Below are 71,171 nucleotides of genomic sequence, written 5' to 3'. Positions count from 1 at the left end.
ATGAAATTCTTCATAGTGTTGCTTATAATAGTGAAAAATTGGAACCAAAATTGGGGTCTAGCAATTGTGGAATGCTTAACTCAATGCCTAACTATGTTACAGCCAGAAGACAGAACACTATGCAAACATTAAATGTATTCATTGACTTGAAGATATATTTATGATAATTGCTCAGTGGAAAAAGCACATTGCAAAACAGCGTTACTGTATAATCTTGTTTAACATATATATGTGTGTGTATATATATATATATATATATGCCTTTATTTAACAGTCTGGAAAGCTATAAACCAAAATATTAATAGCACTTAATTTTTGGATGACCACTAGATGTGTATTTGATTTCTTTTTGTTTCTATTTTCTAAATTTGCTTCCAGAAATTTGGATTACTTATTTTTAAAACTACATTTATATTTTTTAAATAGCAGTTACTTATAAGCTTGACAAATAACTTGACTTCTCTGGGCCTCAGTTTTCTCATTAAAAAAATAAAATAAAAACAACTTTAGAGAGGTGGGTGGGGGATGGGCTAGGTGGGTGATGAGGGTTAAGGAGGGCACTTCCTGTGATGAGCACCAGGTGTTGTATGTAAATGATGAATCACTAAATTTGATTTCTTTTTTTTTAAAGATTTTATTTTTATTATTTTTATTTATTCATGAGAGACACAGAGAGAGATAGAGAAGCAGAGACACAGGCAGACGGAGAAGCAGGCTCCATGCAGGGAGCCTGATGCGGGACTCGATCCTGGGTCTTCAGGATCAGGCCCTGGGCTACAGGCAGCGCTAAACCGCTGAGCCACCCGGGCTGCCCTAAATTCGATTTCTGAAACTAACATTACACTACATGTTAAAATAAAACCTTGAAACAAAGAAATAAAAACAGCTTCAAGTCCTTCCTATTTCACAAGAGTTGTTCTTAGATGTGCACTGGAAGAATTGACCAAAACCATAAGAAAAGAAAAATAATTAAGAGATATAAGGATTAAAGGGGAAAAGATAAAACTATCACTATTTGCAGTGACTATGCTAATTTACCTAGAAAAATCAATTCCACCTATAAAAATTAAAAACATTTTCTGTGCCAGCAATAACCAACTAGAAAATATAATTTAAAAATACAATATCATTCATAACAAAGACTACAAAGTCGCTGGGAAGTAATTAGGAGCAAAGCCAAGACATCCGCTTTCACTATTTCTATTCAACATTAAAGTGATTATTTTGCCATTGCAGTGATAAAAGAAACATTAATAAAAAGCATACAGGCATGCCTGGGTGCCTCATTCAGTTAAGCATCTGTCTTCTGCTCAGGTCATGATCCTGGGTTCCTGGGACTGAGCCCCACATCAGGCTTCCAGCTCAGCAAGAAGCCTGCTTTTCCTGTCTCTCTGCAGCCCCCACACCATCTGCCCTTGTGCTGTGTGACTCTCTCTTTGTCAAATAAATAAATAAAATATATTTCTTAAAAAGGCATACAATTTGGAAAAGAATTAAATTTGTCTTTTTTCACAGATTACAAGGTTATGTGTGGAAGAATTTAAGAAATCTATAATAGATAATACTAAACTCAGGACACCAGGTCAATATTTTATTTTATTTTTAATTTTAAATTCAATTTAATTAACATATTATGTATTATTGGTTTCAGATGCAGAGGTCAGTGAGTCATCAGTCTTATATAACACCCAGTGCTCATTACAATACACGCCCTCTTTAATGCCCGTCACCCAGATACCTGTCCCCTCATCCTCCTCCCCTCCAGCAACTCTGTTTGTTTCTTTTTTTAAAAAAAGATTTTATTTATTATTCATGAGAGACATAGAGAGAGAGAGATGCAGACACATAGGCAGAGGGAAAAGCAGGCTCTCCTGCAAGGAGCCCAATGTGGGACTTGATCCCAATGTGGGACTTGATCCTGGACCCTGGGATCATGCCCTGAGCCGAAGGCAGATGCTTAACCACTGAGCCATCCAGGCGTCCCCCTCAGTTTGTTTCTTATGGTTAAGAGTCTCTTATGGTTTATCTCCCTCTCTGATTTCATCTTGTTTAATTTTTCCTCTTTTCCCTATGATCCTCTGTTTTGTTTCTTAAATTCCACTTATCAATGAGATCATATAATAATTGTCTTTTTCTGATTGACTTATTTCACTTAGCATAATATTCTCTAGTTCCAACTACATCGTTGCAAATGGGAAGATTTCATTTTTTTTTTTTGATGGTTGAGTAGTAGTCCATTGTATATATGTACTACATCTTCTTTATCGACTCATCTGTCAATGGACATTGGGGCTCTTTCCATAGTTTGGTTGTTGTGGACATTGCTGCTATAAACACTGGGGTGCAGGTGCCCCTTCAGATCACTACATTTGTATCTTTGGGGTAAATACTCACTAGTGCAATTGCTGGATCACAGAGTAGCTCTATTTTCAACTTTTTGAGGAACCTCCATACTGTTTTCCATAGTGGCTGCACTAGCTTGCATTCCCACCAGCAGTGTAAAGAGGGTTCCCCTTTCTCCACATCCTCACCAACATCTGTCATTTCCTGACTTGTTAGTTTTAGCCATTTTGACTTGTGTGAGGTAGTATCTCATTGTGGTTTTGATTTGTGCTTCCCCGATGCCAAGTTATATAGAACATTTTTCATGTGTCTGTCAGCCATTTGTGTGTCTTCTTTGGAGAAATGTTTATGTATGTCTTCTGCCCATTTCTTGATTGGATTATTTGTTCTTTGGGTGTTGAGTTTGATAGCTCCTTATAGATTTTGGATAGTAACCCTTTATCTGATATGTCATTTGCACATATCTTCTCCCATTCTTTTGGTTTTGCCGACTATCTGCTGTGTAAAAGCTTTTTATCTTGATGAAGTCCTAATAGTTCAATTTTGCCTTTGTTTCCCTCAAAAGGTCAATATTTTTAAAAGCATCAATTTTATCTCTATGGTAGCTCATATAATTTAAAAAATTAAATAAAAAATAATACCATTACAATAGCTCCAAAACCCATAAAATTCCTAGAAATAAATTTGTCAAAAGATGTATATACTTCTATACTTGAAGCTATAAAATATTGATAAAATAAATTTAAAAGATCTAAGTGAATGGAGACCTGTACTATGTTCATAGATCAAAAGACTCAATATTGTTGAGATATTAATCCTCTCTAAAGTTATGTATAGATTCAACATAATCTTATTCAAAAGTATTGTCAAATATTAAAGACCTAAACGTGAGAACTGAAACCATAAAACTCCTAAGAAAACATAGGCAGTAATCTCTTTGACATTGGCCTTGGCAACATTTTTCTAGATATGTCTCCACAGGCAAGGGAAACAAAAGCAAAAATAAACCACTGGGACTTTTCACAGCAAAGAAAACCCTTAACAAAATGAAAAAGTATCCCACTGAATAGGAGAAGGCATTTGCAATGATACATCTGATGAGGGATTAATATTAAAAATATATAAAGAACTTACATAACTCATCACCAAAAAACTCAAAATAATCCTGATATATATGGGCAGAAGGCATAAATAAATATCTTTCTAAAGACATCCAGATGGCCAACAGACACATGAAAAGATGCTCAGCATCACTAATCATCAGGGAAATGCAAATCAAAACCACAGGGAGATATCACCTTACACCTATCAGAATGGCTAGTTTCAAAAAGACAGGAAATAACAAGTGTTGGTGAGGATGTAGAGAAAAGGGAAACCTTGTGAACTGTTGGGAATGTAAATTGTTGCAGCCGCTGTGGAAAAACAGTATGGAGGTTCCTCAAAAAATTAAAAATAGAAATACCATACAATCCAGTAATTCCACTGCCAAGTATTTACTCAAGGAAAATGTAAACACTAATTTAAAAAGATATATGCACCCTTATGTTTATTGTAGCTTTATTTAAACAGCCAAGATATAGAAGCAACCCAAAAGTCCACTGATAGATGAATAAAGAAACTGTTTTACATATATATGTATATATGTATGTATGCATACATCCATAATGGAATAATACTCAGCCATAAAAAAATAATGAGATCTTACCATCAGCAACAACAGGGATGGACCTAGAGGGTGTAATGCTAAGTAAATAAGTCAGACAAAGACAAATACCATATGATTTCACTTATATGTGGAATCCAAACAAGCACAAACAGGCCCATAGAGAACAAATTAGTGATTGCCAAACGGGCGGGAATAGGGGGATGGGCAAAATGGGTGAAGGAGAGTGGGAGGCACAGGCTTCCAGTATATATATATATATACTTCCAGGCTTCCATATATATATAAAGCAAAGGAATTACATCCAGAATATATAAGAATTATTATAACTCAACAATAAAAGACAGCCCAATTTAAAACAAAAGGACAAGAGTTTTATAGATAGCCTACAAGGGATATAGAAACGGCTCATAAGCACATAAAAAGGTGTTCAACATCATTAGACATAGGGAAAAGCAAATTAAAGCCAATATGAGATACTCATTATATACCTGAATACTTAGAATGAAAAACACAGACAATATCAAGTATTGGTGAAGATATGGAGCACCTGGGCCTCTCTTATGTTTCTGACTGGACTATAAAATGATAAAACCACTTTGGAAAAATCTTTGGAAGTTTCTTTTGAAGGTAAGCTACATCTACCCTATACCTAGCAATTCTATTCCTAGGAGTGAAAGGATAAAATATATATGTATATATGTATACATTTGTGTGAATATTTACTGCAGTTTTATCCATAACAGCCAAAATATGGAAATAGCCCTAATGTATATAATGAAGCGAACGGATAAACAACTTCTTACAATGGTATGCTTTTCAGCAATAAAATAGTTACTGATACATGCACTGGCATAAATGAGTCTGAAAAATGCACTGAGTGAAGAAGCTAGCCATAAAAGTATACATGTGATCTCATTTATTATGTGAAGTTCTAGAACAGGAGAAATGAACCTGTGGTGATGAAAATTAGGATGGTATTTGCCTCTTATGGGAGATTGCTTTGAGTGATGGAAATGTTTTATATTTTTATTGTGGTAGTGTTACATCAGTGGATACACTTGTCCAAACTCATTCAACTTAAACTCTGGGCATTTGTGTGTACATATCATAACTCAATAAAAATTCTGTCAAGTTACGAAACAAAGGGCAGCCTGGGTGGTTCAGCAGTTTAGCACTGCCTTTGGCCCAGGGAGTGATCCTGGAGACCCGGGATCAAGTCCTACGTAGGGTTCCCTGCGTGGAGCCTGCTTCTCCCTCTGCCTGTGTCTCTGCCTCTCTTTCTCTCTGTGTCTCTCATGAATAAATAAATAAATAAATCTTTAAAAAAAAGTTACAAAACAACATAAGGAAAAAGTATATGGGGATCCCTGGGTGGCGCAGCGGTTTGGCGCCTGCCTTTGGCCCAGGGCGCGATCCTGGAGACCCAGGATCGAATCCCACGTCGGGCTCCCGGTGCATGGAGCCTGCTTCTCCCCCTGCCTGTGTCTCTGCCCCTCTCTCTCTCTCTCTGTGTGACTATCATAAATAAAATTAAAAAAAAGTATATGGATATATAAAAATTAAGGATTGTTAAAATGGAGAATAACATAGATGTAGTAAAGAGATGACGGATGAAGGAAGATGGTTCACATTGTCAAAAACGAATAAGAATGAAGAGGAACTCTTGACAATTAACCAGAAAATAGCCTTAAGAGAAAATTAGCCAAGGATATAAGTTAGTAGTTTACAGTGCTAGTCAAATTCAGTATATGCATATATATTATCTGACCATCCTATTCCTACCTATAGATCCCAATGAAATTTCCACACACGTTCACTAAGAATATGTTCTCTTATGTTCAGGATTATACCCTTTGTGAGGCTGAGTCGATAGCAATCTGGAATCAGTTGGATGATGGGGAGTTGTATTAACTGAACACTCTGTCCCTGAGGTTCCATGTATGTACATGTTCACTGAGGATATCCTATGTTCCAGTTATGGTTGTGTGTTACATAAATTAACTCATTTAGCCTTCATAACAGGGAGGAATTGTCATTACTCCCCATGTTACAGATGGGGAAATGAGGCACAGAGCCATCAGGTAATGTTCTGAATGTCACAAACCTGCAGAACCGAGATTCCAATCCAGCAAGCCTGAAGCCCCCACCATCAACTACTTGCCATGCTTCCTCTGTATGAATACAGAGGAGGAAACTCAGAACCTTGAGGCCCAAGGCTTAGGGTCATCGACCAAGTAACATGGATGGTCCTGTAAAAATGGTTAACCCAAAGCAAGGAGGATCTGTGCCTTCAGCCCAAATAAACATCCTGCCAGCATTTCCTCATATTCAACAGTGGAAGGGAGAGAGCCAGGTGGGAGCCCATGTGGTTTTGATAGAGCAGCCATTCAAGTGGAGCTTTAAATATTATAGTGGCACTGTTTGCACAGTTAAATTTAAGGATCTGTCAGTTTATGATGAATTTTTATTTTTAAGGGTTTCAAGTAAGCTGTAAACATTCACTCCAGACTGAAATTCCCCCCATTTAACACCTGAGAGGGCCGGGAGAGAGAGCGGAGTGGGGGGGAGCTGGGAGGTGAACACAGAGGGGTGTGAAGATGCTGGGCACCAATGTGGGGGGAGAGCACCCCACCAACATCTCCAGGAAGGGATTTAAGGGCCAGTACCCCATAATGAGGGAGGCCAGCTGCTTTCCCAAAGGAAGCAAGGCCATTTCTCTGCACAACCCGATTCAGTTTCTCTTTCCCCCCTTATTGTAACTAAACTTCCACAAGGAATTTATTAGTACCTGGAAAGTCAAAAGAATCCAGCTTTAGGCTCAGCTTAACCCAAATAATATAGTTATCTCCTGGCCTGGTTCTGCTTCGTGGGTTGCTCCATTCTCAGACACAATTTTCCTTCATAATAGCAAAACGACAGAAGTGGCTTCATAGCGCACACCCTCACACCTTTACACCTACTGAAGAGAGAGCATCTGGCTCTGACAGCTGGACTCTCATTGGCTGGAATCGGGCCACATGTGCATCCCTGAACCAATCACTGGAACAAGGTGTAAGGGAAGTGCTGAGTTGCTGAGGCCCTGAGTCAAGGGTAGAATTACCTGTATACCACTTAGGCTGAGGGTAGAAGAGGGGTGGTGCCCGACAGGAAACTGGGGGTGTCAGGGAGGCTGTTGGGCCAGAAATAGCCCAGCTGTCTACTAGAGGCATTGTGACCATTTTACAGAGGAGAAAGCAGAGGCTGAGATGTTAGAGCTTTGGGCAAGATGATCCAGTGTTGGACAGGACTGTAATCCATATCTGCCTCACCCCAGAGCCTGTGTGATTTCCCTAAGACCCAGCTGCCTCTCAATCCAGATGGAGAAGATTGCTTAAGCCAGGCTGCTAACTACCTTCCCTCTCAAACTTTGGGTCACTTTCTTGCCCTGACCTCAGAAGGTAGCAACCAAGATGAGGAGGGGACTAGAGGCCATGTGGTGTGAGGAGTTGCTGAAGGCACTGGGGTGGCTTGGGGGGTGACCTGGAGCTAAGGGTCACCTCCAACATCAGAGCACCTTCCTAGGAGAAGCCCACGCAGAGGCAAAGGCTAAAGCTAGGGCAGGTGGGTATAAACCACAAATAGGTAGATACAAGAAAAACCAGTAGATAGTAAGGGCCCTCTCAGGGTGCAGGAGGATTGGAGAAGGGGCCCAGGAGAAGGAAAAGGAAGGAGGTGGAGGGGTGGGGTGGGAGGAGCAAGCAGGGGCCCACTGGGTGCCCTGAGTTTGCCCAGATGATTCCCAGGGCAACTTATACATTGGTCATAAGGTCAACTCTGTGACGTGGGATTCTCAGACGGTGACTTAGCTAAGTCAGCAGCAAAATCCAGACAGAAATTGTCATCTCCTAATCCTCCTTCCCCGAGCCAGGAGACACCTCCTAAATTCCACCCAAATGGTTTCTATGGAGCCCCAGCGACAAGAAAGTACAGTGGTGAGACCTCAGCCTTTGCCTCTGTCAGGGTGGGTTTGAATCCTTCCCTGACACTCCCCAGCTGTGGAATAGGGAACAAGACACTTCCTTCTCTGAGCCTCTGGTTCCTCATCTGAAAATGAGAAGAATTCCAAGCTCCCAGGGCTATGTGGGAACCCAGCGAGCTCGTGTGCACCGAGTGCCCAAGTGCCAGTATGGAGCGAGAGCCCAGCACACCTGGAGTTATCCTGCATCAGTAACCCCCTCAGGGTCCTCCCCACTTCAGGCCCTGCACAGCGCCCCCCACTGACTCAGAAATAGGTTCCAGGTGCCGCAGACCGGAAGCCGAGGGGCCCCCTCGCAGGCCTCCTCTGGCCTGCCTCTCCCTTCTCCCCTGCCTCCTGGTGCCCACCGACACACAGGTCTCTTTCACCTCCAACTGCAAGCACCGGGCAGCTGATTTAGGAGTGTGCTCAGCGCCCAGAATGTAAACCGTTTCTCACCAGGAATGTGTAAACAACCCATAAAGCAAAGGATTTGGGGCCTGGTCACGTGGCCCGGCTGCCCATAAAACCAAAGCATTGATGTCTGCTCTCCAGCAAGCTTCTAAGCCACGGGAATGATGGAGGGGCTGCGTCTTGGGAACCTGTAATCTCCCACCATACATCTGAGGTGGCATGTTTGAAGTCCTAGGATGAGTTATTTATATTATTTTTGCAATGTGTACTGAAAGGGCATTAGCCCAAACCGCTGGCAATGGGGCTTACAGGAACCTGGCCACTTAAAAATATAGGGGGGAACAGGGGTCCCTCTGGCAAGTCACTCACGAGCCAGAGTTTCTCTGGGCAGCCATATAATCAAAGCCAGATCTCCTAGCTTAGACTTCCCCGAGCCCATCTGTTCAAGGACCACCTTCTCAATTTCTGCCACATTCTGGTACCCCCTGATCTATTATTTATTTAATGGCTCTCACTTTAAATCACTACTTTTTTTTACCCAGCTTCAATCCAGACACATCCATGAAATCCTGTGTTTGGTATCTCAGTTTAATTTTTTTCCCTCTTATATGTTAAAATATAGTCATAACAGAAAATAACAAATGTGCACGTTGTATCATTTAAAATCATCTAGCTTGGGCAGCCCAGGTGGCTCAGCAGTTTAGCGCCGCCTTCAGCCCAGGGAGTGATCCTGGAGACCCGGGATTGAGTCCCACATCAGGCTCCACGTCGGGAGAGCCTGTTTCTCCCTCTGCCTGTGTCTCTGCCTCTCTCTCTGCATCTCTCTGTGTCTCTCAAGAATAAATAAATAAAATCTTAAAAAAAATAAGTAAAATCATCTAACTTACCACGGGGTACCACAATTTGGGAAACACTGATCTAGTTGAACATGGTCATCGTACAAATTGAAACGTTGAGGCCCATAAAGGAAGGGTCTTAGTCACTCAGCTATTTTGGGGCAGAACAGGGAGCAGAAGGGACTAATAACAGCTACTTAATGAGCATTTACTATCACTCAGCATGTGGCTAAGTCCTTTATGCGGATTTCCCGATTCACATAATGATGAGATAGTGTCCCAATTCTGCAGATGAGGGAGCTGAAGCCCGGAGAGGTTAAGTGGCTTGTCCAAGGCCACATAGCTAGTCAGTTGTTCAACTGGCAATTTAACTCAGGTCTGCCTGACTTCAAAGTCTGGCTCTTAATCATCCAAGGGAAAGAGGGAGGGGAGAGAGGAAGGAAGGAATGGAATATTTATTAAGTGCTAGCAACCTTTACAACTAGTGCTGATCCTACTCTGCTCACCTATCCACTGTCCTCGTCCTGTAAAATCCTCTCCATGACCTGGTGTCACAGAGAGTATTGTCTCACCCCCAAGCCTCTGGGCACTGGGATAGATGTTTAAATTCCAAGGCCCCAGTATGAGTTTGCAAATCACGCTCTTTATGGCTCATACCATCAGCAGAGGCCCTAGCTGAGCTGTGGCTGAGTGTTGCACTTGCGCTTGGGAAGGTGGGACTCTGAATCAGGCATACCTGAGATGAAATCCCAGCTCCTCAGCTCCCTGATTAGGTAAACCGGGCAAGCCCTCACCCCTTTCAAGCCTCAGTGGTCTGTGTATTCACTGGGAATAATGTAAATGCCTACTCCGTGGGATTTTATTTTTTTATTTTTTTATTTTTTAAAACTTTTTAATTTATTTATGATAGTCATACAGAGAGAGAGAGGGGCAGAGACACAGGCAGAGGGAGAAACAGGCTCCATGCACCGGGAGCCCGACGTGGGATTCGATCCCGGGTCTCCAGGATCACGCCCTGGGCCAAAGACAGGCGCCAAACCACTGCGCCACCCAGGGATCCCCTCCATGGGATTTTAGTGAAGGGTAAGACACATTGCGTGTAGAGTGCTTAGCCCAGCACCTGGGACATGGCACCCAGTTGTATTTACAAAAAAAGAAAGGATCATACATGAGTAAAATAATGTACGGCCCACATCTCCTCCAGGACCCCAGAGCAGATCTGCAGCAGGCTGTGCTGCATGCAGCCACTCCATGGACCACAGTCAGGGTGGCTGGACCATGAGATTCCGAACAAAGAACTGGGAGAAAGAGCAAGGGCCGAGGAGCAGAAAAGATAGGCCCTGCACCCAGCTCCACTACCAAGAAGCCCGAGGGCTTGAGCCAGCCACGGGACCTTGCCAAGCCTGTTTTCTCAACTGCCAAGTGGGGATCACACCTGGGCATCAAGTTCAAGTGACATCTTTGTATACATGGAATTGAGTCCTTAGCTTGTCAGGGCATGAGGTGCTGTCCAAGGTCATTGAGACCAGTACCTAATCTTACAAATTTGGAAACTCTTCATTCATGGGCATGCACACATAGTCATATATGTACATAAGGGATAGCACCCAAGTGTTTGGGTTTCTAGTCCTACTTCTGCCATTACCATTGAAATCGCTGGCCTTACTAAACGTCAGTTTTCCTAGTTGTGAAATGGGCATAGGCAAAAGCTTCTTCTTAGAGAACCATTGTGGAGGTTAAAAGGACGAAATCTGAAATGGCTTAATATACTGGCTCTTATATCTTATTTTGGACACACATATTTTCATGGTTTGATTTAGGAAACAAAGAGAGTGTGAAATGCTTGCTGGGTTCTTGAATAGAGGTAAGTGTAGATTCCTCCAAAAACTTTGGAGGGTCAAATGAATACTTGCTGTAAGACTTTCACTTCCCACATTCAGCACAGTGTTTTGAATACCAGCTGAAGGGGCACTACCTGGCCCTAGGGCTGTAAGACTGAAGACACTGCTCCTGCCCTCAAGCTGCTCACACCGCCCAGCCAGACAAGAAGACGACTGGCAAATAGCACCGTTTGCATCGATGATAAAGCTCTGTTAATGGGCGCGCTAGGAAAAAATGAATAATTCCAACCAGCAGGATCAAGTAAGCAGGAAGGAGGCCTTTGAGTTGATCCTTAAAGAATGGGAAGAATTTCCTTTAAAAATAAAAGGGAAGAGTTTTAAAAAATCTGCCCTCTCTGTGTGTCCAAATTCCACCTATTCTTCAAAAGCCACTTCCTCCCAAAAGCCTTCTAGGAGCACTAATTACTAAAAGTACCCCCTCTCTCCTCTCTTGAAATCCCTAACCTACTATCTTCTCAGTTCATTTGGCTTTATCACCACTATTTGGTATTTATGTCTTTCTGGGGCTCTTTTCCTCATCTGGGTTTTTTTTTTTTTTTCTTTCTTTCTTTTAAAGAAACCTTTCTGAGGGCCTTGCTACATACAGTGGATGCTCAGTAACTGAAGTGACAGGTGCAGTTCTAATGGCCCAATGAGCGCCCTGAGACAGAAGGCTGCAGGTCCCTGAGATCTGAGTTCCCTGCTTTCACGTGCATCTGGCTGAGGCTCCTCTGGAGAGCCACTTGGCTTTTCCAGTAATCACGAAGATGCATGAGCCTCTGCCTCCATCCAGCCCTGGACCTTCTCCAACAACCCCATCTCGCCCTGATGATCAGAGTGTCCCAGACCTCAGCTTCCCTGGGGTGAACACACAGACCACGTGGTGTTTGGGGTCATAGTGAGACCCCAGCAGGAAGACTTTGCTGACTTACTAGAAAGTGAAAGCGGTGACTGGCATACCCTTGGCCAGGCATTTCATATGTGACTTCATTTCATCCTCATAACACTGAGAAATTGGGGGTATTGTTATACCTAGGAAACAGATGAGGCAACAGGAATTTAAGCTCAGCTGGGACTCTTCCTTGAGGGTTCTCTTTCTCTTGCCACTCCACCAATCAACCCATTGCATCTTGATCATCTGATCTGCTGGCTGTTCCTCCAACCCCTCTGTTACCCCTCCATGCCCACTGTCACCATGTGGCCAGTGCTCCGGTCTCCTCTTGCCTGTGCAGATGCCATAGGTTCCTGACTAGTCTCCCTACCACCACTCTGACCTCCTCGGGACGGACGGATTTTTTGTTTTACAAAGTTTTTTGTTTAACAAGTCTGTTAACTTCTGTATGCATATGCCCATAATACATACATATGTATACATACATAATTTACATAAGTAGCTAAAAATGATCAGAAATATACTTCATTTAGTCAGTAGGGTTTTCTTTCCTTTCTGTTTGGCTCCTCTTTGTCCATCTCCTCTTCTTCCCACAGCACCCCATGCCAACACCTCGTATGTGTCCTACTGTGCTTTTATTTGTAATCATTCAATCCTAAGCAGACTCTTTCAAATCTAAGTGTTTGTATTCACATTATATATACAGGGTGAACATATGTTTCTTTTTAAAAATGGGACCATATTGTAGTTTTCTGCTCCTTGTCTTCTTCATAGACATCTTCCCAAGTCAGCTAATATAACTCAAGTTCTTGCTTTTTAATAGCTGCCTAATATTCTGCTGTGTGGATGTATCAGTTTATGCAGTTGTCACCTTGTTCATGATCATTCTCCTTCGAGTTTTCACCACCAGGAACGTTGCTGCAGTGACTGTTTGGTAAGGTTCTAAGCAGCAGCAGATGCTGACCTATTGGATTGAGCTGAAGGCTCAGTTTCTAGATCAAAGCCCCAAATGACATGACGGATTAGTCTGATGAACTCACAGATGCAGTCTTGCCACACCTTCCCCACCCTCTGCCCCCTGCCTCTTTGGCATGCAAAATCCCAGCCCCCCTTCCGAAGTCCCTGGGAAGCCACCCCTGGTCCTGTGGCCACCAGTTCACCAGCACAGTGGGAAAATCCCACAGGATGAATCCGATTGGTGGAGCTTGGTGAGGTGGCCACATCCTAACTGCAAAGGAAGCTGGAATTTTAGTTGAGATTCCTAAATCGGGGAAGTGGGGTTCCAACACAGGGATTTCCCCAAATATAGAGAAAGACTATTCAAAAGGATGGGCAACCATGGATATGACAGGATCTACTACAATTTCCTGCACATAATGTCCTTCTTTATCTGGGCCTTTATTCCTCTGGGACAGGTTCCCAGGAATTGAATTGCTGCTTTCCAATCATCTGTCACATTTCACGTTCTCACCAGCAGTATGTGAGGGTGCCGTTATCTTTACCTCCCCACCAGCAACAGGTACTAGAGCTCTGATAGACACAAAACTCCACCACACTGCCAGACTTATTTGTGTTTTCCCAACTGCTAACATAAATTTGAGTATCTTTTTCATAAGATTGTTGACCATGTCATTTGTCCAGTCATTAGCTGGTTGGTCTAGACTTTGCCCATTTTTCTATGTCCTCTCCTTTCAAGCTATGCACAGGATATTTCCCATCTGTCCCTCCGGAGCCATGCTTTGTCTCTCCATCTGTTCTGTGCCCTGCACATCATGGGGTCTATACTGTACTCCCAGTCCTCAGCTTCTGGTAGGGTTTGGCCAATGGGAGGCACTACTGGGGGTCATGGGCAGGTGGAAAGAGAATTTGGGGAACTTATCTAAGCCTTCTTATCTTCTCTCACTAGGCAGGACAGGTCCCAGGCAGACATGACTCCCTTCTGATACTCCCTGTGCACCTCCTTGGGTGTGTTTCCTCAACCCTGCCCATACCTTTGAAAACAGCTCTTCTGCATTGTCCCCTTCATTCCATCTCCTTAGCTACCCAATCTGTGTGGGCCATCTACCTCCTGCCAGGACTCTGATACAAGATCACAACCCTTTCTCTGTTGTCAGTGTTATTTTTTTCAAGCTCTATTTTTTGCCTAATGACTTTTAGTGTCTTTTGCCATATTAGAGATTATATATATGTATATATATTTAAAACTTATATTTATATGTATATTTGAGTCCATATACATTTTAAAATAATCTCTCTTCATTTTCAGTCTGAAATATAAGGCCTTCTCTGCCTCTATATCAGGAATTGGCAACTTCTTCTGTAAAAGGCCAAAGAGTATGTATTTCAGACTTCATAGGGCGTATGTTCTCTGTTGTAACTAGCACTGCCATTGTAGCAAGAAAGCAGCCACAGACAATTTGTTAACAAACATGTTCCAATGTAACATTACTTACAAAAGATAGGAAACATCAATACGACTCTTAGGCATCTACCCAAGAGAAATGAAAGCATAAGTCCACACAAAAACTTGTACATGTAGTTCATAGCAGCACTAGTCTTAGTAGTCAAAAGGTGGAAACAATCCAAATGTCTATTGATGGATTGACATCACTGAATTGATGAATGGATAAATAAACGGTGGCATAGCCATACATCTATAAAAAGGAATGAAGTGCTGATAGCATGCTACAACATGGATAAACCCTGAAAACATTATGAGTGAAAGAAGCCAGATACCAAAACTCACATATTATTTGATTCCTTTTTTGTGAAGTGTTCAGAAGAAGTAAATCCACAGAAACAGAACTTAGGTCAGTGGTTGCCAGAGCCTGCGAAAGGACAGGAGCTAAGAGGTTGAGAGGTAATCGGTATGGGGTTTCCTTTTGAGGTTATGAAAATGTTCTAGAATTGGCTCTGTGATGGTTGCACCATATTTAAAACATATAACTGTACACTTTAAATAGGTAGATTATATGGTATGTGGATTATATATCAATAAAGCTGAATTATATATCAATAAAACAAAACAAAGGATGGGGCACCTGGGTGGTTCAATCGATTAAGCGGCTGACTCTTGATTTCAGCTCAGGTCATGATCTCAGGGTCCTGGGATGGAGCCCCAAGTTGGGCTCCATACTCAGTGGGGAGTCCGCTTGGGATTCTTGCTGCCCCTCCCCCACCTCATCCTAAATAAATGAATAAATCTTAAAAAAAAAAAAAACAATAACGGGGCACCTGTGTGACTCAGTCAGTTAAGCGTCTGCCTTAGGCTCAGGTCATGATCTCAGGGTCCTGGGATGGGGCCCCCCCGCATCCAGCTCCCTCCTCAGCAGGGAGTCTGCTTCTTCCTCTCCCTCTGCACTGCACCCCCTCCAGCATCTCATGCTCACGCTCTTGCATGGTCTCCCTCTCTCTCTCAAATAAAATCTTTAAAAACAAAAAACAAACAAAACTAAAACAAAGACAAAAGGCAGCCAGCTGGATCTGACCTATGGGCAGTAGCTTGTTGATTCCTGTCTACTTCATACTTAACAGTATTCTGGAATCTCTCAATGATATTTTGTGTTATATTAACTCTTACATTTAAATTTTGATCCATCTGAAATATAGGATTTTATGGTGTAAGATGGGAACTCATTTTAATTTATTCCAGAAGGTTAGGTTATTGGGCCTGCATTGTTTGGGAAATAAACTATCCTTTTCCTCCTAAGATGAGGTACCTCTTTTGTCAAATATTCACATCTGTATCCTAGAATCTAATTCTGGATTATTTGTCATGTTCCATGGATCTGTCTATGCCTTTCCCAATACTACAGTGATCTTATTTTAGTGACTTTATTGTATGTTCTGGTTTCTGTAAAGGAAGTCTGCCCTTATGTTCTTTTCTTTCACACTTGACTTGCAGCCAGTGAGCTTATCAAAATGGATATCACTCCCTGCTTAAAAGCCTTTAATGGATTCCCACTGCTGTTACAATTATGGCCCAAATCCTAACTGGCCTTCAATGCTGCATGCTTACCCCTGCTAGCTTTTCAGCTTTACTTGGCTGAGAACACATCACCTGGGACTCTACTTCAACCATGCTAAAGTTATTCCAATGATCCTGCCCCTTCTGCCCCAGGGCCTTTGCATCAGTGGTTTCCTCTACCTGGGATGCTTTTTCTCCCCCTTTGTCAGAAGTTTTCCTCTTCTTCCACAGCCTCCACTTGATCCTCATTCCTGAAGAAGCTTATGTTGCCCTACCTGACAAGTACCATTCCCACATTGTGAACTTCTGCTATGTTGTACTTAATGCACTTGTAATATTACATTTATTTGGATACTTTTTTTTATTAATGCCTGCCTTGCTCAGCTCTCCATTGCCTTCCTAGTATTTAACCTGCATTTAGTACTCAAAAAAATGTTGAAGGACTGAATAAACAGGTAGAGACCGAACTTAGGCATCTATCTGCCTGGCTGCCAAACCTCACCTGTCCCTTCATAATGCTGTGAGCTGCCCTGTGCAAGACCTGAATGGGGCATCAGGGGATCAGAGATCTAGACTTGGCTCTGCCTCCAACTGATGCAATGCCTCAAGCCTGTTTGCAAAGTGCTCTCCTACTCTTTGCCTCTCATGTTCTTGAGATCCTCGGAGCCATGCTGGGAGGCAACCAGTATGGGGATAAATTTCCCTGATTTTACAGTTAAGAAATCGGAGGCCAGAGATGAACTCAACCGTCACATGGTAAGTCAGAGGCAAAACCAATGGCCCTGCTTTCTGGGTCTCCAAGTAAGTGTTATCTTGAGACAGACTCTTTCCTGGGCTGAGCCTCTGTCCAGCTTCCCCATTTATAAAGTGGTGAAGAGATATTTAGACTGGGTGGTGGCTGCCATCAACGGTGTCACAAGTCCCAGGCACCCAAGGTGAAGTGAGTTCCAGCTATATTATTATCAACTTAAAAATTTTATTTCAAGGATCTTTTTATTTAAAAAAAATTTTAAAGAAACTTCTAAAAACAAGGAAAATTTTTCTTACTCCTGTCATTCCATTGTAACCACTGGTTGCATTTTAACTAAGACACGTTTCAGTAAACCTGTACCTAGTAGAGTTAGAATGGGCTCATCCGGGAGCTATCTAAAATCCTCTCTCCCTCCAGCAGTTGAGGTTCTGTGCTTTGGGAAACCCTGGTCTGGGGATGTTACAGGATAGGCACCTCTCTGTGAAGCTTTCATTTGTTAAGTCAATCAACAAACATCTGCTTCAGGCCAATATGCGCAAAGCACCAGGCCAGGTGCTTCCACAACAAGGTAGGGAGGGCACTGGCCTATGGCTGTGTCGGAGATGTCGTGGGGGGGGGGGGACATAGCTATGTGCTGGCTGACTGCATGCCTGTGTCAGAGCATGCTTGCCCACCCATGTGTCGAATTTGTGTCTGTCTCTGTGAAGGCTTATGGGATGTTGCACCCATGCGACAGCCCAGGTGCTGTCTGCTTTCTCTCAGGCCTGGAGCTCTGGAGTGAGGGAGACAAGGGGGCTACCTCAGCTCTGGCAGGTGTGCTGGAGGCTAGGAAGCAAACTGAGCCCCTCAGAAGTCCTCGCTGGGGACCTAGAATTCTGGAATGCCCTTAGTCTCATCTCTCCTCCTACTCCTGGAGAAACAGACCCTGAATGGGGAGAGGACTTGCCAGAGATTCTGAACATGGAAGTGTCAGGGCCAGGCCTCAGGATTCTCTCTGACCCTGTACAACTTCTCTGTGCACCTGCTGGGAATCCACCATGCACCATCTGCTGCAAAGGCAACCTGAGGAGATAATTAGTACTTCAAAATAATACAAACAAAAACTAACATGTATTGAGCACACACTGGATGTCAGGCACTGTGTCAATCACTTTAAATAGATTTACGTGATTAGCCCTCAAAGTACGTTTATGAGGTAGGCACAACTATTATCCCATTTTCCAGGTGAGGAAAGTGAGGCACAGAGAGGTTTACCTACTTGACCAGGGTCACACAGCTGCTAAGTTGGCTTCATTGACCAACACTCTTTGCCTCTACGTTAAGCAAAGAAGAGGAAAAAGAGAGAGAGGCCTTTGGATAAAAGATGCCTTTATTCGGGGCACCTGGGTGGCTCAGTGGTTGAGCATCTGCCTTTGGCTCAGGTCATGATCCTGGGGTCCTGAGATCAAGTTCTGCATCAGATTCCCTGCAGGGAGCCTGCTTCTCCCTCTGCCTATGTCTCTGCCTCTCTGTGTGTGTCTCTCATGAATAAATAAATAAAATCTTAAAAAAAAAAGATGCCTTTATTCATCTGACTCTGTGAGTTGAGAATAGCTGGCACCCTTCCGCCATTCCATGGCATGTTCTTAAAACCTAAGGTGCTGTTCCTACTTTGACTGTACTGTCTTGGTGTCTCATCTCAGATGAGGAGACCAAATTCAAAGAGAGTTACACATGTTCTTAAGATCACACAGCTGTCCTCATGTCCCTTTACCATTTGCCAGACTCTGCACGAAATACTTTAACCAGCTTTATTTAATTCAGTCTTCAGGACAACCCCATAAGTAGGAACTATTGGGACTCCTGGGTGGCTCAGTGGTTGAGCATCTGCCTTTGTCTCAGGGTGTGATCCCAGGGTACAGGGATCGAATCCTGCATCAGGCTCCCTGCAGGGAGCCTGCTTCTCCCTCTGTCTGTGTCTCTGCCTCTCTGTGTCTCTCATGAATAAATAAATAAATAAAATCTTTAAAAAATTAAAATAAGTAGGAACTATTATTCTGTCCATTTAATGGGTGGGAAACAGGCTCAGAGAGGTAAAGTCACTTACCCAAGCGCACACAGCTAGTGAGTGGTTAAGACAGCACTTGAACCCAGCTCTATCCAACCTGAAACCTGTTGTCTTAACCAGCTGGCTATCCTGCCTCACATGTCCCTGTATCTCATAACCACATGCAAGGAGGGAAAGGCAACGGCATTGCCCCATCTTACAGAGGAGAAAACATGTAGCTTGTCTGGGAGCATATAGCTGGTGAACATGGGAGCTCTCTTTACTTTGTTTCTTCAGGAATATTCCAGAAAAGTCCCTAGTTCTGGGATGCCTGGGTGGATCAGTGGTTGAGTGTCTGCCTTTGGCTCAGGGAGTGATCCTGGGCTCCTTGTGGGCTCCCTGCTTCCCCCTCTGCCTATGTCTCTGCCTCTCTCTCTCTCTCTCTCTCTCTCTGTCTCTCATGAATAAATAAATAAATCTTTTTTTTGAGTCCCTGGTTCTATGGTCATTTGCAGTCAGCAGTCCCTGTCCAAAGCAATTTCTCACTTATTATTCTACTGACACTTTTTCACAAGCCCATGAATGCCAGAACATGCTCCATTTCACAGATGGACAATCTAAGGCCCAGAGAGGGCAAGAGACTTGCCCAAGGCCTTGAACTAGGGTCTCTGTATGGACAGCGAGGGAGGCCCAGTGTTCCCCAGCATTGGGGGAGAGAGGTCCTCCAGGGGCAGGCTCCAGCTAGCTGGTCCTTCTGCTCTGGCCAGAGGCAGGAGGGGTGAGGTCATCACCTTATCAGGCTAATTGCCACCCTGTAGTATAATCCTGCCATTCAGCTGAAACCTGAAGGAATGGTTTCTGGAGACAGGAGCTGTTATTGTCCAGATGAAGGGCCCAGGGTGGCGGGTGGGGAGGTGGGGGCAAGCTTACTCTCATAATTCCCCTTGAAGCAGTTTGCTTTCTCGAAGACCTCTGGGGACAGAGACATTTCTTGGGCCTTCTTGCGTGAGAATGAAGGTTTCTGCGGCTTTTGTGTGCAGCTGGCCAACATGCCGGCCGTAGTAATAGAAATGCCTAATTGACAACCAAATCCCTACAAGTAGACAAACCAGGGCTAAAATAAATGCAGGTGGGGCCATTACCCCCTGAAACACAGCAGTTGGTCACCGACACTGAAGATAATAAGTTGAGTAACAGAACTTGGGAAACCATGTCATCCTCGTCACCCTGGGTGGGGAAGGTCCTAAAAAGCTGGTTTTGGTAGGATGTGGGTGGGGGTGACATAAAGTCAGATGCTAGAAGGAGGGACTGACTATCAGAAGGCAGTGATGACAGTCATGTAATAGCCACGTGCATTTAGCGTGGCCAGTGTTCCTGGGCACCATGTACTCTATAAACAGTCAACAGTTGCTGAGCCCACTGTGATGAAGAGGCCTGGAATCATGCAGGCCCAGGTTCGAATCCCAGTGTCTCCTCCTCTTAGCTGTGTGACCCTGGGCAGCACGGCTAGGGTGAAGTGAGTAAGAACCTAGGATATGAAATTGAAGGAGGTCTGACCTTGAGATTGAGTACCCCGAAATCAAGGCACCCTGGTTGCCTCTCTTTCTTTTTCCTTCTTCTTCTTTTAATTTTATTTATTTATTCATGAGAGACACACAGAGAGAGAGGCAGAGACATAAGCAGAAGGAGAAGCAAGGGGCCCGGTGCGGGACTCGATCCCAGGACTCCAGGATCATGCCCTGGGCCAAAGGCAGGCGCTAAACTGCTGAGCCACCCGGGGAATCCCCTGGGTGCCTCTCTTGCCTCACCTTTGACCTATCCCTGCTGGGCACGTTTCTTCCCTTTTCTGAACTGCAGTCCCATCACTGGTAGGATGGGGGTGAGAAAAATAACCTCTGCCTTGGAGGGTTATGAGGAGTGAGAAGAAGCAGAGGAAGAGCTTAGCCTGGACTGGCACACAGCGCTTAAAACGCCACCAGTGCTCAGGGCGAGGCGCTGACTGCCAGGATTGTGAGAGAGAAATTTCTGACATTTGTAAGCCACTCAGGCCATGGTACTTTGTTAGGGCAGCCCCGATAGACTGAAGCACACCAGATCCCTGACATCATGGTGCTTACAGTGGAACCAGGAAGTCATCAGGAGACTGTGATAGGAGATGACAGGGGGAGGGGAGGGGCCAGGGAAAACATCAGTAAGAGGTAGGATGGGAAAAAGAAAAATCAGGGGATGCCTGGGTGGCTCAGCAGTTTGGTGCCTGCCTTTGGCCCAAGGTGTGACCCTGGAGTCCAGGGATCAAGCCCCACATCAGGCCTCCAGCATGGAGCCTGCTTCTCCCTCTGCCTATGTCTCTTTCTGTGTTTCTCATGAATAAAAAAATAAAATTAAAAAAAAAAAAAAAGGAAAAAGAAAAGCCCCACTCCCCATAGATGGTCACTTAGAACCAAGAAAGGTGTGTTCTCACTCAGGTAATCATCAAAACCAGGATGGCACCCTGCATCTCATGCTACATTACTTATTTTTATTTTATTTTTTATTTAAATTCAATTTGTCAACATATAACACCCAGTGCTCATCTCATCGTGTGCCCTCCTTAACATTATTTAATTTAACCCTCCAAATGATTTTGAGCTATCTCCATTGAATAAGTGAAGAAACTGAGGCTCAGAGAGGTGAAGTGATTTGCCAAAAGTCACAGAGCCTGGGCATGACAGAGCTGGGACTTAAACCCAGGACTGTCTGATTCTCTCCTCTACAGCTTGACTCTGTTGCTAGCTCATTGTCACACCTCCCTTCCCGAGCCTCAGTATCCCATCCCACCCCTCAAGGTAGAAGATGAAAGTCACACGAGGTCATGGATAAGGCAGTACTTTGGACATTGCAGGGAGCTTGCTGTCTGTGGCTGAAGAGTTATCAGCATAGGTGATGCAGAAAGTACCACAGTGCTCCTTATCTGTGATGAGCACCCTGTGGGTCCCCTCTCCCTCACAGGATCTTCCTTTGAGTCAAGGTTCTGAGACCTCACACTTTCCTTCCAGCTGTCCTGCTCTCAGGAGCAGAAGCATATGGAAGCATTTTGATCAACAGTATGGTTACATCTCCCCAAGAGAAAGATTTTGTTTGGCTTCCATTTAACAGATGTAGAAACAGAGGCACAGCAGAGTAAATCATATAGGGGATACAGTTTGTGGTCAAGGGGGAACCTGAAGACAGTCTCTGTATACCCCTTGCTGTAGTTATCAACTGGGCAAGAGATTCCTGCTAAGCCAGCCACGGGACAGCACTTGAAGAGTGGGGGATAGGGGCACCATTCTGCTCTGGGGGGGGGGGAAGATAGCCCCCAGCCTCCTAACTCCCTCTCCCTGTCCCCTCACTTCCTGGGGCTGGAGATTTTCCTGCTTGGTGCTAGCCCCTCTCCAACCATGCTAACACCCCAGGTCCTTTCAAACTATCTTCTCACCTGCCTGTGAGCGACTTGAATCCACACCTTGGTTGCCTTCTTATGGGAAAGAGGAGGAGTCTGGAGCAGAGTGTCCGTTGAATTTAGAGATAGGTTCAAGATGGAGGGGGACAGGCATGGAGTGATGAAACAGAACCCTAATCTAGCCAAGCTGACATCTGCAATTTTTTAAAACTGTTAGATCCTAGAAAGGTGCTCAAAGTCTCACAGCAAGCCAGGAGCAAAACCTGGGCCTGTGCCTGGTCTTTGGAGCTCTGAGCCCAGTGACCTGCCCTTGCCTTCTTTGTGCTGTGACCTTCAGAAGGCACATGAGCTTTAGCTATCAGCAGCAGGAGGCACCAGGAAGTACTTGATACATGAATGAATGAATGAATGAATGAATGAATGAATGCTGGTTCCTCCTAGTGGGAACAGAGGGTAAAATTTGACTCCTTTGGAGGACCCACCCGTACAGACAGGGCTTAATCCATGTAAAACTATCCCTCCTGGTACGGGACCAGCGCAGGCCTCAGGCAATTTGAACAGTTTAACTGCAAACATGGATATCAGACCAAATCATAGAATTTACATTAACAATATGAATGACAAAATTTAAAAAGAAGAATTGAAGAGATCCTTATACGCCCTGTTTTTTCAGTTTGGCCATGTGGTAGATATTGTAGCTTTAAAGACCATGAAGATGAGGGGGCAAGGCTTTGTTATTTTTAAGGAACTGGGTTCATCCACAAATGCCTTGAGACAGTTACAAGGATTTCCATTTTATGGTAAACCAATGCGAATCCAGTAAGCAAAAACAGATTCGGATATAATATCTAAAATGCGTGGCACTTTGCTGACAAGGAAAAGAAGAAGGAAAAGAAAAAAGCAAAAACTGTGGAACAGACTGAGACCACTGCAAACAAAAAGCCTGGTCAGGGGACACCAAATGTAGCAAATACTCAAGGAAATTCAACACCAAATCCTCAGGTCCCTGAGTACCCTCCAAACTATATTTTATTCCTCAACAATTTACCAGAAGAGACTAATGAGATGATGTTGTCTATGCTGTTTAATCAGTTTTGGGGCTTCAAAGAAGTACGTTTAGTACCCGGAAGGCATGACATTGCTTCTGTTGAATTTGAAAATGATGGACAGGCCGGAGCTGCCAGGGATGCTTTACAGGGATTTAAAATCACACCGTCCCATGCCATGAAGATCACATATGCCAAAAAATAACATATGGCATAGTTGTCTTTAAAGGACTTGGTGTTATTTAAAGTGTTTGTTTCGATAACATGTGGTCAGGCCATTTTAAATTTGGGATGTGGGGGAGTGAAAGAGAAATTTTTGTGAATTTAAAAAAATAACTTAGTTTTTGTTTAGCCTTATTGAACCATGAAATATGAAGGCCTCAATTTTGTACAATAAACGTCTATTTGTATTCTAAAAAAAAACAATCCCTCCTTCCCTTGGAATTAATTCACCTGGGGTTCCCTTCCTTTCCTCAGAGAGTTGTGTGCCACCTAGAGGCAGCCGGGAGCCCAGCACCCTCATCCCTCGGGGAGAACAAGGGGACCAAGTGGTGACAACCACACACTGGACGACAGTCCAGCCCAGTGCAGAATCTCCGATGGGGTCTGAAGATTCTCTGCTAGGAATGTGTCAGTGTCCCAACAGTGATGGTTATATTATGGTTGGTAGGAGCTTGTCCATGTTTGTTGGAAATACACACAAAAGGGCAAAAAAAGAAAGAAATCAAAACGTGAGACGGGACATCGTATCAGCAACTTCTTCTCAACTGGTTCAGGGGGAAAATGACTATGTACTATGGTACTTGTGACTTTTCTGTAAATCTGACAGTGTTTCAATATTTAAGATATATGTAGTGTTAAATCCAATTAATTTATTACGGGAGAATGATGCAGAGAGGACACCTCCTCCCTGAGATCGCTATGGCGGTGAACTGGAAATCTGTGGTGGTGACACTTTCCACCTACTGACCTCAGACTGGGGGCTTACGTGCATCGCCCCATTTGCTCCTCTCATGCTCTGTCTCTGGATACGTATCATCACCCCCATTTTTTCAGATGCAGGAACTGAGATTCAGAGGGTTGAAGTGACTTGGCCAAGGTGGCTGAACTGGCGGCCCTTGTACCCACCCCCCCCGGCCCCCCCCTGCCCGGTGCAGCCTCCCCTGAAGTGGGCCCCTACCTCCTCCCCTGCAGCGCTGCTTAGCAGCTAAGCCCTGCCCTTCCTCCTTCCTCATCTCCCGGGAAGGGTCAGCCTTCCTGCTCAGCAAGCCCTGGCTGTGCTGCCATCTCCCCAGAAGCCTTCTCTGATCCCCCAACTGGTTACAATCATCCATTTTCAGAGATCAGTTCTTCCCACAGTCAGTCGTTCTCTCACTGAAGAGCTGTTTGTTCGGAGCCTCCCCCGTGGCAGGCAGCATCACGCCAGGGGCTGGGCGCTCGCTGAGCAATAGAACGGACGCTGCCCCCACCCCTGTGGAAATGGGCACTACACTCGCCAGCAAATACACGTATACTCCCAGGTCTGATGGGGGCCAGCGGGGTGGTCAGGGAGGCCTTGGGGGGGCGTCAGGGGCACGAGGGGCCTAGGGAAAGCATCCAAGACAGGAGCGTGGCAGGCCTCCTTGAGGGGCTGCGGGAAAAGCAGGACTTGGAGATGAGGGTGCGGGAGCAGAGGTCCTAGTGGTGGGGTTAGGGGGGAGGTCCCCATTGTAAGGACCTGATTTTTTTTTTTTTTTTAGATTTTATTTATTTATTCATGAGAGACACACACATACAGAGGCGGAGACACAGGCAGAGGGAGGAGCAGGTTCCATGCAGGAAGCCTGACGCGGGACCCGATCCCGGGACTCCAGGATCACGTCCAGGGCTGAAGGCGGGCACTATACTGCTGAGCCACCCGGGCTGCCCAAACCTGATCTTTTTTCAGCTGCAAGGGAAGCCACTTGTGGCTGGTGAGCAAGGGAGAGCTGATGAGATTTGTATTTTGAGAAGATCACCCTGGTGCTGCTGTGAAAGATCACAGGGGACCAGAGTAGAAGCAGATGGGTCCTTATCTCACCCTCCCTGTTTTCTGGTTGGGTCCAGGTCTTATCTTGCTTTCTAGAGAGCTCCTTGAGGCCAGGCAGGGTGTCTGTCCGGGGGTGGGGGGGTCACTGAGCCCAGGCTGTCCGGTTCCCCCAGGTTGGCTTCATGTCTCAGCCTCTGCTCTGTCCCTGGGTACAGTCTGGGACTCACTCTGCTCTTGGCTCCGGGGGCTTGGTGGCCCCAGAATGGGTGGAATGTTTGACAGAGGAGCGCGCGCGTTCTCCAAACAGACCTTGATTCATGTTTCCAGGAGGAACTTGCAAACAGACTCTGCCGGCTGCATCCATCAGAGGAGAGATGGGCTCTGTAAACAAAGGCCTACGGGCTGTCTCTGTCTTCCTGCAGACACCCCTCCCCGTGGGTCACAGGCAGTGCCCTGCCCCACCCTGGCTGCTGGGGCCATGCTCTGTGCCAAGCTCCTCTCCAGAACCTCAACCACACAGGCCCCTCACTGCCTCTATTTTGCAGGTGAGAAAACAGTCTCAAAGATGTCAAGTCAGCCGCCCAAGGTCACAGAGTCAACCCAGCTACTGCAAGCACTATTCTGGGTCCTCCTCCTATACTTGACGGCTAATACAAATAACAGTAACCTACATTTACTTGTGAGTACTCATTATGGGCCCAGCACTGTGCTAAGTACTTAAGTACTTAGTGTGTAGGTTAACTTAATCCTCATAACAATCCTGTGACATAAGGGCTCCTATTCTCCCATTTTTCAAATGGGGAAGCCAAGGCAAAGAGAGGGAGAGCAAGTGATTTTCCAAGGTTCTGCTGAGGATAAGTGGGGAAAGTGGGACTTGAACCCAAGCAGGGTGGGCACAGAGCCCATGGTTCACTCTCCCTACTGCTCACCTGCCTCCTAGGAGCTGGGAGCAGGCCCTCACTTTTGTGTGTTTGCAAAGTACAGAAATGAAGTCCAAAGGAAGGAGTGACTGTGTCTCAGCCACCTGGTTTGCATGGCAAAGTTGGGCCAGGAGTCTGGTATCTGTGGGCTTTCCTTTGCAGAGGCCGAGAGATAGAAGGTAGGGGGCCTCGTTCAACTCCCAGCAGAGCCTCTGCCTTGTTGTGTGACCTGCAGCCAGTTACACCCCGATCTGAGCCTTGATTTCCCCAACTGTCCAATGGGAATCACAGTTCCAGCCCCTACCTACATTATAAGGCCTGCTGCAAAACCAAGTGAGTGAAGGGGCAGTGGGAAGGGATGAGTTTCCTGGCCCTGATTCCTGTCCTGTGAATGGAATGTCCCAGCACCATCATTCTGGAGTTGAAAGCCCCAGGGGTGGGACTGGGCTGGGCCTCCTCCATTGTGAGACCCCCCACCTTGGGCTCCAGCCCAAATTGCCAGACGCAGGTCTGAGAGGAGGGCCCCCTCCAGGCAGGGGTGACCAGGAGCCAGCCGGGCCGGCCATTTGTCCACAGATGGGTGTGCAGATAACAGGCGTCTGGAGATAAGGCAGGGCCTGCTCCAAGCCTAGCAGAGAGCCAGGCCAACTTGGTGGGGAGGTGGGGAGGAGAGATGGGGAACTCAGGGCAGCTGGGGAAGACATGGCTGGATCCCAGCCCGAGGCCTGGGCAGAACCTTTCTGCCACCCTGTAGCACAAGGGTAGTGGCTTCCCCTCTTCTGGACCTGCCCCCACTGCCACCAAAACAAAACAGAATAAAGCAAGCAAACAAACAACCAATCAACATATACTTTTATCAGAAGTGCTGCTTAGGCTGGAGAGCCCTGGGTAGCCCTGGGTCCAGCTGAGCCCTAACTGACAACCCAGTTCTAATGGGCTCTTAACTAAATGTCATTGCTGATATTACTAATGGAACAAAGCAAACTGTATTTCGAACCCATTTCAATGGAAAAATATGCACATTTATGTTTGTGTATTCAGAGACATTGTGGGGAAAATATCCTGGCAAATATCAACAGCATTATTACCCAGAGCAGGGTTTTTCAACCTCGCATGGCTGACATTATAAGCTGGATAAGTCTTTGCTATGGGGACTGTCCTGTGCAGCACAGGACACAGAGCAGCATCCTGGCCTCTATTCATTAGTTGCCAGGAATAGTGCCACCTCCCCCACCCAAGCTGTGACAACATCTCGAACGTCCCTGGGGGCACCGCTCCCTCCCATTTGAAAACTACTGATCCAGAGGACATGAGCAGGAGGGATTTTTGCTTGCTAAGCCCTAACCTGAAAATGTTGCCATGTGCAAGCACGACACAAAGAGATGAGCAGAAGCACCAATAAGACGAATAACTAAAGAAAAGTTGCAGGATGGACAGACGGACAGACAGATGGATGGATAAATGAGCACTGACTGAAGGAGCCAGAGGAAACCAGAGCCGGGGTGCAGCACTGGAGACCATCCAGTTAACGCCTGCATTTTACAGAGATGAGAGGGAGCCCACAGAAGGAAGGGGCTCGTCTAAATTCGCAGAAGGGGCTGGCACCGTGTGAGAGGAAAGGCTGGCTGTGTCGGCCCCCAGTCCAGCGCCCTGAACTCCACAATGTGAAAAAGCAAAAGTGAGAACAGTGGGCTGAGAAAACATTTCTGCTCTTGCAGCTGGAGGCAGGTGACCCCACAGGTGACCTAGCCCCATGGGCCCTCATGGGCCCCATGTGTGCACACACATGGCCGTGTGTGCCAAGGGCCAGATGAGGGAGGAAGGGCTGGCCCATGTCCTGCGTGGCAGCAGCATGGACGGGAAGGCTGCCAGAGACAGATCTAGGTCGCCCACATCCCAAGCCCAAGGAGATAGCAGGGAGCCTGCTGCTGAGGGTTGGATGACCCAAGAGGTGAGCTGTGGCTCTGCCACAGATGGCCGCAGCAAGGGGGAGGTTCTCCTTTATAAAACACTCACTAGGTGCCCAAGGTCCCAGAGGGTGTTCCCAGAGGGGGAGACAGGATTCAAACCTGGTGCCCCTGGGTCTAAAGCCTGTGTCCCTAAGCTTGCTGCTTTACTCCCAAGGAGCCCTGTGCAGCAAGCAGATGCAGGAGCAGATGCCATCACAACAGCCATGAGGTGCCAGGAGCCTGTGTGTCTGCCGTAGACACCAATGGCAACGTGCAGGAATCACCACAGTGGAGCATGACTCAGCCTTAGAAAGGAAGGAACAACAACTTCTTCTTCTTCTTCTTCTTCTTCTTCTTCTTCTTCTTCTTTCTTCTTTCTTCTTCTTTTTTTTTTTTTTTTGAGATTTTATTTATTTATTCATGAGAGACACACAGAGAGAGGCAGAGACATAGGAGAGGGAGAAGCAGACTCCCTGTGGGGAGCCTGATGTGGGACTCGATTCCAGGGCCCCAGGATCACACCCTGAGCCGAAGGCAGACACTCAACCACTGAGCCACCCAGGTGCCCCAAAAGGAAGGAACTTCTAACACAGGCTGTAACATGGATGAACCTTGAGAACATTATGCTCTTTAAAATAAGCCAGTGACAGAAGGACAAATGCTGTATGATTCCACTGCTATGAGATTCCTAGAGAAGGCAAATTCGTAGACTCAGAAGAAGAATGGTGGTTGCCAGGGGGTTGAGGGAAGAGGGAACCCACACAGAGTTTCAGTTTGGCAAGATGAAAAGAGTTTGGAATACCAGTTTCACAACAACATGATGTATCTAGTGCTCCTGAATTGTACATTTAAAAATAGTTAAGATGCGGGCACCCAGCTGGCTCAGTCAGTTAAGCGTCTGACATTTGATCTCAGGGTCATGAGTTCAAGCCCCACATTGGCTCTGTGCTGGACATGGAGCTTACTTTAAGAAAAAGAAAAAAGGGCTGGGTGCCTGGGTGGCACCATTGGTTGAGTGTCTAACTCTTGGTTTCGGCTCAGGTCGTGATCTCAGGGTCCTGGGATAGGGGCCCTCTGGACTCGCTGCTCAGTGGGGAGTTTGCTTGTCTCCTTCTCCCTCTGCCCCTCCTCCTGCACTCTCTCTCAAATAAATAAAGAAATCTTAAAAAAAAAAAAAGATGGTAAATCTCATGTCATTTGTATTTTACCACAATTAAAAAAAAAAATGAGGCGGAATATAGGTGAGATAGTCAGTGTTCCCTCAGAGAAACAAAACCACTGCGATTTCTGGGAAAAGGGCTTTGTTCTGGGAATCACATCCTGACACAACTGGGGGTTGGGAATTCAGGAGGGGCACTGGTGGATCTGAGGAGCCAGCCAGGGCTGGCTGGCTCTATGTGGCTGGAAGGGTTTTGGGAAGCTGTGCTTGGTGGCTGTACCTCTACAATGCACCTTCACTGTCCAGGGCCCTGCTGCTCTGCAGGGCCACTACTTGTCATTCAGCCTTGGGAGAGAAATGCTCACTGTGTCATTTCCGCCTTCCAGATCTCCACAAATTCTTCTTTTTGCCAACTCTAACCGGAGCCCCTTACAGGGAGGGATGTTTAGGGAAGCATAGCTCCCAGCTTAACCAAGACGGCCAAGAACAAATCATTTCATGGGGTGATGGCAGAATGATCTCCTAAATACAAGGTTATTCTGGAAAAGATGGAGGAAAATGTGGACAATATACACATTATTACTTTTTAAATTGTGGTAAAATACATATGAAGTTTATCACTTTATAATTTTTAAGTGTACGACTCAGTGGCATGAAGGGCATTCACATGGCTGGGAAACCATTGTACTGTCCTGTAGAACCTTCTCATCATCCCAAACTGAAACTCTCTTACATCCTTTTTTAAGGAAGCATGCACACACTTGTACCTGAGTCTACTCAGAGTATCTATGGAAAGATACTAAAGAGACCAAGAAACCAGGGCACCTGGGTGGCTCAGTTGGTTGAGTGTCTGCCTTCAGCTCAGGTCCTGACCCCAGCGTCTTGGGATTGAGCATTGGGCTCCCTGCTCAGCACGGAACCTGTTTCTCCCTCACCCTCTGCCTGCCGCTCCCTCTGTTTGTGTTCTCTGTCAAAGAAATAAATAAAATCTTAAAAAAAGAAACCAAGAGACCAGCAGGGAGGAGTGGAAGGGAGGTTTACTGGTGGAGACTTACTTTTCACTTTGTTGTACTGTTTGAACATGTATTTTTATTCTTCTGTCTGTGAAGCTGTCTTAAAATCCCTTAATTCTGATTGAGTTCAGAAGGAAGGTATCCTCCCCCTTTCCCAAGGGGTCGGAGCCCTGTGGCTGTCCCCTGTCCCTAGGAACACTCAACTTCTGGCACAGTTTGGTGTGGAATAAGGATGGCTGTGCTGTGTAACTCCCCATGTGGCCTCAGGCCAGCCCCTGCACTCAGCGCTCAGCGTCCCCTTCTCTACAAGGAAGGGCTTGGCATTGATGGCACCCAAGAGCCCATAATGCTCGGGGATGTGTTGATTCGAATCAAAGTTTCAGAACTCCCCCTGGAGGCTGGGTCTTTGCAGTGGCAGAAGAAGCAGAGATGTGAGAGATAGAAGGATCTGGAAAGACAGCAATGGGGACCTGATTCAAAATGAGAGTTCCTTCTGCCCAGAAACAGCCAGGAGCTGGCCCCAAACACAGCTTTAGTAACGGAACAACAGCTTCCATTAAGTAATCAGGGGACACTGCAGCTTCCTTGTTATCCTCGTCTTGTCTCTTATAAATTCGAATAGGTTCATAACCATTTAAATAATAGTTATGGTCACTTTGTACTGTGACATAAAATCACGTAGTTTACCATATTTTGGGAAATGCCGTCAAACATGATCATTGTACAATGGATGCGTCTGTCCTCCTGTGTCCCCTGGGGACTCGGGTGACACACCCCTGGACTTCGAGATGGTGGACAGGGTGTGATTAAAGCCTTCTGATTTTGAGCAGATTTTCATTTGGACCTTAGCTCTCCTAGCACACGGTAGATGTGATACAAATGGTAACCACTACTATTATGTATAGTGAAATGAAATTATTGCATATTGTAAAACATAAAATAAAACATGAACTCATTTCTCGTGTTTAAAAAATAAGATGCCTATCACATGTACTTCATTAGGCATAGAATACCTCCAGAAAGAGCAGCAGAGCATTGACAGTTGTGGCTGCCTGTAGGGAAGGGAATGAAGAGCCTGGGGACTGGGGGCTGGGAAGTAGGGAGTTTGCTGTACATTCTGTACTTTAAAAAATGCCATGACATTTAAACTTTACAAACGTACAGCTTTTAAAAATAATTAATAGGCTGATTCTAGGCCTGGAGCAGGAAATGTGCAAGATGAGTCCGGAACGTCTTATAATCAATATTAAAGAGCAAGGGAGCTCTCAGAGTCTACTGGGGTCATGCGAAACTGAAGAGGCTCTCACTGGCTAAAGATGGGAGGAGAACAAGGAGTATTAATATAGTAAATAACTGCAATGAATCTAGAGTTCATAAAGAAACATCCATCTGCACATACCTCATTCATCTCTTGTGGAGGATGCTGGGTATGGCCTATCACAAAAATAGACCCAATTCTTCACCCTTCCCTGAAAACTTGGGGGAATTTTGCAGCTCCTCCTACTGGAAGGCAGAGTCTATTACCCCCTCTCCCTTCTCCTTACCCCTCCCTCCCTTGAATCTAGGAGTGGCCACAGGATTTGCTTTAGCCAGTGGATGCTGGTGAACGGACCAAACAGTAGGTTGAAACGTGCTTGCATGGATGGGCTTGCTCCTGAGCTCCTGCCCTCGGAGGAAGAACACGTCCCAGCCTGACTCTCTGGCCCCACAAGAACGAAAGACACATAGAACAGATCTGAGCCCAGAAGCAGCCTGGGGCCAAGTTCCACCTAAACCCAGCTGCCCCACAGACATTCCAGAAACAACCACAAACTTGCCTTTTACACCATTGTGTGTAGATGTTTTGTTACTCAGCATTATTGTGGTGATAGTTGGCTGACACAGATGTTATAATGGTAATACAGTTTGCTTTAAAAAAAAAAAGCCCTACATTTCAGAGATATATACTAAAATATTTACAAATGAAAAAAATTAAATCATTTTAAGAGAAAAATTGTACTTTGTTGTCAGACCATGTGTCAACCATGTGTTCTATGTTGAGTCCCGTACCCTGAGGCACTTTTCCTCCATGGTGATTCTAGAGGTTTGGAGTCCTGTAGTGTTATAATTGACGGATCCTCTGGACTATGCTGTCTATGTCCTTAGTTGGGGAGTCTGTGGATCATAGGGAAGAAGTAACTTGCCAAAGGTCACTATGAGCTGAGACCCCACCCAAGACCCCTTCCTTTTTCTGTTCCTCCATACTGGTATGAGCAAGAGGCCACAGTTGGGTCTGGACATCAGCATGCCTTCCTGGGCCCCATCTCTGACCCAGCCTAGAAAGATCCAGAATTGCCAAGGTGTACAAAGAAATCTCTTCCAATCTTCATCCTCTGGCTATGCAAAAATCCCATAAAAGGCCATCCAGATCCCCAAGGGTCTGGTACAGACCCAGGACACACCTAGTGCCTCAGCCATCACATAACACCCGTTCCTCCCACCTCGAGGCTTTTGGTCCACTCAGGCTCACTTCAGTCCTTTGGTGTCATTCCAATTCCATATGATTGCAGGACCCAAATGATTCCCTTGGTTTTTTTGTTTTGCTTTTTGGGTTTTTAAAAAATTTATTTATTCATTTCAGAGAGAGAGAGAGAGAGAGAGAGAACACAAGCAGGGGTAGAGGCAGAAGGAGAGGGAGAAGCAGACTCTCCACTGAGCCAGGAGCCCCACGTGGGGCTTGATCCCAGGACTTGGAGATCATGACCTGAGCCAAAGGCAGACACACAACCTTCCGAGCCACCCAGGGACCCAAATTACCTTGGTTTTATAGATAAAGATACTGAGGCCCCAGGGAGCCCTTCAAAGTCTCCTGGGGCATCAGAGGCCATCTACAACCCACCTACCCAGGCGAGGCTAGGTCTAGCCTACATATATAGCAGGCTTTCAAGATGTCCCCAAGTTCAGCTGCCAGACTTTCCAGTCCTCACTGCCTGCCCAGAAAACCTCCTTCCCCACAAGGGCCCAGGACAGCTGGGCTGGAGCAAGTGCTTCATGTTCTATGGCTGCTGGGCAATTGGGATTCACTGACCATGGTCTTCTCTGCCCTAACATCTGCATAGCCAACTTGTTCATGTCCTACAGGTCTGTACCCAAAAGTTGTATTATTAATTATTTAATGAATTATCATGCTAAGTGAAAGAAGCCAGTCACATACTGCACGATCCCACTTATGTGAAATGTCTAGAAGAGCCAAGTCCACAGAGACAGAAAGTGGATCAGTGGTTGCCAGGGACTGGAGGTAAAGAGGAATAGGGGGAGGGGCTGGGGTGAGGTTTTGTTTTGGTATGATGAAAATGTGCTGGGGGATACCTGTGTGGTTCAATCAGTTAAGAGTCTGCCTTCAATTCAGCTCAGGTCCTGATCCTACAGTCTTGGGATCAAGTCCCATATCAAGCTCCCTGCTCAGCGGGGCTCTACTTCTCCCTCTGCCTGCTGCTTCCCTTGCTTGTGCTCTCTCACTTTTTCTGACAAATAAATAAATAAAATCTCAAAAAAAGTGCTGGAATTACATTGCAATGATAGTTACTCTGTGAATATACTAAAAGCCACTGAATCGCATACTTTAAAGGGTGAATTGTATGATATGCAAATTATCTCTCTATAATGCTATTTTTTAAAGAGTGAAATAGGAAAAGAAAAATGGCCTCATGAAGGAGGCCCTCCCTGACTATCCTATAGGAAACTGCAATCCCTCTCTGCCCCTCACACTTAGCCTCACTCTGCTTAATTGTTGTCTGAAACACTTCTCACCAGGAGCCATGTGACCTGTGTGTTTGTTTATCGCCCCTCTCTTCCAGCAGAATATAAGCAGGAACCTCTTCTGTCTTGCAAACCACCACACCTGCAACACCCAGCATGCTGGATGATGTGTGGTAAGCATCAGGACATGGTTGTTGAATTCCCAGTCATTTATAAGGCTCCCCTCCAGTTGTCCCCATAGTCAACTGGGGATCCTGAGAAATGATGTCTCTTAAGCATCTCCAAGCCAAAATTTTAGAGGGCCTCTCCTTTGGTAATCCATCTGCCTTGCTCCCCTCTCACTCTGGCCCACCAGCTCCTAGACCCCCATGGAGCCTAGTCCCATGACTGAAGGCTGCCCCCTCCATGACATTTTCTTTTTTCCCTGCTGGCTGTGTCGTTCAAGGTGACAGCGTCCCACCTAACCTGTCTCCTTCCTGCCTCTTCCACACCTGGCATGCTCCTCTCTGCACAGCACAGTGACCTTTTTGCAAATGCAGCTCTGGGCTGATCTGTACCGCCTCTGCTTTAAACTCATCAGGGACTCCCCACCGCATCAGGATAAAGGCTAAAGGCTTTCCCTGAACTGCCTCCCGCCATGCTCCCCTTGCAGGCTCGCCCTCCTCTATGGAGTTCCAGCCTCACAATGCCTTCTAGGTCTTTGAACTCAAAGCCCTCTCTCTTGCTGCTAGTCCTTGTACTGTCTGTTCCCTCTGCATGGAACACTTGTCTGGTCCTCTGTTTGACTTCAGGACTTAGCTTAAATGTTGCTTCCTCCAGAAACTTCCCCAGATCCTGGAGGTCCTGTGCATCGTGTTTCTCTTTTTATACTGTTTCATCTGCATATTTGTCTGTCTTCCTACTAGGCTGAACTCTCCTATGACTGGGGGGGGGGGGGGCGGGATGTCTTGCCCTGCTCAGGGCCCAGCCAGGGTCCAGTGTGCATTAGGTGATCATTCAACACTCCAATCAACAAAGGGGCAAATGAGTCAACACACCCCTTCCTCTAGGCCTTTACTTCTGCCTCTCTTCCTGCCTGCACTACCTCCTTCCTCCTTTCCCTCCTTTCCAGTCAGGTACAGTTCAAGTCCCATCTCCTCAGAGAAACCTTCCCTGATGCCTATAGCAGAAATGCAACTCCTGTCCTCCTGTGTCCCCTGGGGACTCGGGTGACACACCCCTGAAAACTGGGCTCGGGCATGTTCTGTCTCCCGCTTCACTGCCAGCAACATGAGGGAAGCCCTGTGGCTGTGCCTGGCCCCAGAGACTCGGGCCTCAGGGAGGATGCAGAGAAGGTGCTGAGTGCAGATAGAGCTGGGGAGACATAGCTGAGGATGCTTGAGCAAGTGCATGTGTCACTCAAGAGTTCATGTGTCAAAGAGTCAGAAGGACTCACAGCTAGAACGGGTCATCCAGCCATATGCTACACCTGAACCCCCAGGGAAGGAATTTTATTGATGACTCACTATGGAGCACTTACTATCTGCCAGGCTTTGGCTGAACTCTTTTTTTTTTTTTTAAGACTTATTTATTTATCCATGAGAGACACAGAGAGAGAGGCAGAGACTCTCATAGGCAGAGGGAGAAGCAGGCTCCATGCAGGGAGCCCAATGTGGGACTCAATCCAGGATCTTGGGATCACGACCTGAGCCAAACCTAGGCACCCAACCGCGGAGCCACCCAGGCATCCCTCTGGCTGAACTCTTTAGCACAGCATCTCACATAATCATCACAACTGCCTTGCGCGTTAGGCACTACTGTTGCCATCATTTTATTTTACATATGGAGGAAGTGAGGCTCCGAGAAGTGTGGTAACTTCCTCTGGGTCACACAGTAAGCAAGTACCAAGGTAGAGATTCTTAATTTCCCTTCATGACTAAGGCATGCCACCTCTAGAGCATCACCCAGAGATAAACATCCAGCCTCCACTTGCTTCCTACTGTTGTGAGAGAGCTCACCACATACCAGGACATTCTTTCATTTACTCATTAAGTTAATAAATATCTATTGAGCACTACTACGTGCAGACACTCACTGTGTTTGCCATTGGGTTGAGGGAGGTGCAAGATATCTGTTGTCATGGAACTTATATTCTAGAAAGCAGGCATAGACAGAGGCCAATGAAAAGTAAAAATCTGAAGGGGCACATGCACCCCAATGTTTATAGCAGCAATGTCCACAATAGCCAAACTATGGAAAGAGCCCAGATGTCCATCAACAGACGAGTAGATAAAGAAACTGTGGTGTAGGGCAGCCCCAGTGGCGCAGCGGTTTGGCCCCGCCTGCAGCCCGGGGTGTGATCCTGGAGACCCAGGATCGAGTCCCACGTCGGGCTCCCTGCATGGAGCCTGCTTCTCCCTCTGCCTGTCTCTCTCTCTCTCTGTGTCTCTGTGAATAAATAAATAAAATCTTTAAAAAAAAGAAAAAGAAAAAGAAACTGTGGTGTATATATACAATGGAATACTACTCAGCCATCAAAAAAGGAAATCTTGCCATTTGCAATGACATGGATAGAACTAGAGGATATTAGGCTAAGTGAAATAAGTCAATGAGAGAAAGACAATTATCATATGATCTCACTCATACATGGAATTTAAGAAACAAAACAGAGGATCATAGGGGAAAGGAGGGAAAAATAATATGAAATCAGAGAGGGAGACAAACCAGAACAAACTCTTTTTTTGAAAAATATTTTATTTATTTATTTATTCATGAGAGACAGAGAAAGAGGCAGAGACGTAGGCAGAGGGAGAAGCAGGCTCCCTACTGGGAGCCTGATGTAGAACTCAATCCCAGGGGATCACACCCTGTACCAAAGGCAGATGCTCAACCACTGAGCCACCCTGGTACCCCCCAAAACTCTTAATTATAGAAAACAAACTGAGAGTCACTGGAGGGGGAGGGTGGGGGATGGGATAACTGGGTGATGGGTATTAAGGAGGGCACGTGATGTGATGAGCACTGGGTGTTATATATGACCAATGAATCACTAAATTTTACTTCTGAAACTAATAATGCACTATATGGTTATTACTTGGATTTAAATAAAATTTAAAAATTTTTTTAAAAATATTTTATTTATTTATTTATGATAGAGAGGCAGAGACACAGGCAGAGGGAGAAGCAGGCTCCATGCTGGGAGCCTGACACAGGACTCGATCCCGGGACCCCAGGATTGCGCCCTGGGCCAAAGGCAGGCGCTAAACTGCTGAGCCACCCAGGGATCCCCTTAAAAAACAGTTTAATGGCAGTGGTAAATTCTAGGCAGAGTTAAAATAGACCAGGCAGCCCGGGTGGCTCAGCGGTTTAGCGCTGCCTTCAGCCCAGGGAGTGATCCTGGAGACCCAGTATCGAGTCCCATGTCGAGCTCCCTGCATGGAGCCTGTTTCTCCCTCTGCCTGTGTCTCTGTCTCTCTGTCTCTCTCTCTCTCTGTGTGTCTCTCATGAATGAATGAATAAATACAATCTTTAAGAAAAAAAAAGAATTAAAATAGACCAATGAAACAGAAGGACAGGGTAGCACGTTTAGATGGAGTGGACTGGGAAGGCCTCATTGAAGAGATCATATTTTAGCTGAAACGTAAATGACAAGAGAAAGCTAGACTGGAGCTGAGGAAAAGCATTCCAGGCAGAGAGAACAGCAAGTGCAAAGGCCCTGAGGCAGGGATGAGCGGCATGTGTTTGATGCACAGAGGTGCAGCCTCTGCCTGCAGGGCCGGCTGGGTAGTGTTGGGGAGACGGCTCCCCAAGTTGGAATTCGGGCTGGGAAATGGTTTCCTTGTGGAAAGAGCACTTTTTAGGGACTCAGAGGACAAAATTTGAGTCTGTGTGACCTTGGATGGGTACCTCTCCCTCTCTGGGCCTCTGTTTCCCTATCCACAGTCTGAAGTAGTTGGTATTTGCTAAGAGCTTCCCAGGCCTGAGATGCAAGCCCATGCCATCCCTTCAAGGTCCTGGACCCGCACAGGATTCCGGGAGGCAGGCCACAGGACTGGGGAAGCCACAGTTGCCCCCCACCTGCAATGCCTCTGCTCCTAGGAATGGAAGCAGAGATGCAGGAAGGGCTTCAGCCCTTATGTTAGCAATGGTCCCATTTCCTGCAGGCCCTGTTCCTGAGGAACATTCCCCCAGGGTTGTCAGTCCTGTCCCACTTTCCTTAACAACCTTGAACTGAAACAAAACTGGTGGGAGATTTTGCCTCTACCCCATGAGTAACTTCAGGCAGGCCCTTCACCCTCTGGGCCTCAGTGTTCCCAGCTCTGACCTTCCTGATGCCCAAGCTACAGTGGGCCTAAAGGCTGCCACAGGGTTGCCATGGTGGCAGGCTACAGGCTCCTGCTCCCGGCATCTGCGGGGGTTGCAGTAGCCACCATGCAGGTGAATGGTGCCTCGGTGGGGCCCCTTATTGCGAGAGTCCGCAAAGGAGACCTGGGGAGGGAATGTGCTTTATGTGCTTTACCCACAGGAGCAGGCTGGGTTGGGTTGTGAGTCTGGTTAACGCCTCTGTGCTTTAGGCCTGTTGCCTGTTGACAGGATTTTTTGTTTAATTGGAGGCATAAGAAAACAATAACATCTGTTGGCATGAAGAAAGCTGCAGGAGCCCCGTGAGGAGAGCTCCAAAGGAGGTGTGTGTGTGGAGGGGGAAAGGAGATCTCAAGTCTGAGCTCTGCCACAAGAGCTGGGTGACCCTGGGCAAGTCACTATGGCCTCAGTTTTGCCATCTGGAAACGAGAGGTTGGACTATAGCTGGCCCAAAAAGCACCTGCATCAGGATTCCCCAGGGAGCCTATTTAATTCAGATTCCCAGTTCTGTCCAGCTCCACTGACCCGGAATCTCCTGGAGGAAGAAGCCCGTAAACGCACCACAACCCGAGTGTGACTTGGCAGGTCCTGCATCATGGAGTGAGAATTGGCACTGTGGTTCCCAAGTGTCAGCACAGGGTCTGGCACATGGGAATTGTTAGCTATTCTCATGAGCTGAAAGTCAAGGGGATTTTCACCAGAATGTTAATGGGTAATATATAATTCTAGTGATTTCAATTTTTTCTTTTTTACCATTGACTTTTTCCAGTGGACATGTATGGTGGTGTAACTGACAAATATAATTATGGGAGAAATTGAGATGACTCTACAATGTGGATGTAGTCTTTTTGGTAGGTGCACACGTAATTATATTTAAATTTTGTTCTTAACTATATGACTTTCAGGTATGACAGTAGTGCAGGCTTACTAAAATAAGTAAAACAACAGAACGCAAATGTGTGCATGTGACAGGTTGTTATCCAAACCCTCCCTGCCTCTACCCCCAAGGGCGAAGAGCCCACTGGGGATAATTCCACACTATTCCTCTTGCTCACACAGACTGACACCCTGGCATATGGTCCGTTTGGGATTTTTTGTTGTTGCTTTTACTAAAATCAAATCATCTCATACACCACCCTGCAATTTATTTTTCTCTCTTGAAATATATCACAGACATTTCTAGGACAGAAAACTAGTTCTATCTTATTTCTTTTAAGATTTGCTCAATAAATATTTAATTTTCTTTCTTGCCTCTACAAGGAGAAATAAATGAAAATAATAGCTACTTTTAAAACTTCAGGGTTCCAATTTTGAGCTTTGAGCTGGACCATTCCATACCCATCCCTCTTCAACACACATCGCCTCACACATATGCACATAGTGTGTGCACATACACAGATATGTACATGGGTGTACACACATCCCGTCTTTCCTCTCTCTGCATTGTTGGTGAACATGAAATCTCACCCTTTCAAGAGTAGGGAATGGGTCTTAGTCACCTGGGCTGGACTCACACTCTGAAGTCAGACCGTCCTTCTGAATTAGCATTGAAAACCAGTAACAGCCAAAACCAGAAGGAGCCCCAGATCCTACCCAATTCTCAGGCTCTGGAAATGGGTTCTGCTGGTTTGGGGGGAGAGCAACTTTTGCTTTTACCCAACCACCCGCCAAAACCTTCAACCCAGAGTTGCAAACTGAGGCCACATCTGCTACAGATGGGTTTAGTTTGGCCCAATCAGCACTGAAAATGTGTTTTAAGGGGTGCCTGGGTGGCTCAGTCAATTAAGTGTCTGCCTTCAGCTCATGTTATGATTGGGGTCCTGGGATCAAGTCCTACATAGGGCTCCTTGATCAGCAGAGTCTGCTTCTCCCTCTGCCCTCGCCCCACTTGTGCTGTCTCTTTCTGATAAAAATCTTTTTTAAAATGTGTTTTAAAAAATGTGTTTTAAGTTAAAACATTTTAAAATTGGGAAATTTCATATAATAGCCCAGATTCCTGCTTTTCCTGAAAATTCCAGGATTTGGCCACTCTGGGCTCAAATTCCCAAATGGCACGGCCAGCCGGCACTGAGCACTGCTGCCCCCTTAAGAGAGGGCACTGCCCTCCAGCACAGCCCCACCTGGTCTGCTCAGCTCAGCTGGTGTCTGCTGGCCCATAACACAGTGTAAGCCCTTGAAGGGATGTCTCACAGATGCACCTGCAGTAAGGACAGAGCGCCCAGAAGAACACTGGGATCCCAAGAAACCGTCCTTGCCAGGGGCCTCCTTTGGCCCTTCATTGGCTGAAATATGTCCCATCACCCCGTATGCCGGGAAGTGACAACACCACAATACTAACAGCTACTATTTATTGAGTGCTCACTACGTGCTGGGCAACCGAGCTTAACACTTCCCTTTCAGGACCCCCTTTGACCCAACAGTCCTGTCCACGCATTATGGTCTCCGCCAACCTGATGAAGAAACCTAGGCTCTGAGAGCTTAGGTAACTTGCCCAATTAACACCATTAGCAGGTGGTGGAGCTTGGATTGCAACCTAGCTCCAGAGCAGGAAGGAGTACTTAGCTGGTGAGCCGCCCTGCCAGGAGGAGCAATGTGATTGGCTCATTTGCATTCAAACCTAACTCAGAGGGAGTATCCCAGGGCTGTGGGCCACCTCAGCTTGCCCTCCCCTGTGGAGATAACAGAGTGGTGAAGAGCAGACCTCCAGTGTTAGACAGACCTGAGCTCAGAACCCAACTTTGGTAATACCATGTACTAGCTGTGGAACCTAAGGCAAGTGACTAAACTTTGAGTCTCAGCTTCCTTGTCTGTGACCTGGGAAGGATGTTAACAACTGGCGCTGAGGGTTATTGGAGAGCTGAGCTCGTGCATTTAAATGTTCTATGTATAGAGTTTTTCAGTGGCAGACATAAGAGAGTCTAGCTAAAAAGTGAACCAAAAAAAGGGATAGAAGGTCATGGAATACTCAGAATCCAAAGAAAAACTGAAGAACCAGGAAATGAGATAGCAGGAATAAAAGACAACCTTGCCAGGGAGTCACCACTGGAGCAGTAGGGTTCCAGCCTCTTTTCTCCCCGTCCTTTATTCAGAGTCCTGGGAGCCTTGCTGCCCTGGGTCCCGCTCCTACCTGGGTTATGTCAGGTTCCCTGGAAGCAGAGCTTGAGACCAGGATTCCTGCGTGACTTGTCTGCTGAGGTGGTGCTGGCAGAAAGAACTGGCAGGCAGCAGGACTGGTGAGGGAAGAAGCTGGTCAAAGATGGTGGTTTCAGGAGAAGTCTAGTCCCTGTTTGATCCCACTGGCAGGCTGGAGCATGGTTAGTAACATAGTCTGTCCACACTTGAGGCCCTGGGGTTGGGTTTACCCTCCAGGAGGCAGTCATTGACCGCAGGCCAACCCTAGGGGGAGAAGCACATCCTCTCAGGTAGCGCCAGGTAATTCACCTGGGGTAATTGTCCAGAGAATGAGGCAGCTAAGAGCCATTAGCATTCAGCATTTGCATCAGGGGGAGGGTTTGCTAGCCCAGGAAGGGAGTCTGGGCAGGGCACCCAGAGCATTATTGAATGTCCCAACAGCCCACACACAAGGAGGGAGAGGGGATTACCTGAAGAGAAATCAGGGCACTGTTTGCAGAAGAAGAACTGGATACAGAAAGCTAGGGAGGGAAAAAAAAAAGCAAATATTCACTACAAATGATCAGCCCTGAGCCTGCCTTGTGTATAGTAAGCATCAAATTAACAGTGGCTGTTATAAGTGTAACAGGATATTAACATGAAAGTGGCAGTGAGAGGCCCAATAAAATAGATGCCACATTCCAGAGTAAGGTATAAGACCATGGTAGACAAGACCATGTTCTCAATCCCTCATTGTGGGTAGTTTTCAAGGACTGGAAGTAGTTGAGGATAGTGGGGAGGGCAGTTTCTGCAGGGCTGGTGGTGCTCCCTGAGTCCTCCCTGGCCTCAAAAAAGAGTGATGGAGGATGCCTCCCCCGTCTAGCCCACATCAGAGGGGTGGTACTATGAGTAACTACTCATAGGGCTCAAAATATGTCTCCTTCATTTCAGTGGACACAACACCTGCCCTCTGACTGCCCTCTGGCCATCCCACCGAATGGGCCACCTTAGTGCTGGCCAACTGCTTTGACAGTGGAATGGAGGGGGGGTGGCTGTACTGGGAAGCTAGCTCTCAGAGTGGATGGGAGCAAGAGCTGTGCAGTTTGGTGGACTCACATGGGACCTCTAGAGAGAATGCCAGAAAGCTTATCTCAGGGTCTGTCCAAAGGGGGTTCCTGGAGGAGGGCAAGCTGAAAGGAGCTGGAGGGCCTGCTGGATGCCCAGGGGCTGAGGAAGGAGAAAGCTGCCTGCAAACACAGAGACAGATCCGCCTTGCAAAGTTCCTGCAGGTAAAGAGCTCCAGGGAGGGCAAAGCAACCGCGGAAAGGCCCCCTGACCCTGTCTACCTTACCTGCCTGCCTGGTCCAGAGCGCCCCCACGCGGGGCCACCGCAACAGGGTAGCAACTCTCTTCCTCCAGTCTCCAGCCCTGGAGGGTCGGAAATCAAGTTTAGCAAATTCTGCTGGGAGGGGAGATGCACAAGGCAGGAGAGAAAGGGGGAAGCCAAATAAGCTTCCTCCTTGAATACAGGATTCACCTGACCTTCCACTCGCCCAGGCTGGGGCTGGGGGCTACGGGGAGAAGGCAGGCTTCCAGCCCAGGGTCTGGGTGGGAAACTGAGGTGAGAGGATATTTAGTGACTGGAAGGGGCTGTAGGACTTTTTGCTTCCTAAAGGGACTAGAACACTCATGGCTCTACCCCAGTTTTCATACAGGGGCAGGATAAGTAGCCCTACAGAACAAATGAAAAGGGACAGAGGGAGCAAAAAACAAATTCTTTCTGTTTCAAAGCCTGTGTGTTATGAGTGTTCCAATAAAGGCCACTCGAGGGAAGGCATTGGAAATGACATTTCAAATATGTGACCTCCTCAGATTGGGGCCTGAATATTAGGCCTGAGGGTCTCTTAGGAAAACCCAGACCCATCATTTTGGGATTTGGTGAGCTGAGCCCAAGGTCACCCTGAGTTATGAGTCTTGGGTTCCACAGCCCCAAATCTGCATCACGCCATCTCTGAAGGGTCAAGTACTTCTGACATATGTCACACCCCTCAAGTGAGAGAAGGGAGTATCTGAGGAGGCAGATGATGTAGCCAAGGTCTCCAGGCTGGGTGGAAAAGGCTTTCTGGCTCTGTAGGCTCCTGACCCTGGACTCTCAAATTCTGGCCACAACGTGGTGGCTTCTGGTGGTGCTGTCCTGACATAAGAGGCTGTAAGTGAGGTGTGTGGGCTATGGAAGCTGGGGCATGACACACAGGGCTTCCAGGAATGGATGCAAAGTGTGCAAAAATGAAGAGAAAAGCCAAGGGAATGACCTTCCAGGCCTTGTTCTGGAACCAGTGAGCTTTTCAGAACTAAAAAGGCCTTAGGGACCATTCAGCACCTCCAACACATTTTACAGACGGAGAAACTAAGGCTCATGTATGAACAGAGACTTCCAGGGGCTCAGTCTGGGCTCCAGCACGACTACATTGAGCCCTATACCTTCCTCTGGAGGGCTCAAGGAGGAGATGCATCAGGATGAAGGGAGAAACTCCAGCCAAGGCACCAAGAAGGAACAGTTAGGGTACAATGGGGATGGGAGGGTGGTGGTTGTTCATTTGGGCTTAACAAGATGTGTGAGGGGACACAGGCAGACAGGCTCTAAGGAAGGATGTGGACAGGGGCCGGAGAAGGTTGGCTTTCCATGCTGGAGAGTCCTTACAAACACCCTGTGGGCAAAGGAAAGTACTCAGAGGCAGCTGGGTAAGCAAGAGACATAATAAGAATAGCAGGTATTTGATGAGTGTTTCCTATATGCTAGGCACTGTTCTAAGCATATTAAAATGTATTAGCTCAATTAATCCTCACGACCCTGTCAGGGAGGTACTGATACTTAACACCCAGAGGCTGTGGCACAGAAGTTAAGCCACTTATCCAAAGTTACGCCCTGGTTGGAGGCAGGATTCCAACCCTAAAAGTCTGATTCCAGACCCCACTAAAACTGGCCTCATGGGCTACGGAGGTTTTAGGAAGAGCACCCGGAGTGTCAGACAGACTGGGGGAATGAGTTCAGTTAGATGCATGTGGAGTCCAACCTTCGAGAAAAGGCAGAAGTACAGGGTCTGTGCAGGCCACACAGAGTTTGCCAGAATTTCCAGGATCAGGAGAATCAGAGATCCAGAGGTCAGCTGGTTTAACCTTGTAGTTGCAGGTGGGAACACAGACTCAGAGAGGCAGGGAGACTTGACATGCAGCTTGCTGCCTTGGCTTGCACCCAGACGTCTTGACTCCAATGATGGAGATGGATTTTAAAAGATGTGAACTATCAGGGCACCTGGGTGACTCGGTCAGTTAAGTGTCTCCCTTTGGCTTGGGTCATGATCCCAGGGTCCTGGGATCCAGCCTCACTTTGGGTTCCCTGCTCAGCGGGGAGCCTGCTTCTCCCTCTCCTCCCTGCTCATTCTCTCTCTTGCTCTGTCTCTCAAATAAATAAATAAATAAATAAATAAATAAATATTAAAAAAAAGATACGAACTATCAAATTTAAAAGGCAGGAACTAGACTTTCTGGAACAATGTGATATTCTGTAAGAAAAGCTTTTTTTAATGGGCATGTCCTTTGATACTTTTTAGGACTTTGTCATAAGGAATATACATGCAAAAACATATGTCATGTTTCATTAAACATAATTCTAGTTATTTTTTAAAAGATTTTATTTACTTATTCATGAGAGACACAGAGAGAGAGAGGCAGAGACACAGGCAGAGGGAGAAGCAGGCTCCATGCAGGGAGCCTGATGTGTGACTGGATCCCAGGTCTCCAGGATCAGACCCTGGGCTGAAGGCGGCACTAAACCGCTGAGCCACCAGAGCTGCCCAATAGTTCTAGTTATTATAAAAATTCCCCAAACTGAGGAATTGGTTAAGTGAATGATGATAGATCTACCCGAACACTATGCAATCTTAAAGAACAATCATGTTGTAATTCAGGAGTTCTTAACCTGGGACACATGACTGGGTTTCAGGAGACTGTGAACTTCCTAAAATTGTGGGTATGATAGGAGAATGTGGATTTTTCTGGGAAGTGGATCCATAGCTTGCTTAAAATTTTCAAAGGGATCTGTGACCAAATAGGCAAAAAACTAATATTATGGAAGAATATTGATAAAACCTCTTATTTAAAATGTAGAGAGGCACCTGAGTGGCTCAGTGGTTGAGCATCTGCCTTTGACTCAGGTCATGATCCCAGGGTCCTGGGGTCAAGTCCCATATCAGGCTCCTTGGTGGGGGGGCTACTTCTCCCTCTGCCCATGTCTCTGCCTCTCTCTCTGTTTCTCATATGAATAAATAAATAAAATATTTTAAAAAATAAATAAAATGTAGATAAAAGAGTATCAACAATTACCTACAGCCAGTCTTGTTTTATTTCCACGGCCGCTCAAGTCCCCTTCTTGTATTATTTTGAAGGGAACCTCAGACATCATTGGACTCAGAAACGGCTCATCTCTAGAAGGATTGTTTAAAAAAGGATAAGCACAATGTCATTGTCACACTTAAAAAAGCTAATGACAATTCTTTATTATCATCCAATATCCAGGTAATATAAAAAAGCAAATGATTTTCATTGACCAGAAAATAAAAAGTAAAAATAAAACTCACAATCCATCACTAAGGGAGAAAAGCGAAATGGGATAGATTATGACCCCATTTTGAAAACCATTCACATCATAATGGTGACAGTTATTTGAGGGAGGTAGTATGATCGGTGTTTTCTTCTCTTTCCCAAATTCTCTGTATTACTTTTTGAGTTAAAAAATATGCAAAAAGAAGAATGAAAAGGTAGATTTCTTTTAAAATTCCAAATCCTCTGATTCAGCATTTAAGCTTCAAGAGTTTATCCTGCTGCATCTTGAGATGGAGAGGACCCAGACAACAGGGAAGTTCAGGGTCTTAGCCACAATCATGAGGGAGGGGAGGCTTTGAAGGGGATGGGAGGGTCTGACTGACTTTCCCAGCCTCTTGAGAGGAAATGTAGAAGCAGAGGTTCTGGAACATCTCTCAAACTCTGGTCCCTGATGTCCTGCCACCTCCACCCTCTTACCTTCCCACCTTTATCAAGCCTCACACGTTTGGGGCACTTTGCTGCTGGAGTTGACAGACCAAACGAAACAGAGGCGGGCAGCAGATAACCAGAGCCCTTTCTGGCCACACATAGGCCTGTTGGCTTGTCGGGCCTGGAAGAGAAGGCGTCTTGTTTCCCCAACACATTCCAGAGTCATGTCCCCCAGGCTGCTTGGCCTCCTGGTCAGATCCCTGTCCAGCCACTCCGGCCTTCCATGGTTGGGACAAAAAGGGAACGAAAGGCCTGACATTGTGAGGCTACTTTTTCCAAAGGCACAAGTCTCGGTTTTGCTGTGTGACCTTGGACAAGTCCCTCCCATCTCTGGACCCATGTTTCTGCAGCTGGACAGGAAGAAAGATAATTTCTAAAAGGTTCATTCCCCCCCCTCCAGCCACCCAACTCTTTTGGCCAGAGTTCCTACATTTATCAGAAATGGGAAGTAGATCCACCACACCTCTAAATGTCAGCCTGGAATTTCATGGCTGCTTCCAGCTATAGTGTGAGGGCAGGTTGCTAAAACTTTTTTTGGCAAAGATAGACACCACAGCCCAAGACCCAGAACACACATATACTTTTTTCTTTTTTAAGATTTTATTTATTTATTCATGAGAGACAGAGAGAGAGACACAGGCAGAGGGAGAAGCAGGCTCCATGCAGGGAGCCTGATGTGGGACTCGATCTGGGGACTCCAGGATGATGCCCTGGGCCGAAGGCAGGTGCTAAACCGCTGAGCCACTCAGGGATCCCCACATATACTTGATATAAAAGTTCCATGTGGAAAAAAAAAAGTTCCATGTGGGAACATTTACCTTTCCTTCATGATATACAGTCTGGATATTTTCCATTCTTTCTTTTCTTTTTTAAAAAGATTTTATTTATTTATTCATGTGAGACACACAGAGAGAGGCAGAGACATAGGCAGAGGGAGAAGCAGGCTCCCCATGGGGAGCCTGAGGCGGGAACTTAATTCCAGGTCCCCAGGATCACGGCCTGAGCCAAAGGCAGATGCTCAACCACTGAGCCACCCAGGTGCCCCTGATGATTTTCCATTCTATTCTGCTTCTTTTTTTTTTTTTTCTATTCTGCTTCTTATTTTCAATCTCTGATTGCAATCTATTAAGGTGTTTTCCCAATCAAGGAAATAGGCATCATTTTCACATTGGAAAAACACTGATTCATGCAGTTATGCCCTCATTTCTGATAAGGTGGTAGGAACCCAGACAAACACAAATGAATTTTCTCTCTCTTGGTTTTTCAAATGGATTCTGTATTCACTGCACTTCCCAGATTTTATTGTGCCTACGAATCCCTCTGGAATGCTTTTAAAATGCAGATTCTGACTCAGTGGGTCTAAGGTGCAGCTAAGATTCTGCATTTCTAATTAGCCTCCTAGGTGATTCCAAGCAAAGCAGGCTAACAACAGGTATCTCTGACATCAGTTCACTGGTTCCATGTCATTCTTACCAATGGACAATTTTTCTCCTCCTCAGGACAGTTTCCCTTCCTCTCTACTTTCTTCTCTTTTCTATCCTTCCATAAACGTGTTTGGAGAACCCATGGGTTCAAATCACATCTCTGTCTCTTACTAACTGGGGAAGCTTGGACAAGTTACTTAAATGTTCTGTGCCTTGATTTCTTTACCTGCAAGGTGAGGATAACTACCGTATTTTTCTGATAAAGTACTTTTGAGATGAATGAGAAAATCCATGTAACATTCTTAATACAATACCCACCACATTATGAATGCCAAATAAACATTATGGTTGTGGTCATTATTATTTTTATTGCCCAAGTTACCTTGGTGCTTTTCTTATTGACTGTCTCCTCTCATAGGAATTATGTTTTATTTTATATGTTTAGTTTGAAGTATGAATTTATTTTTAGTCATAGAATTATAGTCGGTTGAGCATCTATCTTTAGCTCAGTTTATGATCATTATGATCCTGGGGTCCTGGGATGGAGCCCCACTTGGGTTCCCTGCTCAGCGGGGAGTCTGCATCTCCCTCTCCCTCTGCTTGTGCTCTCTTGCTCTCTTTCTCAAATAAATACATAAAATATTTTTAAAAAAATCATAGAATTATAATTATACAACATTACAGTAAGTTTGAAAAGTGGAGGAAAAGCAAATTATATTATCCATAATTACAACAATTCCATCAACAATGATTGTTTTGGAATGTCTTCTTGCATATGTCTATTTGATGGTTCTCGTTTCTAGTTGAATGCAACTTTCTCTTTTATAAAACCTAGTGAAATCTGTCACTTGCATTTGGATGTGGATTCATGTTACTTGTTTTGTCTTAAAAATAAAGCCTTTCTTATTTTGAAGGGGGGAAAAAGCCCATGCATTTAATTTTGTCTCCTGCCTTTTTTTTTTTACTTCTTATATTATATTCACTTTTTCCCCTAGAAATTCATTCTAAAAGTATAAATGGGAGTAGTGCCAAGTATGATGAGTATGGCCTATAGAATCAAATCATTCCAACACGCTCGGCTGGAGTTTGACTCCTGTGCTAGCTCTGGCGGTGGACACATGACTTAGGAGCTTACAAGATGCATAGATCTTTGGGATGGGCCCAGGGGAGGATCTGGGGCCTGGGATCACATAATGAGGGGGGGGCAGAGCTGAGATCAGAAAACATGGCCTACCTTACAAAGAGTAGCAAGGGACTTAATTAAGGTGCAGAATCTATTTTACTTCCATTTTACTAATTTAAGTGAGACTTTATTTTAAAAATTCCATATGCCAGCTCTCTTCCTAAAAAATTGTTCCTTCAACCACATGTTGCTGAGCATCAACTGAATGATGGGGCTGTACTATATGAATAATTTCTAGATGATCAGAGTGCCAGAGGCATTTCCTCAGGATTGTCTATATTAAGCAAGTTACCATTCAGTGAACAAATATTTAGTTAGTTTGTGATTTCTATGTCTAGGTACTCTGCTAAGTGCTGGGGATACATCAGTGAATACAAGAGATTCGACTCCTCTCCTAATGGGGTTTATAACCTCATTATGATGAATTATCTATTTAGATGCAACTACTATTAAAACTGATGAACACAAACTTATCAGGAAGGATTCTTAGTATATGGCATTTAAGGGGGAAGGAGTAAAACAAAGTTGCATTGCTCAGGTGGCAGGTTCATATTTAATTGTGGTTAGAATATTTTTTGAGAAATAAAAATATTTTCAGAATATTAACTATACTGCTTCCACCCCCAACAGACACATGATTATAGTGATTAAAGGAAGGACTTTGGGGTCAATGGAGACCTGGACTTGAATCCTACTTCTCCATTGTCCTAGCTGAGTGACCTTGGGCCTATCTCCATATCTACAGTATAGAGTTAACAATAGCCTTGCTGCAAGGATTAAATGAGAGATGTGTGTAAAGCGCATGACATACAGTGAGAGCTTAATGCAGCTGTGGGGGGGTGGGTTGGGGGGTGGTTAGTGTACTATGACAGAGGGGAGGGGTCTGCCTCATGGTTTCAGGAAAGAATTGTATGCTTGTGAACTGCAAACAGCCCACTATCCTGTTTCTTGGGCTGGCTGTGCAGTTTTGCTGGAGTCTTCAAAAGTACACTCTGATTGTTCTGTTTGGTACAAGGTGGGGACTGCTTGACTCACTTCCAGCCCACAGTGGTAGCTGGGCTGCCTTGGGCAGGAACAGCCCTAAACTAATATCAGACAGAGCAAGCAGAAAGCTGTCAGATCAAGTGACAAGACACGGGAGAAAAAGCATATACATGCTTAAATGTCAAGAGTCCCAGTGACAAATATATCTGAGTTGATGCAATTACACTTTATCCCCTAGAGCAGAAAATGAAAAATAGAATGTTAGGGATGATCTCTGAAGTGACTTTAGAGATCATCTAAGCCACAGCTTTATTTAATCAATTATTTCTTTCAGGGAATATTTTTTTGGAGGTCGCACGTGTGCTGGGTGCCAAGGTAGGACAGGTAAAGACAAGAGACTTGTCTCTTTTTGGAACCTGTAGGATTCAGTGGAGAAGCTACAGTCCAGGGAGTTGGAATAGCTGGTTAGGATAAAGGAAATTGCCATTTCTTCCTATATTTTTTGATTTTTTTCTAAATTTCCACAATGTACATGTATCCCATTTAATTGTGCATTTATATTGACTTTGCCAGAGTCACACAGCTGACAGTATATTTGTTGGTAAGTAGGTTACTCTCGAGCTCTGGCCGTATTCATACACGTTGTATTCTCCAAGCATGATTCTTGCATCAGAATGAGCTTTACTGAAAATGCACATCCCGTGCCCACCCCAGTTTTACAAGATTCCCTGCCTTGGAAACATGCTCAACCAGGGGATTTTGAGGGTGTGCTTCTCAACTTCGAGAAGCAATGCCAATGAAAACTAATCACCAGGTGATCGGTGATCACCAGGTAGCAAAGAAAGCAGAAATGATTTTTTAAAAATTGGCCCTAGAAATTTAATGAACTAAATTCATGAAAACCAACCCATTTATCTTTTATTGGAATAAAGTCAATTCCTTTTTTTTTCTCTCTAGTGCCACAACTAATTGCATACATTATGTGTTTTTAACAGGTGCTATAAATCAGTGTGCCTTTGGGCATGGGGCAGTGGGGGGGGGGGTGAGAAGGAGGGGGCATCCCCTATCTGACACCAGGGCACACTAAACAAGTGGCACATGGCCTTAGAGTGAGCAGCCCAAGCTCTCATTGCTGTGCTTCCCTCCAGCACCAGCACCCTGCTTGCCTCTGGTTGCATAACAGCTTTTTCCGGGCCCTACAAATCACAGCCCTGTCCCAGATCTGGAGCAGGCGCCCTTTACACTGCCCAGCCCCACAGCCTTCGGCATTTGTAACCTCTCTCTTTTCCAGGTTATCATCATCTGTCAGATCTGAAGTTAAACAACAAGAAACATGTCAGGTGAGTGGCTGGGAGAGACACTTGGCTGTTTATGAGAAATATTCCATTACAATCTGACGCAAAATGTTAGGATGCATCTGCCAGCAAGCACCCAGGCTGAGAAAGTTCCCTTTCTCCGCAAGCAAGCTGATTAGTGTGTGGTTCCAATCCATGTTTATCCTCTCTGGCTCCATGGCAAAGGCCCTCGGAAAAACCTGGCTGGGTTGACTCCTGGTTGCCTGGTACAGTCAGATTCATTCAATTAGGATACCCAGTTCGAGACATAATGGGTTTTGGCGAGCTCAATAGACTGATTGGTTTTTATACACATGCACAGAAAGATTTGATTTCCTCTGTGGAATTTATGGCAGGGGAGAGGAGGTAATTAAATTAATTTCTGCTCTGGTTTCCAGGCTTTCCTTTCTGTTCTCTCTTTCCCTGCCACCTTTGCCGTTCTTTTTAAAATAGACTTTCAGAGGGCCTTGCTTGCATGGACGAAAATGAATTTAATAACTACCATCAGTTGGTTTGAATTTGGGGGGTGAGTTACACTGTGACGTCTTGTTCTTGGCTCCATGCTCCCAGTGGTGTTGGGAAGATAACAGGGACAATCTTGTGCCAGGTGGTGTGTGTAGGTGAGGTGATGGGGTGTTTGGGGTTGTTCGCATGGCCAGGGAGTGATGTTCACACTGGGAAGAGGTGGTTGAAATCCGCTTTCTGGAAGGGAGCTGGCTTTCACACTTCAAAATGAGTGTGCTTCCCCTTTCTCCAGTCGCCAGGTATGCCTTTTTTTTCTGATTTCTGCTTTTCACACCATTCACTTGTCTGCTCAGCTCCCGGCTCTATCACCACGTTCTGCTGCAGGGAGGGGAGTCATTGGGCAGAAAGACGCAGGCACTGGGTGAGGTGCTGTGTTCCTGCCCACCCCTTCTCCTTCCCGAAGCCAAGGCCCTTTTATCCGCCTCTGACTTTTTCAGTAAGGACTTCTCTGGTTAAACTAAAGAGACAAAGAAGACCCCTGAGAGATTTAAAAATTCAATGGAAAAAGCAAAAAAACACTAAGCACTTAACTTCTCTCCCAAAGGACAGGAGAGCCTGCCAATTCCCCAGCAACGCCAGAGCTAAGCATTTTCCCAGTGTCAACATTAAATCCCTTTTTTGTGTTTCTCTCTTAAAGTGTGTTTACAATTGACCATTATGTGAAAGATGACGGATGTAGCCTGGCCCCTTTTAAAATAATAAGACTAATAATGATGCAGTTTCTTGCCCATAGACTCAGTTTCCGAATGCCTATCTGAAGAAGGCAAGAGTTGAGGAAGCCAGAATATTCACCGGTAAGTGTAGCCAGCCATTGATCCATCCCTCCCAACCCAGTTGCTCAAACGTTTGGGCTCCTGTGGACTTCTCCATCAGACAAGCACATATTTCTCAAGATTAATACTTTGGCCTCCTGGCAACTTTAGAAGTCAGTATCTTGCCCCAATCCTCTCCGCAGCTGGAGGAAGTATGGATCCCGTTCCATTTTAGGTTGGGAGAACTGAGACCCAAGGAAGGAGGAGCCGCCCCTCTTCTACCCTCAGCCCCAAATTTTAAGGCTGGGCAATAGGAGAGCAACTCCTTGTCGCCTAATCATTTCCACCCATTCTATCTCCCACCAGTTCTTCATCTTCCAGAACAGACTAGGATGACCTGACTGGGTTTTTTCTACTGAAACCGATTTTATTTCTTTAAACTAAATGCTACTGAGTATAGATCACTCCTGCCAGGTTGTGGCTGAGGATTCAGGCTTGCGGTGGAATCCATAGGTTGGCAAGAGTTACTGAATAACCTCAGATTCCCGCACCACCTTGCCACCATTCTTGCGCAGAGCTGCATTGCTCCAGTGCGCACAAAGTTTGGAGTAAATCCCCAAACTCCTCTCTCTGAGATAGCTGTGCTTAGACAAACAAACTTAGAGCTGAGAGCTTGCCCCCGTTCTGTGGGGTGGGGACACTGGCAGAGAAGTGCATGATCCCTAGAAAGAAAGACAAAAGACAGAGAGATATGGCTCAGCCTTGCATTTCTCGAAAAAGCAGACTTGCTCATGAAGGCCCCGTGCATCCAGCTCTGATTGGATTACAGGACTTCCCAGCCCATGGGACTGGTGGCATCAGTCCTTGGGGACATGGTCCCAGCTCCAGCCTTTTCCCAGTCCTGAGCCAGGGTATACTAGCTGCAGGATCCAAAAGAAGGTGGAGTAGATTGATTCCATCCTCCCAAGTCATTTACATTGGATTGAAAAAAAGAAAAAATTTCTCTGACCTGGAAAGCAACATTCAGGCGGTGAAACTGACCTTCATGACACTGACCAGAGATAAACCTCTAGTCATAGAAGGGCTTGGCACAGAATTGATCAGTTGGTTGGGGTCCAGGCAAGCGACCTGCAACCCAGCACTATGAAACTAACCAGCCAGCACTTAAGGAAAAACCCGATATGCCTAAAACAGAAGTGCACAACAGGACCCGGTTAACTGACCACCTGAAACTGATCTCTGTGAGGCCAAACAAAATTAAATTGCTCCAAAAGCAATCGGACTGGGTGGAAAGGAACCAGAATGAAATCCACCTGCCTGTAAGGCGCCCCTGGCCAGGCGAGGGGTTGGAGCCCCAGGGCGGAGGAGGGCCCAGAGTGGACCCCAGCGGCGGGGCCTGTGTCCCCGTGAACACAGGCTGGAGCTGCTGCGGGAGGAGGCCGGGGGATGGAGGGGGTGTGTTGGTGCTTTTAAATTTACGATCGCCGCGCGCCCCAAACGATCCCATAAATTTGGGGGCCCGATTTCACCAAAACTGTGAGTTACGATTTTTCAAATAAATACATTTTCCAATCAGACGGGGTTCTGTTTAGGTTGAACGCGTCCTAAAGCAGACATCTCTCTGCGCGGAAAATACACAGAGGAGGAAACGGAGCCGGGACTAAGCTCAGACGACATAAAAACTTGTGTAAACACGTTGTCATTTAGTACTTCGGAAGGGAAAGGGAATGGGGGAGGAAGATGTTTAGTTCTCCCCGACTCCTCAGGTCCCAGCCCCGAGGGAAGACACGGAAAATTTAATATTCTTTTTCCATAAGCTTGATTTATGTTACTCATTAGACAATGGCCGCATCAGGTTTACCTTAAATAGATTTAGCATTTTTGAGGCTGTTACAAAAGTAAAGATGGACTGGGTTGTCCTCTGGCTCCCCCTCATCCCCTGACCACCCCCCCAACCCAGCACTCTCTCTCTCCTGCCTTCTTTCTCTCTCTTAGTTTTTCTTTAGGAAAGAATGTTGGGGAGGTGAACTGAAATGGATTTGCGGAGGGTCTTCTATTTCCAGCTGTGCACCCCATCCTCTGGCCTTTGTTTTGCCACCTGTAAAACAAGGAGACTACACTAGGAAGCACAGGCCCTGTTGCACAAGAACATTCACACACAATGCTGTGCGCAGTTGCAGGAAGCTCGGGGATCCCCGAAGCTAAAAGGTAGAGAGAGTGGAGTATCAGCTCTTGTGGCTTGGCCTCTCTCCACTCCTCATCCCAGGGAAGGGGAGAAACAGGGGAGGCGCAGGCTGCCATCAATGCCCGCCTCCCCTAGAGTTCTGGCTCGAGCTGCGGCGCCTCTGCCACTCTGGCTGTTTGCCCTTAGGTAAGCTGCTTTCCCTCTCTGGGCCGGCTTCCCCGCTCGCTCGTCCTAGCACTATGGGATCTCTCGGGAGACTCGCCCCTGCCGGCGAAGTCAAGGAGGCTTCTCACCCCACCAGCCTATAGGATAAATGGACCCGTTTTCTCTCTCCCGTGCCCTGACCGTCCCCCGGGCCCCGGGGAGCGGGTGGGGCCAGGTTGGAAAGTCCTCGGCACTCTTTAGATGCCGCACAGAAATGTTTAAGGGATTTGCGCGCTCAAGCTGCGGGGTAAATGGCCCGCGGGCTGATTTATGGCGCGTTACCGCGCGACGCGATTCCCCAAGACAGCGAGAATATTTTACACCGCGCTAATATAAACAGGCGGCCGGCCGGGTCCTTTTTATGGAGTTCCTGTAATTACCCGGGCCCTGACAGGTCCTTGATTTACGGCCCTATTTAGATAAGGGGTCCGGTGCGGGGATTGCCGGTGGCGTCAAGGTCACGGGACGCGGCGGGCGAAGATTTTGCGGTAGGCGCCGAGGCGCGGGCTCTCAGGCCTTCCAGCCCCGGGGGTGGGGGGTGGGAGTGAGGGGACGAGTGGGGCAGGAGCAGAAGGACCCCAAGGCCCAGGCCGAAGTCACTCCAGAGCGTCTGAGTACAGCCAGGCCACTGTACAGATGGGGAACTGAGTCCTGGAGGGGGCCGGAACTCCCCCGAATCATGCAGCGAATGAAGTGCGGGTGGAAGATATTGGGAAGGAATTCAGGTCTCTGCAACATAACCCCACACCTGGCAAAGCTCGGTCTCCCTCGCTTCCAGCCTTATGGCAGTGGGGTTCTGTTGGGTAGGTAGTTGGGGAAAGAGGGAAAACCCAGTGCGGTCAGGAACAGGCTTGGTTGGATCAGAACACAGCACGTGAGGCCGAGACCAGTGGTCTGGACCTCCCTCCCCATCCAGGGCTATGCAGTCGCCTGGACGCCCGAAACCCCATTTCTTTTTCCCGCTGCATTAATCCCCCAACCAGAGCCACCGTTTATCCAGGTGGGCTGTTATTGTGCTAGGAGCTCCACCTGTATTACTTCAGTTAATTTTAAACTAGCACTCTGGGCGGGTGTTACTGTGTCCCAGTTTGCAGAAGAGGAAACTGAGGATCCTAAGGTTTACGCGAGGAAGGGTGACAGCGCCGGATCTCAACCCAGGCGCGCCGGATTCCGCAGCCAGTCTTTCTTAAGCTCCCCTATACTACGCTTCCTAAACCCTTCTGTGCTTGAGCCCTCGACCCCGTAAGATGGGGGAAGAGTTCTCGCCCTAGCACCTTCGGAGAGAAAAGCGCGCCTTTGAAAACGCGGCGAGGGTCAGCCCTTCGGGGGGCGCTCTCCGGGTGAGCACTGCGGGGTGCCGGGAGGGAGGCGGGGCCGGGGCGTGTGGACCCGCGCGGAGGCCCCTCCGAGTCTCCAGCTTCTTACCCTCGGTCTGGAGCCGGTCCCAGAGCGGAGCGCTAAGTCCCCGCGGAGAACAACCGGGGCGGGGGCCCTGCAACAGTCCAGAGCTGGGAATTAAAACACCAGACCGTCAGTCCTGTCCCTTTGTTCTAAAATTGGGGAAACTGAGGCTCAGAGAGGGAAAGGAACGCACACATCTTATCTCAGCGCACACGAGTTTCGGGCAAACTCCTGGGTTGCACACCACGTAGCCTGGGGCGGAGAGGGAGACCGTACTCACTAGGTCCGCCGCACTCCAAACGCACCAGGCTGGAGTCAAAAGCACTTTGGGGTCTCCCAGAAGGCCGACGCTGGAGCCCAGGCGCCTTGCGGTCTATGCAGGCGATCTCGGTGGCGTCCGTCCTGTTTGGAGGCCGCCAAACCCGAAACTCCAGAGGGTCCCCTATGGCTGCGTTCCCACTGTGGGCGCCGCTGGGCTGAAGACTCGACTGCTTGGCAGGCCGGGGTGGGGTCGGGATGGTGGCATGGCGGGTGGGGTGCAGGAAGGAGAGCAGCATTTTTGGCAACCCAGAGGACTACAGGCACCCTCCTCTTTACCCATGAGAGGCTGTCAGGCATTCTGAGGGCCCTCAAGGGACTCATCATCCAGTATCAATAATGCATTTCCTACCACACTAACCCGGCCAGATAGTTTGGGGATGCATAGGGCTCTGAGTGATCTGTGTAAGGTGGGGGGAATGATTTGGATCTGTGGGTGGTGGGTGCTGGAACTGTGACTTTTTTCTAATAATTGCCAGGATCTGTATGAGTGCTTGCCCTTCATGTGGGTGCTGTGACAGTGTGCATCCATTGCTGGACTTCATTTTCAGGACTTGTGAATGTGGCTATATATGTAAGATAGAGTATATGTCAGACTATTTAAGGGTTTGCAATTTGTGTGACTGAGTGTCGTGTGCAAAGGTGAAAACATCTATGTCTGAGCACCTGTGTGTACATAGTGGTAATTGTGGCTATGTGCCTGGGTGTGTTAGTTTCCACACTGAGAACGCACTAGATGTATGATGGAGTTTTCACCAGTTTGTGCTGTGGAGACAGTTGTGGGGAAAATAAGAAAATATAAATTCGTGAAACGGTGCACAACTGTAGGTGTAAGACTATGTGTAAAACCCTGCAGCTGTGCGATACTGATGTAGAATTCGTGTGCCTCTACTGTGTGATGGTATCTTTATGCATGCCTGCTTATAGGGTGGGGAGTGGCTCATAGCTGTAACATATCTGAGTCGAGATGTGTGCCCTGTGGGTGACGGAGAGATAATGTATAAAATTCTAGGAATGCATGAATATTAAAATGTGTCTCATGGGTGTAAATGTGTTAACCATGAGAATACACATACTTTTTGGCATCTGTATGAATAGATGGACTTCTGTGCATGCATACACGTACACGTGTAATCCTGAGCCCCCAAGTGCTGCTGTGAGATGCTGCGGGTGTAGATCGGCAGTTTTAGGGCAACCCCTGGGTGTGTGTTGAGGATGGAGGTCCCACTGCACAGGGTAATTACAACTCTCTACACACACCCTCACTCCAGAGCGCCTCCAGGCTGGGGAGGCTGGGGACCCCGTGGAGCCGGGGCTGAACCGGGCGCCGAGAGCTCCCTCCCTGGGAGCCTCCGGCTCTGTGCTCAGCCCAACCCCAGCGCTGCTGGCGCCAGGCGCCCGGGAGAGTGGCGGGTTTCCAGCCTGCCTCAGGCAGGAAACCAGGCCCTCCCTTCCCCCCACCGCCACGCACCTCTAGGGCCCACTGCCCTGCAGAGCTCCCATAAGTGCAACCTGCTCAGGACTAAGTGTCCACTTTTGTCCTGCAGTGTCCCCCCCCCCCCCATCCATTTATTCCTTTGTATGAGAGAAATACCACATCTCCACTTGCTACCAACCCCAGGGATAATCGTTCATCTCTGGGCCTCACCTTTCCTATCCCTACCAGGAGGGTTGACCTTCCTCCCTCTGCCTCTATACTACTAAGTGTGCCAGGCACATAGTGGGCAGTCAGTAAACAATGTTGAATGTGCAAAGGAATGAATTTGCCCTCCAAAAAGAGCAGTCACATATTTATTTCCTCCTCTCCCACCCTGCCCTTCGCTGGGCATCCCTTTGGAGAGAAAGGCACAATCCCTCTGCTCCTCCTAGGGAAGGGGGTTGGCTGGGAAAGGTTGGTGAGGATGGAGGGACTCAGGTATGAGGGCATCAGCTGCGAAGCTACCTCAATGGGAGAGGCACCACCACCCTGGGATTTCTGGGTCCCCGTGAGAGCCTTGGGAGAAGGCCCCTGTGGAGAGAACCAGACCGCCCCAAAGAGGCCCTAGCTGGGAGGGGGTTAGAGTGGAGGTCAGCACAGCCAGAACCTCTCTCTGCTCTGCTGGGTGTGAGATACCAGCATGGTAATTCTCTGGCTGCGCCAGCCTTGCGAATCGAGTGGAAGTTCTCGGCCCTTCTGTATGTGTTTACTACCAAACATTGATTTCTCCTGGTGTGAGCCTTGGTGCAAGCCTTGGCACTGGGGTCCTTAGACAAGTGAACATTCTCAGGCAGTGATGACCTGGGTGGAGTGACCTAATGTAGCCAAACTTTGGGCCCTCCATCTGGCCTTTGGATGGGATTAGGCGCCCAGGAGGTGAGAAGAGTGCCTCCCAGGCCCTGGAGCCCGGAACAAATCAGTAAATGCCTGTGGGCTTGGAGCCTGACTTCCTCCACCCCTCCTCCCCCACACACCAAGTCTTCTTCTTCAGCCCCTGGTCAGTCGTGGATTGCATGGATGCCTTGGGCAGAGTTGGGATGGGGCACTTCTGGGTTGCACAGCCCTAGCTGGATGGGGTTGATGACTAGGGGCTGGGAGTGCTTAGGGGAAACCATTAGCGGTCTGTGCTGCCTCCAGCAGGGTTCTCTGGCCTTCTGGCTCTGGCACTGAGCGGAGTAGTAGATGGAGCTCAGGACTGAGAAGGGCGAGAATTCCCATTCTGAATCCTGTACAGTCAAGAAACAAGAGACTTTCTTTCTCCAGGTCTCAGTTTCCCTATCTGGAGAATCGAGGGGTGGGCTCAAGGTAAAGGCCTTCTTTTCACCGGATGATTCTGGATTCCTTTCCTTGAGTCCACAGGGAGGAGGTGGCAGCCACCGTCTAGGGTGTTGACAGGCCTGGGCCTCAAGTACGGAGCCCCCGCCTCCCCCTTAGCCGGGAAATGGGGGTGGGGAGGCGGAGGCGGGGCCGCCTCCCTGTCCCCGCAGGCGGCCTACAGCCGTGCGGTGCCGGCTCGCTGAGCTTAAAACCCAGGACGGCCACCCCCTTTCCTCCTCCCCGCCCCCCTGCCATTGGCTCCAGGGAGAGGTTGACATCAAAGCCGTGGCCTTATATAAGCCAGACCCTGCAGGGGAGGCCGCAGAAGGGTTAACTAGGTCTGCGGGCCCGGCGTCCCAGCCCGGGACCCAACAGGCGAGAGGCCGGCGGGCTGCGCGCCTGTCCGCAGCCTCGCCCCACACTCTCCCCAAGCCGGCGTCCAGCAGAGCGCCGCCCCACAGCCCACGGGTGGCCCAGGCAGTCTCTGGGGCGCATGGGGCGGCGCTAACCGGGCTGGCGGCGCAGGCCAGGGGCCGCTCCAACATGAACCTCGTGGGCAGCTACGCACACCATCACCACCATCACCACCATCACCACCCACACCCAACGCACCCCATGCTCCACGAACCCTTCCTCTTCGGCCCGGCGTCGCGCTGTCACCAGGAGCGGCCCTACTTCCAGAGCTGGCTGCTGAGCCCCGCGGACGCTGCCCCAGACTTCCCCGCCGGCGGGCCACCGCCCTCAGCCGCGGCGGCCACCGCAGCCTACGGGCCCGACGCCAGGCCCGGCCAGAGCCCCGGGCGGCTGGAGGCGCTCGGCGGCCGCCTGGGCCGGCGGAAAGGCTCAGGACCCAAGAAGGAGCGGAGGCGCACGGAGAGCATTAACAGCGCGTTCGCGGAGCTGCGCGAGTGCATCCCCAACGTGCCCGCCGACACCAAGCTCTCCAAGATCAAGACCCTGCGCCTGGCCACCAGCTACATCGCCTATCTGATGGACGTGCTGGCCAAGGACGCACAGGCCGGCGACCCCGAAGCCTTCAAGGCCGAACTCAAGAAGGCGGATGGCGGCCGCGAGAGCAAGCGGAAAAGGGAGCTGGTAAGTCGGGGGCCTGTGGGCTCCGGCTAAGGGCCCGGCTTGGTGAGCCCCGGCAGGCCCGGGGCACGGAGGAAGGAGTCTGCATCGCTGTGCGAGCGCGTTTGAGAGGCTGCGGGGAATTCTGAGGCTGTAGTATGGGACCGTGTGCGCGGCGGCGGCGGGGGCAGCTTCGTATTTGAATTCATTTGTAATGTGGGACAGTCTGTAAGGCTGTGAAAGAAGACAGTCTTCAAAGGATCCCTTTTAAGGATCCTTTGGAAGCTGCAGACCTGAGAAAATGTACACATCTTATATTTTGCTCCCAATTTCAAGGGGGGCTTGATCCATTCCTGGGCTTTCCTGGAATCCACGTTAAGAACGCTGTAGAAACTTGTTACTTTAATTTGCCTCAGTGTGGATTTATGCACGTGGACTCAGTTTTCAAAGAGTTTTTGCTGAACAGGCTAGGCCACTTCCTAGCACCGATAGGGAAACTGAGGCCCAGAGTGGGACGAGGGATTAAAGGCCACCTACCCAAGGAGTCAGAGGTGAAGCTGGGGTAAAACAAGTCAGGTCTTCTGTTCCCAGCCCAGATCCGGTCCCACTGCTCCACTGCCCAGCGAGCTAGTTCTGAGAGCAACCTTGTTGGTTTTGTGTGTAAACTCTGACAAGCAAGAGGCACGGGTCTTACCCACTGCTTTTGGCTTTGGAGATCGCAATCCCTACTCGACCTTTCTCCATCCTCTCCAGTGAGGGCGACACTTTCTGGAGGGCGGGTCAGCTGGCCCAAGGGCTCTGGGACGCCTGAGGGCGGTGATTTCCAAGCTAGGGAACTCGTTTCTCTAAATTGGTGTGTTCGGGCCCGCCGCAGCAAGTTAGGAGTTGACCAGAGAGCCCCGCCAGGTTTTCTTTGCCCTGCAGGGGCTGTGGTAATCTAGGGAAAGCTCCTTGGGGGAGACCAGGAAAGATAGATAGGCATCAGGTCTCTAAACTGCCACCGGGGTGGAGGAGAGGCAAGCCGAGGGACGCGTGGTTGCAAGGAGTTTTGGGGCGTATCCTCACCAACTGCTCGTTGCCGCCTCTTTCAAGTAGCACCGCTAGGTTCTTGCTAAGAGCCAAGAAGGAGGATAGTGGGCCAGGCCAACTGGTTCCTCCTTTCCTAGCCATCCGAGGCTCCTAGTGCACTAGCAGGGGCCCAACCCAGTCGCCAAGCCCAGACGCTTATCCTGGTGGGAAAGCGAGTGGGACTTGGGGGTGGGGGGGAGAAGGCCCACGAGAGGGAAAAATTGTTGATTCCCACTCTCCCCATTCCAATACTGGTGGCCGTCCTTTGGCGCCATAAAGCACAAACTTATGCGCATCAGTTTCACCAAGCACAGAAAATTCTGGTTACCAAACCTCCAGAAACTGCCCATCCCATTCCGGCCCCCAGAAACTCTGGCGCATAAAGGCAAATTTATGAGCCTGTTTGCCTATTTTGCAAACAGAAATCGCTCACTTATTTAAAGGCGCCCAGTTACTGCTCCCAAAACCTTTTCCCCACCCCAACTCTATGCCTGGGCGATAGGAGTAGAAAAATTTAAACCTGTCTCTCGCCTCTTTTCTTGTGTGTGTCCTCTGGCAGCAGCAACACGAAGGCTTTCCTCCTGCCCTGGGCCCAGGCGAGAAGAGGATTAAAGGGCGCACAGGCTGGCCGCAGCAAGTCTGGGCGCTGGAGTTAAACCAGTGAGCCGAGGCCGCGCCGAGGACCCGCCACGGCTGCCCGACCCCGGAGCCCCGGGAGGAGAGGAAGGCGGCGGCGAGGGCCAGGCTCTGGGTGCCAGGGGCTTATGGGGGCGCATCCCGCAGAGCCTCTGCTGCGTGCTGGCAGGTCGCCAGCTGCAACAACACACTTGGATCGCACGTGCAATGTCATTTGAAATTGTTTTTAATACATTAAGAGAAAGAGAAATATATATATATCCACCCCCACCCCTGAAACTGAGAGGGCGGCTCTTGGCTGCACAATGCAGGAGAGAGGGACTGCGGGACTCAAGCGCGCTAAAACGCACCCTTCCAACCCTTCTGGGGCGAATTTCGAAGCCCCTATGCTTTCTCCACTTTGCCTACTGGCTCTTTTCTTGTCCTCCCCGACCGCTTTGCGGCAAAACCCCCGGGGCGCTCTCTTCCCTAATGAAAATGCAATAAGAGGAATCAATAGTTTTTGCCAGGGAAAGAGAACCAAACCAGGAAGACGGAGGGCTGCCTTTTGTTGCTCTCCTTCAAACAGTGGTGTTTTATTTTATTTTATTTTATTGTCGCTGCACTTCCTATTTAGTTCCAAGGGAAACACTTTCTCTCCCTCCTTCCTTCTTTCTTCCTCTCCCTTCCTTCCTTCTTTCCTCTCTTCCTTCTTTCTTCTCTTCCTTCCTTGCTTCCTTCCTTCTTTCCCTCCTTTCTTTGTAAATAAAAACTTTTCCCTACGTTGAAAAGTTTTTATGTATTTAAACTACCTACCATGCCTGCTGCGCTCAGGTGTTTATTACCCCATCCCTACCCTTTTTCTACCTCAAATCTATAAGACCACTCACCGCCTCCTCCCTTTGCCAAAGCAGTATCTATGCTCTTGACTAATAAAAGATTTTCTGAAATCGGAGGCAGCCTGCGTGTTGTCTTGGTGGGTATATCCGCTAGCCCCATCATTTCTGCTAGGTGGAGAATCTTCTGTTCTGACTTCTCTTTTGTTAAATGTTCTGACCAAACAGCAAATCAAGTCAGGAAAGGGGGGCAGATGGAGGATTTATTCGTGGGACAAAGAAAAAAGTTCTTAGAATATAATGGCTGGACAGGATAACTTCAGTGAACCCACAGAAAGGAAAACTGGAAACGAATTAGGCCCAGAGAGGACAGGCTAGGATTTATGTGGGTCAGCATTTCAGCTGATGTGTGGGATGGTATGCACACCGGTGTCTGCAGGCGGTGGTTTGGGGTTACTGGGAAGGGGGCTTGTCATACAAGCAAATGGCATCTGAGGGCATTGCAAGTCGACAGAAGGGGATGCTCTGGGGAATAGGTTCATGTAAGTGAGCTTCTTCGGATCTTATAGATGTGCGTGTAATGGTCCAGGAACTCACACGGAGCCCCGCAGCTGTGCGAGGGCCAACCACCGGGTCTGCCTAGCACAGCTCCCTGAGCGAGGCAAGAGCTCGACAAATCCTAGCGGCTATTACTTTGTACTCGACTAAAATAAGCTCGTGAGTGCTTGTGGTTACATTGAGACAATTAGGTTTCTTTCCAGGAACAAAGCACTAAACAAATATTTGTGAGACAGCATGTGGATTTGTGCAAAGCGGTGGAGTGTGTGTGCTTGCTAATTCGGGCACTCGTGCCGGACAGCTGGTTTCTGTGCCCCCACAAGCGCACCCATGATTGGGTGTGAGGATAAATAAAAGCGTGTGCATATGCCAAGGCGCAGATGCGTGGAAGGCTAAAGTGGGGCAGGCAAACGCCGGCGTTTACGTGTCCCTGAATAACCGTGTACCGACAGGCAGCTCTGCGCGCCGCGGTGCGCTAGGCACCCGGCGAGGGGCTCCGGCGCGTCCCGGCACAGCTCCACGGCTGCGCGCGGGAACGCCCGGTCTGCGGGGCCTGCACCCCGCTCCGCGCTCGCTGCTAGGGAGGCGCGCGCCCCGGGCGCGGGGCCCTGGGCGCCCTCCGTGGGCTGGGCGTGCGCCGAGGAAGGAGGCCCCGGGCAGCGCCGGCACCAGGCGTGTCCAGGGCGCCTCGCCCCGCCGTCGGGGTGAATATGGGGCCCCATTAGACTTGGCTGTAAACACCGAGGCAGGAGCCCAACGGCCTCGCCAGCCCTTCCGGACGCGAAGGAGTTAATAAAAGGTGTTTTATGGGTGCGAGGAAACGGTGGGGGAGGTGTGAGCGTCTCTCCACTCCGACCCCCTACCTTTCCCTTTTTTCCCTCTCGCCACCCGCCGCCAGATCAAACGCGCCCGCGATTTAACTAGGGCAACACCTCGCGGTAATGAGCCGCCCGGCACACCCCTCCCCCGGCTTCAGTCCCCAGGCCCTCGGGGAGGAGCGGAAAAGGAAAATCGAAGACTTTTTTTCTCCTTCTTTCTTCCTTTTCTTCCCGAGAGCTGAGAAGTCCCTTAGAAATCGTGGCACGCATGGGGAAACTGAGGCTCACGGAGCAAGCCGATCCTGGTGCCTCGGACCCGGAGGGGGCCTTACCTGGATTCGAACCCGGGGCTCCGGCTGAGCTCACAGATGGCCTCCTGGCTCTCCCCGGAGCCCGGCTCCCTCGCCTATTTTTAGCGCCGCGAGGTATCCTAGGCACGGGAGGAATGCGCACCCGCGTCCGCTCCCCTGGAGCCCTGGCCCGCGAGCGCGGAGCGGGTCCCCGGGGGTGCGCCGTGCCGCCGTGCCTGCGAGGGCGGTGCTGGAGCCTCCGCTTCGGGCCAGCCGCGGCTCAGGCCGAGGACCCGCGAGCCGAGCCGGGGAGCCGCGCGGAGCGGGGCGCGCGGCCGGACCCCGCTGGGGAAGCCCAGCCCCCGACGGGCGCGGCGCGGGGTCTCCGCAGGGCGCCTGCAGACGCGGCTCCCGCCCCTCGCCTGCCGGTGGCGCCCCCTCCTCCAGCGACCGGCTGGGGTCACCCGCCCTGGCATCCTCGTTCTCTCCCTGGGGTCCACGCAGGTTGTCGGAAACCTGCCTCTCAATCCCCCCAGGCGAAAACCCGGGCGTTAGCAATTTTGAAATGAGAACAGCACTTTTTTTTTTTTTTTTTTTTTTTTTTTTTTTTTTTTTTTTTTTTTAAATCCAAGGGGGAATGGAATGGTCACCAACTTAAAAGTAAATTCCAGGAATTTATTGCAAGGGAATCCTCCCTGATGTTACAAAGTTTTAGCAACAGGGACTATTCTACTGAAGAGTGAAAAACACAAAAGACCCCAATGTGTTATAATTACAGAACTGGCTAAATAAATCCATCAGTACGGTGGGTTACCACACAGCCCCTAGAAAAGGTATGGGAATGGACACGGAGATTGTGCATGATATATTAAGTGGAGAGGAAAACAAAACAAAACAAAACCTCCCAGGTTGCTAAAGACTGTTTATTGAGACCTGCTTTATGTAAAACTAGCTAAATAGCATTCATGGAGAAAAAGTGGAAGAATGAACATCAAAACATTTATACCTCCACCTCTGAGTTTGGGGAAAAAGGATGATTTTGACTTTTCCTTCTGCTTAGCTATATTTTTCTTTTTAGCTATATTTTTCTATGTTTTAAAACAATTAGTATTATTTTTACAACAACAAAAATTATGCTGCAGGTTTTTTTTTTTCTGATTTCTTCAGTGGCTGGTGTATTTTTTGTACACTTTACTCAACATACATTAATTGAGCACCCACCTGGTGCTAGGCACTGCGGGTATAAATGTAACAAATAAAAAAGAATCCTAATAATCACCACTCATTCACATACAATAGTAAATACTTGTGAAGAGTTTTATTATTCCTTCCATGCAGTAAATATAATCTTTTCTTACATCTATTTATTTTTTTTTCTTTTCTAATGTTGAAAACCTATTAGTGCATGAAATAATCAAAGCAACAACTAAAATTTGTAGAGGAAATTAGGCCCTTAGCATGCATTATTTCATTTATGCCTCATGAAGATTGCACAAGGTGAAAAGTGAGGCAGCCAGCTCTGAGAGGTGAAGGACATTGTTCAAGGTCATAGGGCAGTAAAAGGTGGGTTGGCTTGGATCAAAGGGCAGCTCTGGCTGCCTCAGAGACCTGGCTTTTCCCCACGTCTCAAACACCTCCAGGATGTGTGTGTGTGTGTGTGTGTGTGTGTGTGTGTGTTCATACAAATACAGCCTCCTTTAGTCAAATCTTTCTTGGCCCCCAACGTAAGGTAGAGAAAGAAAGAAAGGGTTTGGGGACAGAATCTGGATTCTAACTCCAGCCTTCACCGGTAACACTCTTCCTCTGTGGGTCAGAGTGGACCCCATCTATAATGTGAGGAATGCAGCAGGTTTCTCAACCTCTGGGTTCTCTCCTGACTGTAACACCCTGACTCTGATTATCTACTCTCTGCTGGTGAAAACACCATGTTATTCTCTCTCCTGGCCTCTGATATTTGTAGAGTGCACTCATTTTTCCTTGGAACTTCACTTCTCTAAGCATGTTTTTGTCCCCACCGAGAGAGGTGAAATGACCAGCTCAGGGTCACACAGCTAGTGGAAGACTGAGCTAGGATTAGAAGGCCAGTCTGCAGGCTTCAGGCCCTGGAGTCCCTTGGAAAAGGCTCTGGATCCATTCTCTTCACGCAGCTAACAGTTAAGCTTATGGTCGTGCTAAATCCCCATAAAAGAAATGAAACCAAGAAATCAGCCAATCTCATTTTTAAATGAAAAGTGACTAGGAAGAAAAAATATGCAGGGTCTGAAGTGTCTGAAACCAGCCTCCTGATTTAAACCTAATTTGTCTGAAAAAAAAATTTTTTTTTTCAGCCAAGAGAGTTTTTACAGCTGAGCTCTCCCAAACCCATAAAAAATAAGGTTTATATGGGAAATAGTGAAAGACTCTTAACTATAATACACAGCGTCTAATGTAAGCAGACATAGACACTATATAAAGCTCCTACAAATGTTATTAAAACAAACAGAAATGCACATTTATCCCCACAGAATGGACAATGGTAGTTATCGGACTTACAAAGAGTTCCAGAAGTCCTATTTTCACTGAAATGTTCGAAGCACCCCATAACACTGGGACCTCAAAGATCCTTACCCACCCTCCAAACATTTCCCTCATTTTACAGGAAGGGGAAACTGAGGCCCACGGAGCAGAGGGACTTGCTCAAGGTTACCGCGGGGAATTGTATGCTTTCCCCCCTGTGTTTAATTTTGACTTCTAGCGCAGGATATAGAACAATGCAGCGGCCAAGTTACTGAAGTTACAAGAGTCTGTCCAAGTTACCGAACATTTCTGAACCTCGTGTCCTCACCTACAGATTGGGAGAGACCACGGCTGCACCTTCCTGGGCTGTGTGAGGACTGAATGAGAAGAGGCATGCAAAGTAGTGCACTGAACATGGTAGATCTGTTTTGATGATTTTTTTTTTTAAGATTTTATTTATCTATTTGAGAGAGAGGCAGAGAGCGCAGGAGTGAGGGGGAGGAAAAGGGAAAAGGGAGAGGGAGAAGCAGACACCCCACTGAGCAGGTACACTATCCCAGGACACTGGGGTCAGGACTGAGCGGAAGGCAGATGCTTGATCAATTGAGCCACCCAGGTGCCCTTATTTTTACGATTTCATTTCACTGCCACAACAGCCTGTGAGGCACTGAGGATTTATTTTGGTTTGTTTTCTTGTTTTAGAAAGGTAAGGATATAGAGGTTTCCCCACTTTTCGGAAGTTTGTGGTCTACTACTTTACTTTATGAAAGACCTATGTTAGTACCTGTTTTCTGCTAACCAAAAGAAATTAGAAGAGGAGTTTCACTTTTATGAAAAAAGCAAAAATAGCATTAAGTGTTTGTTTTGCAGTGAGGTGTTAAAGACGCAGCATGCCCCTCAGCAGCCAGAGTGGCCGCACCAAGCTTCTTCCCTGGGAACTCCTCTCAGCATCCCAGCATCAAGCTACCAGAGCTTGAAACTGTGCCTGTAAGCATCGGTGCTCTAGCTCCATTTATTTTATGCATCCATTAGCAAGATGTGTCCTAAGGTACCAGGAAAGCCTAGAAAGTTTTTTTTTTTTGGGGGGGGGGTGTCTGGGAATGCCCGCTTTTTTTTTTCCCATATAGATTAATGGTAATTGCTTCTTTGCTTTTGCCATTTGGACTTACAAAATGTGTCATAGGAATGCTCTCCTTTCAGATAGTGGGGTGGGGGTGTGTGTGTGTGAAACCTGTATTTTTCTCTCTTTTTTAAAAAAGATTTTATTTATTCATTCATGAGAGACCTACAGAGAGAGGCAGAGACACAGGCAGAGGGAGAAGCAGGCTCCATGCAGGGAGCCTGATGTGGGACCCGATCCCGCTGGACTCCAGGATCACGCCCTGAGCCAAAGGCAGGCGCTAAACCACTGAGCCCCCCAGGGATCCTGAAACCTGTATTTCTAATTGGCACAGAAAGTTGCAGTGACTTGCCCAAGGGCACTTAGCCAGGGAGTGGATTCCTGGTTCAAAGCCCTTATATTCCACATCATTCAGGTAAACCAGGGCAGGTGGGCTGCAGTAGTGGAGTTTCTGAAAGTAAGGCAGCAGTATATAGTAGAAGTATAGTATTTGTAATAGCCACAAATGCAAGCCATGTATGTAATAACAATTTTTTTAGGAGTTGCATTAAAAAAGTAAAGAGAAACAGGTGAAATTAAATTTAACAATATATTTTATTAATTACTTATGTACATAATGTATTTATTTGATTCAGTATGTCTAACCTGTAATTTCAACCTGTGGGCAATATAAAAATCGTTAATGAGATATTTTACATTCCTTTTTCCATATTACATTTTCAAGTTCAGGAGTGTGTTTTAGACTTAGAGCACCTCCCAGTTTGGACCACATTTCAAGTATTCAATAACCATACTTGGCTAATGGCTACCATATTGGACAATGCACATCTTTTTTTTTTTTTTACTTTGTTACACTTTATTAAACAAACAAGAATTCTTTAATTTAATGCCAATCTATATGCATATTGCTTGTCTAAAAACTGTATTTATTAGTGGGTTCATGTGACTCAGGGCCTAACAAATTCTACATATCGTGTCTGAGTGCTGTGTTCCCCAGGTCCTTCCACATCTGGATTAGGCGCCCCTCATACTGTGGGCTTCCAACCCTCATGTAGACTAGCAGGTGAAATCACATGGGCGTCTCTGTTGAAATGCCCCATATTCTGATTTTACTGGACCGCCACCTTTGTGGGTTCACAGGCTCTCCTGTCTCACACATTACTGCAGCTGGAAATTAAATCTAACTGCTGGACAATGCACATCTTAAGGCTCATGTAGCAGGAATATTAAACACAGTGCTTTAATTAATTATATCTATAAATAGCCACCATTTACTGAGCACTTACTGTGTACCAGACAGCAGCATGCAACATCTATGGGCTCAATTACCTAACAACCATGGAGGGTAGGTAACTTATTCACAGTCACGTAACTAAGGGCTGGCATGCAGACCCAACTCTTCTGTCTCCCGAACCTGCAATTTGAGCTGTTGAGTTCCATGAGTTTGGGAGACATTAGCAGGGCTGTAGTTGGGCAGTGAGGTGTGGAGGGTCCTTTGGAGTATTCCACACAGTGAGTAAAGCCCTGGGTTCCAGATCCAAGCCTACCATGAGTCAAGTGACCTTGGCCCATTCATCTTGGGTCCGTTTTCTAATCTTTAAGATGGGCTATGATGCCTTTCCTCAATCCACAGAGCTCTTGTCAGGCTAAAAAGGGAAAAAGTCTTTCAAAGTGTTTTGAGATAGAGACTATAGCACAAAAGATAAGGCCAAGGTCAACAGGGAGGTTGGAACTGACCCCCAGGCCTGTACTCAAAACCAGATGAGCTGGTTGGATAAGCTGAGTGGTCTTGGACAGATATCTTCACCTCTCTGAGCTCCAGAGCCCTCTTCTGTAAATGGGAAAGCAGAGTGGGTCACAGAGATGTTATGGTCCAGTAATGATTAGACGATGATTGGAAAGCTCTCAGGCTGAGCCAGGGTAGGCAGTGGTAATCATGAGCTATCCTTAGTGCCTCTGTTGTAGTTGGGGCTGGGCTGCAGGGCCTGATCTGGAAGCAACAGGGAATGGCAGGGAAGGGGAAAGGAACATGGCTTCCCCCACCCCCGAGATATGGCTCTTGGCTCAGGGTAGTATTCTGGTAGCCCATTGGTGGGGTGTGGGAGGTGTCTTAGTGTGCAGGAAAAGCACCAGACCCAGTCAGTGGTCAAGAGAAGGGGTTTTAGCCTGCCGTGTGACCTTGGGCATTTCCTTGTCCCCACTGGACCTTGTTGTCATCAGTAGAACGAGGGGGTAAGGCCAGAGATCTCACTCCCCTTCTGCCTTGGCTGTTAGGATTTTACTACTGTGGGAATCCAAGCAGTCACCAAACACAGCACCCATGAGAAAATACCCCTGAGCCTTCCCCTCTGGGGGTGGGGGGAGGAGGGGGGAGGGGGGCTGCCGCTGGGGGAGGGCGCCACCTGGTGGCCATACAGCCTCCTCTCTGTTCAGTGTGGAGAAACCTGTTAAGGACTCCAGACTGGGGTGAGCAGTGGCCCCAGAGCCCAGGGCACACTTTTTCTGACTTCCTTTGGCAGCTCCGGGGAGCAGAGAGGGAACCCACCCAGTGCCAGAGATAGGAGTCCTGGACATGAGGCTAACTCCTGAGGGATGTTGGGGTTTTGCAATCCAAGATCTCTGAGGCCGT

The 71,171-nt window shown here is 47.5% G+C and overlaps 1 protein-coding gene, 1 long non-coding RNA gene and 1 pseudogene across 4 annotated transcripts; 2 read left to right on the top strand and 1 right to left on the bottom strand.

Moving 5' to 3' along the window:
- Positions 1–22,764: 22,764 nt before the first annotated feature.
- On the top strand, positions 22,765–23,441 carry LOC121488297 (annotated as a pseudogene).
- Positions 23,442–36,392: 12,951 nt separating this feature from the next.
- Positions 36,393–65,216, bottom strand: LOC121486180. Of its 2 annotated transcripts, XR_005986562.1 has the most exons (6): positions 64,969–65,216; positions 45,859–45,959; positions 42,827–42,903; positions 41,967–42,017; positions 41,492–41,594; positions 36,393–36,450 (listed from the first exon to the last, which is right to left on the bottom strand). It is a non-coding gene; the product is annotated as an uncharacterized LOC121486180 (long non-coding RNA). The 2 variants fall into 2 exon arrangements; XR_005986563.1 differs by lacking the exon at positions 42,827–42,903.
- Positions 59,854–63,379, top strand: HAND1 (heart and neural crest derivatives expressed 1). 2 transcript variants are annotated; one of them, XM_041746967.1, is made up of 2 exons: positions 59,854–60,765; positions 62,369–63,379. In XM_041746967.1, the coding sequence occupies exons 1-2, from the start codon at positions 60,214–60,216 to the stop codon at positions 62,471–62,473; spliced, it is 657 nt and encodes a 218-aa protein (XP_041602901.1). In that variant the 5' UTR covers positions 59,854–60,213; the 3' UTR covers positions 62,474–63,379. The 2 variants fall into 2 exon arrangements, with proteins under 2 accessions (XP_041602901.1, XP_041602900.1); XM_041746966.1 differs by having other exon boundaries at positions 60,069–60,765; positions 62,372–63,379.
- Positions 65,217–71,171: the final 5,955 nt, after the last annotated feature.

The sequence above is a fragment of the Vulpes lagopus genome, chromosome 3 (assembly GCF_018345385.1).
Source record: "Vulpes lagopus strain Blue_001 chromosome 3, ASM1834538v1, whole genome shotgun sequence".
NCBI classification, from domain to species: Eukaryota; Metazoa; Chordata; class Mammalia; order Carnivora; family Canidae; genus Vulpes; species Vulpes lagopus.
This window is presented reverse-complemented; position numbering and strand designations above follow the sequence as displayed.

What these genes read in the sequence shown, in the direction of transcription:
- HAND1 (XM_041746967.1), top strand. Translation starts at nt 60,214, where the DNA reads ATGAACCTCGTGGGCAGCTACGCACACCATCACCACCATCACCACCAT. An exon ending in GCAAGCGGAAAAGGGAGCTG is followed by an intron (nt 60,766 to 62,368) that starts GTAAGTCGGGGG and finishes GTCCTCTGGCAG; the next exon opens with CAGCAACACGAAGGCTTTCC.